Genomic DNA, 72,089 nt, shown 5'->3' with positions numbered 1-72,089 from the left:
AAACTATATAGAGATATGATTGGATCCCTACTTTATTTAACTGCTAGTAGACCTGACATTTCCTTTAGTGTTGGTTTATGTGCAGATTCCAATCAAATCCTAAGGAATCACACTTGACAGCAGTCAAAAGAATTCTTAGGTATTTGAAAGGAAGTGATGATCTTTGTTTGTTCTATCCTCGAAGTGACATCTTTGATCTAGTTAGCTACTCTGATGCTGACTATGCTGGAGACTTGGTAAATCGAAAAAGCACTTCTGGAATTGCTCAGTTCCTAGGAACAAGCTTAGTTTCTTGGAGTTCAAAGAAACAAAACACTGTTGCACTTTCAACAGCTGAGGCCGAGTATGTAGTAGCAGCCGCTTGTTGTTCGCAGGTATTATGGATTAAGTAACAGGTACACGACTTTGGCATAAAATAGAAGTGTGTTCCTATATTTTGTGATAATACTAGTGCAATATGTATTTCCAAGGATCCAGTACATCATTCTAGGGTCAAGCATATTCATATTCGTCATCACTTTTTGAAGGATAATGTAGAAAAAGGCTTAGTCAAAGTTGAATTTTGTCCCAATGAAAATCAAATAGCTGATATCTTGACCAAACCACTTTCTAGAGATAGATTTGAAATTATACGCTTGGAACTAGGGATCATCAGAATAATATGAAAATGCCTTTATATTTATCTCCCTAAGCAATATTCATTACTAAATGTGTCCTGCAATTTTCATGAATTTTATTCATACACCTTGGTTAAGGTTAAAACTCACATTAGTCTCATAATATTCCCCTTTGTCCTCACTAGTACTTTGAGAATAATAGTACTTGTACAACTTAGTTAGAAGGTATCATAGCATGAGTTCAAATATTCTTCATTTTTCTTTCTTAAATTTTATTTCATTTCTTCTTTATTTCTATTTTTTTTTTTTCATACGTTGCATTGTTTCGAAAAATTAAAATCATACCCTTTTGAAAAATTGAATGTCTGAGAAAAGAGGAAAGCACCACAATAAATAATCCCTCTTGTAACACGCACAAAAGCCCCTTCATAAACCTTTCCCTCCATCCCATCATTACTCGCGCTATTATTCACTCTGCAAAACCATCACATCCGAAATTTCTCCCACACTCTCTCTCTCTCCTCAAAACCCTAATCTCCATGGCACCCAAAAGCTCAAGCACCGAAAGTATTCCTCTTCCACAGGAGAAAACTCCTCTTGTGGAATATGATGAAACCGACAATGGCACCGAGGTCTCAAGCCAAGAACCCTCTGCATGCAAAGAAAAGTCGGTGTAATTGGAACTCTCTTCCAAGCAATTGGAAGATGAAATTGAGGAAGAAGAAGAAGTAGAAAGGGAAATTCAAATTCCCACGAAAAGAGGTAAAAAGTCAAAATCCTCAAAAATTTTAATTGGTTTATGTGTGGATTTGGTTTGGTGCAAGAAAGTGAAGTGGACGGAATTTCTTGATATAGTTAAGTTTCAAAAATGGTCGAGAATTTTATGTATTGATGAAGGTTGTATGAATCTGAGATGACTGAATTTTGTTCAAAGTTTGTGAATTCGAATGGTTTATGTATCAGTGTTGTTGGGGGAAATCTGGTTCAGTTTAATGAGCAAAAACTAAGTGAGTGGTTCCATGTACCTGCTGTTGGTACAAGGAGTATGTGAAGGGGAAGGCTAAACTAAATGTGGTGGGGCTAAAATGAAAAAAGTTTTGAAATTTTTTGGTGGCATCCTTCTGATCTGTCTATGGATCAAAAAGACCTAAGCCTTTTTCACAAATTTCTTTTCTAACTTGTTTATCGGTTCCTTGTTCCTCGTACCTCAAAAAGAACCCAAGCCAATCTCCTTGATCTTTCTCTCATGTACTGCCCTCAATTTCCCTGCCCTAATCAAAACCCACTTTACTCATTGCATTACCCACAAAATTCGCATTAGTTAAGGCAATCTCATCACCATAATCTTAAAAAAGTGCAAGATTAAACTGCCCTCCAAACCCTCTTTTGCTTAGAACCCGAGAAGTACCTAACTAAAGACACCCTCTCTCACCTAAGTTTACAAGTTAATGGGGGTGGGTTGGGGTTTGAGGTTGAAGAGGTGAAGGTTAAGGTGGAGAAGGAGGTTACGCCTGCTAGCAAGAGGAAGAGAGAAGAGGAAGTAGGATCTGGGGTCAAGCAGTATGTGAGGAAGAGCCAGAGGCTTGCTGAACCTAGGAGGAACCCAATTAGTGGGATCATGATTGATCTGGAGGAGGAGCAAGGTCCTTCAGGAACAGCTTCTCAAGCTGTGGATTTTCCTCTTCTGTCTACTTCGGGTCTGCATGGGATACTCAAGAAGATTCAAGCTTCAATTGCTTTACTGAAAACAAGGGTGCAAGCTTTGGAGGCTCGAATGGCACATCAAGATTTTCAACATGATCAGCTTCTTCATGCTATGAACAAGGATGCCTCCAACATTTGTACCAAGATCGATATTGTTGCTGCCTCCTTTCCCATTCATGAACTTCCCTGAACCCAGTTCCTTCTACTTAAGACTTTAAATTTTTTGATTTTAGGCTGTATATTTGACGAAAAATTGCATCGGACTTTATTTTGTTTTTCTTTGTCGTGTGCCAATCACAAGAATTTCAATATATGCATCTTTCTTTTTCTATTATTCATCTTCTTCTCTTTTGCTTTTTGAATTCTGCTCCTGATATCCTACTGCTCTGTTGTGCTTGTTCATGTGTCTCTTTCTCTTGGAATGTGTGGATGGCTAATATTCTGAAATAATATTTAAGATTGTTGACTCTACTAGTGCTGCAGGTTTCACTACTTAGTTTTGATGATGACAAAAGGGGGAAGATGTATTGGCACTTGAAAAACTTTCTGACATTTCCTTAATCCCTGTTGCGTTTCTTGATGATCTTTGTCTCTGTTCCTAGGATTGTTTTCTTTGTTCTTAGTCACAGTTTAGTGTATTGGAGTTTCCACATAATTTTCATTTTTAATTTCATACGTTCTTATTATTTTCATGTTTTTCTTAATTTTTGCCAATTATTTGTCATCATAAAAAAGGGGGAATATTGTTGTATTCCATGTTGTGATGATGCCAAATACTTAGGTTAATTTTACTATATAGTATTTATTTAAGCGAAAATTATAAAAAAACCAAAAATAATGTAACGTTCTAATTTGTATTTACATCTTGTTGAGAAAGATTAATTTTTTAATCTAAGTTAAGATATTTATCTTATACTCTTTGAATCTTTATCATATGGTATGTTTAATATTCTAGTAACTTAGAATCTTTGGATAAAAGATTTTTTAAGTTAGTCGATATTTTGTTGATGTTGTTATGCGTGACATTAGTTGGAAAGTAGTGTGGAGGTGATCCCTTGTAGCTCTCCAGAAAACTCCCATGGTGTGGCATAAAATGTGGAGCTGATTCCATGAAGCTCTCCAAATAACTCGCTGAAGATGCTTCCACTAATGGCTAGTGGAAGGTACTTTATTTCCGTTGCAAAAAGAGTGGAGGAAGTGCAGCGAAAATCAGGCTATGATCTCCATTACTACACTCGCGTCATTTGAGGAGAATATGGAGCACAACATGTCCAGATAAAGAAACTATTGCAGCAGCTATTTAAGGAAGAAATTATTCGAAGAAAAGTCAAGAACTTTCATGCGAGATCAAGTCAATTATTAATTAGAAAGTTTTTCTTGTAGTTGCTTATTCATTGAACATACACATTTGTAATATTCTTATAGTGTGGGTTGAGAGAACTTAAATCTTGTATTCGAGAGTGAGAAAAGAAAAAAAGAAAGAGAAGAGAGAAAGAGAAGACTTCTAGTTAAGTCAAGTGAGGAAAGTAACGTGTTCAGGGGGAACAAGGTGACTGGGAACTAGTTCCTAGAGGAACTGAGTGAGGATTGATTTATAATAAGTTGTAATAACTTTTATAAATAAAAGAGCAAGGTTTCTTCCTAAAGAATTGAGGAAGAGAACCTTGTTAAAAGGATCTTCAAGCGTTCTTCCCTGTATTATTTCTCTTCATTATCTTTCAAGTCTTATTATCCGCAAAAAGTTCGAAAATCTCCCCAACTACAATTCAACCCCCCCCCCCCTCTTGTAGTTGATCTAGTGTTTATACTAGACAAACACAAAGTACCTCTCGCTCGATCTGGGCGAGGTACCTAGGTGTAGGGCTTTCGATTTTTGGAAAACCTGCTATGCTCAGGTGAACGTCCTCAACCATGACATGGATCTAATAAGCCCCAAGAGTTCGAGGAGGGTCCAATTGCATTGTTGGAAGGACTTCTATACTTAGAATATATTCTTAAATAATATGAATGCATATTACTTGACCTTAAAAAGGGGATGATGACATGGAAGTTCAAGGAGCTGCTATATATATTGATGATCCTTACTTGACTCGAGCGAAGCCATCTCTGGATTTTGTGAATGTTCGGAGGTCATATGAGTGGACCTCTTCAAACTATGATGAGGATGGGACATTCATGAGTGTTTGAAGACCTCTATAAGAGGACCTTTACGAACTACAATGAGGATAGACATCCATGAGTGTTCTAAGGCCTTTATGAGAGGACCTTAGTAAACTATGTTGAGGATGGGACGACATCCATGAGTCTTTGAAGGCCTTTGTTAGAGAACCTTTACGAACTACGTTAACGATGGACATCCATGAGTGTTCTAAGGCATATAATAAGGGACTTTTGCGAACTATATTGAGGATGAGACGACATCTATGAGTGTTTGAAGGCCTATGTGAGAGGACCTTTACGAACTACGTTGAGGATGGACATTCATGACCGTTCTATGGCCTTCATGAGAGGACCTTTATGAACTACTTGAGGATAGGACGACATCCATGAGTGTTCGAAGGCATCTGTAACAGGACCTTTATGAATTATGTTAAGGATGGACTTCCATTATTGTTTGAAGGCCTCACTGAGAGGACCTTTCGAACTACGTTGAGGATGGACATCCATAAGTGTTCGAAGTCCTTTATAAGAGGACCATGGTGAACTATGTTGAGGATGGGACGACATCCATGAGTGTTCGAAGGCCTCCGTGAGCGGACCTTTACGAATTATGTTGTGTGCGCATTGGCTGACTCGATAAAGTGGTCGACTTGGGTTATGTATGTACGACATGGGTGTACTCAAGTAGTTGTGACCTTTTGTTTGACAATTCCCACAGACGGGGCCAACCTATTTCGGGTAAAAAAAATTGATATGATATTTGGGGAGTTATCTCGAGATGTAACCTCGTCTAATCCAAGCGACCTTGTTTGGATCGGTTGGAATCCTGTAAAATAAGAAAAACTACCCCGGAACCCCCCTCTAACGCTCAAGTCAGTAAAATAACTATGTGGATGGAGAAAGTAGTGAGAGAAGTTCTCAAGTGGTGGAGATTAGATACTTGAGTTATGGGGATGCATCTCTTAGTTTTATGGAACTGTTCAAGATGTGAACTGCAACATGTACTCCAGTAGCAGTATTCTCATAACTTCAATGATCATATGGTCCTAGAAAGAGTATGGGCTAATATGTGAGGCTCAGTTGTTTCGGTAGGGATACTTTTGCCTTGTCACATGTTATATGGGCACAATATATTATGGGCCCAAACAGTTGAATATAAATTAGTCTTTCTTCGTTACCGTTTCTTGAGCCCAACTATGGGTGTTTTTATCTCTATTGTGGAGGTCTCGTTCTCCCCTATGGGAGTTGTGAGTCTTGTCTATTTGTTTGTATGTGCGGAAAATTGTTCTCATTGGTTGAAGTTTAAGACTATCAACATGAAGGTATTGGAATCTAGGATGTGGTCAACATTCTCAGACCAAGAATGTTCTTCTCCAAACTGTGTCAAAATGATAGACGATTTCGTTAATAGCTGCAAGATTCAGCAAATGTAAGGGGCCTACGCTATGTTATATCAGGTTCGTTGTAGTCTCATCAAAGAGGAGTTTGAGTTAATATTTTTTTATTGTATTTTATTTATCTTTAATACCTATTGTAGATGTCCTTTGACCTTTAATCAATAAATTTCTTTTTCAATAAAAAAATATAGGTAAGTGAAATTAGATTTTATACTAAGTGTGTTCATTTTGGGTGGATATGTCCATTAACATTATTAATGCATAACTTTGAGCTAAATGTACTTCTCAATCTTTTTCATATGTATTGTCAAGGAGCAAGAGTAAATTTACATATAGCATTGCAATTTTCATCCAATTTAGACTCTTGAATATGTTGAATTATGTGTTGTATTTTGTATTGGAAGTCGTAAAAAAAATCAAGGTAAAACAACCGTATCTATAGCAAAAACGAGATCATGGTCTCGAAAATATTCGCCGCAAAGAGAAAGAGCATGTGCTTGAAGTACGCATCGCGCTAAACATGCACTTAGCTTGCGCTTAACTCAACCTTGTTGCATTCAGTGCAGCTTGCTTCTGTGGCGCGTAGGCTACGTGCGCTTAGCGAACAATAGTGACTTTTGCTGAATTTCATTTTTTTGTCAAAAAGAGATCAAATATATATTGATGCTCAACTATGAAACCTAAGTGCAACACAATCACCAAAGAACAAACAATCAACTCTTCAAACACCTTAACAACAATCAACCAAAACAAGCTATAAACTATACAACGGTTGTACATCATAGTTCTTGATTTTCCTAGGGATCCTTGAACTTATTCTTTTCTTTAAAATGTATTAAATGTTTTGTACAACCTTTTGCATAGGTTTGATCTACAAATGCCATGATACATTATTTTTCGCTTGACATATCATGTACACGATATAACGACACTGCAATCACAACTTGTCCTCTTGAATTTTCTCCCCTTGTGCCTTTTCTTCACTCAATTCAAAAGTTAGGAGTACTCGTTGGTAGTATATGGTATGCCTAGCCAATCTTTCGCCATTTGAAGGCATTGCTTACTGTAGGCATAAGCACAAAATTGATCTCATACTCGGTCACTTGGGGGTTGTGCATGGCCATAAGCAACGAGAATGAAACTAGCATGACCATCTCCGCGAGCTAATAGTACACATAGTGTCTCTTCCTTTAAAAAACACTCTATTTATAGTTAGTCTATGAAACAACATATTATATAGTAAGAATTTCATGCATTTAAGAACAATAATTGTTTAACAAAGGGATTAAGTGATTACCGTCAACTCCGGAACTGGATCAGGCTGCGTAGGTGTAATAACACAACTCATGCTCCTCCCCACAAGCCTCACATAAGCGGCATTGATCACTAGATAGTGGAAACCCCAATAGAGGGCAACTTGACTCTAGATTGTAGTCTCCTACACCAAGCCAACTGGCCAATGAAGATGTGTTTAGGGACATTATGATGATCCTAAATTGTCTAACACTCTTCTATTTTAACACCAACCTCATGCATACTTTTGTATACCTCAACGGTATTATATTTGGCCTTGAGAGCATCCTGACCACAAGTTGTAAAGCTAAAACAAAAACGAAGGAAATATTTAATTTATCTTAATTAGAATTACATCTAATCACATATGAATAAAATTATACCGGAAAAAAAAAAATCAATTGTGGATCGTATGGGTTTCAAAACTTAGACAGCTCATTAAGATTTCGAGAGCCTATAGAACACCTAAATATGACATGTCATTAATTTAGTTTTTTATTCTTTTTTCTAAAAAGAGTTCCAAATAAATATAAACTTATATAAGGAGTTTTGGATAAGGAAAAATCAGAGTTTGGTTTTGAAGAAACAACATAAATTATTATACTATGTAAATTGAATGCTCCCTCCATCACAATAATTAATCTTGACACTTGTCAATGCACACAATTTTGGGTGATAAGTTGCTTTATTTATAAAGGAAAGAAAAAACTAGGGAGGGTCCCAAGCCATGGGCCACCCTAAAGTATCCTCATGGATGATTACAATGAAAGGGAAATAAGGGGGCATCAAACCAATAGGAAAGATTTGTTGTTGAGTTTCCAAGGTGAGCCATCCAGGCTGTAGCAAGATTAGCTTCTCGAAAAATGTGGTGAATATGGACTTCTTCAAACTAATTCAAATCTTCACCTGCATCTAAAACAAAAGAGTTAATCGTTCATGGAATTTTTCAAATGTGCTTAATAGCATGAATGAACCCGAAGTTGTCTCCTTCAGTAAAAACTTTTTGATAAGTAGAGAGAGCTCCCCTAATGCCTTCTAGAATAAGAGGTCCCGCAACTAGAATAGAGAAGGAAAAAACTCGTAACTAGAATAGAGAGGAAGAATCAATAGCATTTGCACCACTTCAAAATAACTTTGCCTTCATAATCACAAATAACAAACCGAGAAGAAGTTTGGCTAGTTTGCAATTTAGACCCAACCAAATTTAGCTTAGAGAAAATCGTAGGTGGGAGAGTCCAAAAAGACATCCTACGATTAGTATGCCCAATAGATCACAGGACACACTTATTTTTAGGAGCCAAAGACATATTAGGCTCGAGAGATCCTCCATAATAGAGCCATGGATTTTGAAATTATCCACGAAAAATCTAATCATCGCCCCACTTTAGCTAGGAAGAAGGACTCTTGGCGAAAAACAATACTATTACGGGCATACCAAATTAACCACCAGTAAATAACAAAAATGGTCCTTTAGATTGAAGAAATAATCTAAAAATAGAACCTTCCACAACAGGAGAAGGATGAGACCGATTCCTATGAAAATTCAAATCCTCGAAAATATCAACACTAAAAGGACAAGAAGAGAAAAGATGAGAAGTATCTTCTTGATGATGGTTACAGAAAAGACACTCTATCAGAAGAAATATATAACTCACTTCAAGTCTTTTCTTGTAGGTAAACCATTTTGACAAAGTTTCCTGAGAAAAAATATAATTTGGGGGGGGGGGGGGGATTTATTGCTAAATCCAGTTAAAACTAATAGGCTCAATAGCAATTAAACAAAACCGCCGCAGCATAACAACTCCTGATTTAACAGAATAATCTTCATCAGATGAGAAACCCCAAAAACTTTTATCTTAAATGTGATTGTTAAGAATAAGTAACTTCGACACAGCATAAACTACAATAGGAGAAACAAACCGAGAAAGAAGAGGGATGTCTGACTGTGAATCATGATTAAGAAAGAACCTAACTTTTAATATATGCTCAAAACCGGGTAGGATGGTAAAATTCTAGATATGAGGTGTTCGAAACCCAATTATCAAACCAGAAAGAAATATTGTCTTCATTACCTAAATTCAATCTTAAGCTCTTTTTAAAAGAACTTCTCAACATCATAAGTTTCTCCATTGACACGAAACATTAGCTTTAACTTTATAAGAAAAGAGATCAATCCTCTTTCAGATACTTTTTCTTGACTAAATTAACCCAAAGATTCTCATTAGCAGAAATAATTTTCTAGAGTAGCTTAAACTGAAGAGCAATATTATTACTCTTGGTCGTTGTAAGCCCAAGCCTCCAAATTTATTAGGTGTACAAACCTTATCCCAACCAATCAAATTAGGATATCTAGAATATTGGTATTTGTTCCAAAATAAATGTATAACACAAAGAGAAGAGAGAATAGATAGAGGCAAAGTAAAACTTTGCAGTTGGTAATTAACTTTAGTGCCTAAGTGATCTTGAATAAGAATAGTTCGACCATCCTGAGAAAGTGAATTTGCATTCTATTTAGTAAGTTGAGAGGCGAATTCATCTTAAATTTCTCTAAAAGTATCATTAATAACATTGCTATATATCAATAATTTGGCAACTCAAATATTTCCCTAATGAAAAGGATTCATCCATTTGTAGAATACTAGCGAAAGTAGCACAGGTGGATAGGTGATACAAAATATTTTGAGTACATTGAAAATTGATTTATGAAAATTGACAAGTTGTCTGGATCTAGAACAATACTTATCGAAGATATTTTTAGTAGTGTGGCAACTTTCCTCATTAGATTTGGTAAAAATCAATGTATCATATGTAAAAGAAAGGAAATATTGACTCTAGAATGGCCTGACTTGACACCTATAGCTTTACTACCCATATTACTAGCTTGATGAAGTCGACGAGCTAAAATTTCAACATATAGAATAAAAATATAAGGGCCTAAAGGAGTAAATGAATCACCTAGGATACTGTTAACCAATAATGAAAAAGATACAGTCGTTACACATTATTTTAACCAACTTATCCAACGAGAATAGAAGCCTAGTTTTTCAAATCTAGTAAATATGACATTCCGCTCGAAACAATCATAAGCTTTTACCATGTCTAATTTCAATGCAATCCACCTTTCCAGACCTTTCTTTGTCTTAAAAGAATGTAAAACCTCGTGAGCAAGTAACACATTATCTTGGATAAGCCTTTCAGGGACAAAAGCCCCCTGCAGACTGCAAGAGATGAATAATGTTTCCCAACACTATTATTAGAGGATCGGCCATAATTTTAGAGATAATTTCAGAAACAGTAGAACAAAGACTATTAGGTCGAAAATGGTCAGGGTTTGAAGGATTCTCAATTTTTAGAATAAGAGTGATAAAAGTATGGTTTATCTCCTTTCGGATACTTCCTGAATGAAAAAAAAAAAAGCTTTGACCACCCTAAAATTGAATTACCAACTAATTGCCAGTATTTATGATAGAATAAAGGCAGGAATCCATCAAGCCCAAGTGCTTTATTAGGTGCAATATCAAAGGTTGTATTTTTAAATTCATCCAATGTTTTATCAGCACATAGGAATAAGTTATCTTCCTTTGATATAATTTATTTGAGTAAAGAGAAGTCAGTATTGGCATCAAATCCACACAAGGGATTACACGAAAAAGGCTTAATGAAGGCATTAGAAATGCATTCTTAAATTAGTTTAGGATGGGTAACTGAATTATTTTGAGTATCATTGATAGCATTAATTAAGTTTATGTCTCTTCAAATATAGGCACAAGTATGATAATCCTTAGTGTTAGCATCTCCAAGTTTAATATGGTTTGATTTTTTAGCTTTAACCTTCCAATACAAGTCTTGGAAATGTAGAAGTTTATTTTGTTTTGCTAAAAAATTGTTTTGAGAAGATATTTAGTGAGGACAATCCTCATTGACTAATTACTAAGCTTGGATACCTTTACGCTTGTCTTCAACAATCTGAAGTTGCCTAAAAATATTACCAAAACGAGTTTTTGTCCAAATTTTTGCTTTATCTTTAAGTAGGTTAATTACATTTCTTAGTGTGGTAATACATATAAGACCCTTGAAACTTAGTGCTCCGAGTTTCTATTATCAATGTATTTTCTAGTTATCTTAAGCATGTAAAAGGAGGGGACTTCTTACATTTAATGAACTTCAAATATAGAGAAATTTGACAATGTTCAGAAGAAGTAAAATTATGGTGATGATTCTTCGCAATGGGGTAGAGATTTAACCAATCTAAACTAGTTATCCCCGTATCTAAGCATTCAAGAATGTTATTAGGGCCATGAATTTTTTTCTCCAATTGAAAGGTTGGCCATTATAAGGTAATACAATACATTCAACTGAATCAAATTAATTAATCATATGAGCTAATCTAGAAAAACTAAAATCTGAGCCACCCAGTTTATCTAAATGTGAACTAAGTTCATTGAAATCGTCCAAAATAACTGATGGACCATTGAGAGCTTAACATATCAGATTAATTAATTCATCCTAAAAAGCCTGTTTATGAGCTTGTCTAGGTGGGGCATAGATAAAAATAGCAAAGAAACTAAAGTTCATTGATATAATATTTTTATTACATCCCACAAATAATATATCAGATTTTTTTGAACAATAGATAAAAGGATTGCTAACATTGTCTTTCCATATTAACAAATTCCACCTACCATACCTAATACTCCCTTCCAAAAGAGGAGATTGTACCTTAGTTTCAAAGAGCATCATCACATGAACATTATTATAATTACAAAAATCTTTTACTTCCTCCATCGCAAGGTACGAAACAGGACTCAACTAAGTCTTTTCCTTCTTCAAACCTGAGCAGGCTGAATCATCCTCATATCTATTCTTTCTCCTTTTAATAGAACTGGAAAAAGAGCAAAGCTCACTAGGGCTAGCCCCTTCAACACCCACTTCTTTAATTTGCTTTATAATGGATGTCCAAGAGTTAATAGAATGGGACGACGAATTGTTTGTTTGAGCGAAATAATCGTCCATCATCTAATCATCACATTGATATTCCATGATAAAAGTCTCATCATCCACACTAGACTGATTACCAATGTTTTCAACGAATTGCTCATCATCAGGGATATTGATATCTTCTACATGCAGAAAAGTGCAAGCAAACCAGTCTTCACGGAAGACCAACCTTAGTGGAATTGAAGTAAGTACCTCGTTATTGAAAGCAGAAGAGAGAGGGGCATTAGCCCTAGAGCACCTAGGTGCAATTATGAGTGCACTTCACCAGGGGGGAGATCTCCCAGCTCTAACAGAAGAAGAAGCAAGTGTTTTAGCTCTAACAATAGGTTCATCATCTGAGGGATCCACAATGATAGCAGGATCAGATATTAAATTACCTTTACCTTTCACATTAAACATAGTAAGAGATATAGAGGAGTCTTAGCATAACCAGATTAGGGTCATCTTTGAAAACATGCCCTTAGCACCAGAAACCTTCTTGAAACATGTAAAAGTTTTTAGCTGGGTAGTTCTTTTTGAGAGAAAGAGGATTCTAACCACCGCCAACATTAGCTTGAGCTCTAGCAACATGACTAGGCATAGCCTCCACCACGTTGTGCTTTCTCAGCTGTGGTAAGAAGCTTTTCTTGCCCATTAGCATTCTCTAAAAATTCAGCCAACCATTTTTTCTTACGGTTTTTTAACAGCCTTACCTTAACTTCCCATTGAGAAGGGTACAATAATGAGCAATTATCAATCACATGATCATGACAGCCACAAAAAGAGCAAACCAAATAGAAGTCTTCATACCAAATAACATAGCCACAAGACACACCACCAAAACGAAGAATTTTAGCATATTCAAATTGTTCAGTTATATCAACTAGCTAATACAAGCACGAACAAATCTTATTTTATCCCTTAATGAAAACCTAGAATCCAATTTCATATGAAAACCCACATTATTAGTAGCAAGGATGTTAGCCACAAAATCAAAATTTAAAAGCTCGACAAAGGATCTAGGAATCATAATCGAAAGATCCACCCACTTAATCTCCTCAACATAAGGATTAAAATGAGCTCTCCAAGGATAAATTACAAAGAGCTCACCTTGAACATGCCAACGTCTTTCTCACCAAACCAAGCACTAATCATGAGGGTTTGTAAACCTCATCATAACCTAGTTATTACCCATTCTGAGCTAGCTAATCTACATCACCTATACAGATTTTCCAATCAACTTTTGTCCTAGATATAATAGTACGCAAATCAATAGGATCTCCAAATATTTTACCGATAACTTTGACAAATCTTGAATATCTTGTTTAACTTGCGGTAAGTTATCTAAGATAAAAACTTCGAAAAAAATTAGGGGGATCAGAAAGATCACTTACAGTTAAATTCACAGGCTCATTACCAGCAACGTGAGGCACATGCACAGACCCAGAGGGAGGGGACTCGCTATCAGGAGAAGAAGAGTTAATAGTGGAACTACCTTTCCTTGCATAACCCTAAAGGATAGCATCCTTGAAGGATATTTGAGAAATTAACATATTTATACCTTACCAAACAAAGGAAACTTTACTCTCAAAAGAGAGATAATAACCCGAAGAGCTACTAAATTTGTGATAAATGAAGTGAAGTGATGAGAAAGTAAGCAGGGATCAAATTCATCAGGCACATACGATAGCCATGAGCTGCCGTATGAATAGGTTTAATTTAGATTAATTCTTGCTTTGTACGATGCTTGGATGTCAAAAAAAATAAAAAAATAGCGGAACACCTTACCAAACAAAGGAAACTTTACACTCAAAAGAGAGATAATAACCAGAAGAGCTACTAAATTTGTGATAAATGAAAGTGAAGTGAGAATATACCTAAGTTTGTATCCTTAAATAGCGGAACCAGATAGTGCAAATCCAGTAATATGAGAGATAAATTCGAACCTTAACAGAGAGTTTTCCTAATGCATTAAACGCAATAGCTGAATTAATGAACAAAAATCCAACTTCAGAAAGGAATCTCTACTTACAACAAACACTGTACGCCATACCAAGAGAAGAAATAATGACCCTAAATCCAAAATGATTTATTAAACATACACGCAAATAGGAGAGTAAATGAAACTTACCATCCTTTGACAAAGAAACCCTAGCCCTATTTCGATTTTTATACTTGAAACGCATAAATTGAAGCACCCTAATTCAAATTGACAGAGAATTAGTTGTATTAATCATGGAAGAAGCTATAATTACAGCCCTTATAAGCGTATAGCCCTTATAGATAGTGGAATTAATAGCAACCACTTAATTAAAACTTGCAGACTTACCCCATATCGAAGAGATAGAAGATGAAACGACTATCAGTAAAATTGATAACCATGCTGTCAAAAAGATAATTAAGAGAATATGTTTCATTAAAGAAGGTTTGAACCATATAATTTAATTGCTTTCGACGATACAAAATTGAATTTGAGATTTTTTTCAATGAATTTGGGCTAGGGTTTCTGAAAGGATTTGCTTTGATAGAATTAGGACTAGAAATTCTCTCTTACTTCCTCTCTCATGATTTTTTAGGCAATATCCACTTCATGTATGATTATTTTATTAATGATAATTTACATTTTCCCCTCAAAAATTGGCAATACCCAAAAAGTAGAAAACGTGTTGAAAATCTCCAAAACAGTACCTAAAATTAGTATCTCCCTAAACAAAAAGCCCAACCAGCTCAAAATTGCAGCCTGGAAAGCCCTTCACTCTAAAGCCACCGCGATCCTTTTTGTCTTTTTTCGTCCTTTACAGTCTTTGTTTCTCCTTTTTCTCCATCATCTTATAAATAAATTTGAAACACCCCCAATTTTATCCATTTTGAATCATAATACTCATTTTAGATTTCACAAAATCTTTCTCCCTCATTAAACCCTCTTTCTTTTTCTACCAACTCATTTTCAACTCCCACAATTCCAACTCCAAAATTCCAACTCCAAAATTCCAATTACCATCATCATCATCGTTGTTGTGAAAGATATTGTCTTTTTCTTTCGAGGGTACAACACAAGACAACAATCGGTGTCGTGTCAATTTAGAACCACTGACTTTAAAAACAATAACCCAAGGCAGCTGGTGTGCTTAATTGTATTTGCCGTTTCACAATTCACATGATAAGCGATTCAAGAAAGTGGACAAGGGCGGAGGATAAGCTCTTCGAGGAAGCTCTGGTAATATTCGCGGATGAAGAGGCGGCGGAAGAGAGATGGCGTAAAATCGCAGGTCACGTTCCGGGTAGGTCGCCGGTAGAGGTTAGAGACCATTATGAAGCTCTTATATATGATGTCGATGAGATCGATTCAGGCCGAGTTCAACTTCCTTGTTACTCAGATGAATTTGCCGCTTCTTGGTGGAGTACTGAGTCACAACCAACTCGGTCTAATCAGATTTCATTTGGGTGTGATGGGAATAAGCCTAAACATAATGAGGTTGAGCGGAAGAAGGGTACTCCTTGGACTGAAGAGGAGCACAGGTAATTTCTTCTTCTTTCTTTTGTTTTTGTTGAATTTCGTTTATGATTTTTTTGGATTTTCATTTTCCTCGAGAATTGGGTTTTTAAATTACTAATCGTACCCTTGTTCTGTTTTGGTGTACCGTGATTTTATTGAATTTTAATTTTGAATGTGGGAAAAAATAAAGTTCCAGGGTTTACTTCAATTCCACAAGACAACATCTACAATTCTACATGTCATATTTTGTATAAATTTTATTCCCAAAATACCCAGGATTTCAAATACATAGTATTGACTGGAAATGTTTAAGCTTTTTCTGTATTAAGACACCGCGTTTTTCCTCTTCATTTTGTTGTGAATGCAATTTGATAGAAGTTTGGTTGGAATTTGGAAATGGATGGTGCTAAGGATGACAGATTGTATAATTAGGAGGAATGATACGCTGGCAAGAAAGCTGCTGTTCTGAGTTATCAAATATCTTTTGAACTTAAATTTAACAAATTAGCTGGCTTACATGGATGGAAACCTAATGTTAATAATATTTTGGTGGGTTAAGAAGAACGTCACTAACCTTGTGTTCTCTTCCCCTTTTTGAAAAAGAAAAATTTCAAAAAACTATCTTTTATAATCAATTTTTTTTCAAAAAACTATCTTTAAAAAGCTATCTTTTAAAAAATTTCTTTTAAAAAGCTATGTTTTAAAGAGAAATGAAGAGAGAAACGAGAGGGGAAGAAAGAAAAACAATTTACGGTGACTCAATTATTACTAATTAAACCTCATTTATGATGAAATAGTAGTATATTGAAACAAATTTGTTATATGAGTTAGTTTTTTGAAAGGATTTTTTTTTTTTTTTTGAGGGGATGAAAGAAAATTTTTGAAAGGTAGTTTTTTGAAATTTTTTGATTATAAGAATGTAGTTTTATGATATTTTTTCTTTAAAAAATAATTTTTAAGATTCATCATGTTTACTGAGGTTCAATCAAGAGTAAACATAAGACTATAAGAGTTGTTTTTGGAGCCATTTATATGACTGCATTGATGTTGTTGAAAACAGGCTTTTCCTGATCGGGCTAGAGAAGTATGGTAAAGGTGATTGGAGGAGTATTTCGAGGAATGTGGTGGTGACGAGAACACCGACTCAAGTGGCTAGCCACGCACAGAAGTATTACCTTCGCCAAAACTCCGGTAAGAAAGAGAGGAAAAGATCAAGCATCCACGACATTACCACTGTTGATGAGAAACTTGCTGCACAATCTGTTCCTGGAGGAAATACCATGGAACATCATACAGCATTCCAACAATTGGGTACGTCACCCCCATTTAGTACTAATACTACTCAAGGGGGAACCGCATTTGGGTATCAAAATTTCGGTTTCCCTATGTAAATGTTTGCATGAGCAAGGAGGAGTGGTGGACTGGTGTTGGTGTAATGGTTGCAGAGGAGGGAGGTGTTATGTAATTCAGTTTCACTTTGTACATATAAGGGAACTTGGTGTAATTTGTTGTAGTTTTTGTTTTGAAAGGTTTACTTTTAAAGTGGATACTGGTGTGGACTCTGGAGTACATATGAGGGCAGGGTGTTGGGCGTATTTTCAAAGTTGTAATGTTGATGTAGTGGTTTTTAGGGTAGTGAAAACACAAGTAAAAATAGACTTTACATGCTGGAAAAATCGTAGGAGATATAGGTAGAATGTAATCTTTACTAATACAATATGAGATGGAGATTAAACATGATGAATTCTTAATTGCTAAATATATACTACATATCTGTTTACTTTGTCTTTTTTTTTTTTTTTTTTTTGGGTGAACAACATTTTTGTCTTTGTATCTTCATTTCAGGCTGATTTCGTGTTGGGAGAATTTTGTACTTGCTAAAATTTGTGTAGCGTCTATGAGAAGTTCAGTTGTCGACAACGGAGAGTTAATTATAACGAATAATGATGTATTATAGGGCCCTTTACTCGGGATGAGCTTAAGCAGAAATTAATACTCTTTCTGCTTCATAATATAGTGTTTATTTTTTTCTTTTTCACCAGAATTAAGGAAATTAAAGATAGTAGGATTCTAAAATAAAAATTTAATGAATTACTTTTTGTCTTGGAAATACTTTTTTTATTTTTTTTTTCTTTTAAAAATGTCAAAAAGCAATAAATATTTTCTTGGAATGGTGCAAAATAATAAGTAGGAGCACACATTTTGAAGAAAAATAGGAATATTTTAGAAAGTTTGTGTAAAAATTAAGGATAAATTAATTAAAACAAATTAATCAAAAATGAAGTAGGCACTATTTTGGAACACCTAAAATAGAATGTAGCACTATATTATTGGAATGGAGGGTGTATTATTCATTTTGTTAGATAACATAAACTTCCTAATTAGAGTAAGTTTTGTTGATCAGTATTTAAGGTGATTAAAAAATTATCAGTCTTAAATGTGTTCGGAAACTTGATAAAATAAAACAAGACTTCCTTCGATTCTCAATACTAGTGGTTTGTGCGCGTTACGCGCGTGTATGACTAGCAGTAGTTAGATTGGTACCAATGCCCCTCAACTAACCTACTATAATTTCACGATCTTATAAAAAATATCGAATATATGTCACGAGAAACACATTATTTTTTCTTCAGATAACTTTCTTCACTTTATCTAGTGATATATATATTGTTGCTTTTAGTTTTAGCCAAGAAATTTTCATTTTCCCGTCATATTTTTCACTTCATATCCCCTTTGTGTTATTCCTCTATTTCACTAGTGAATCTTCTTTAGACTATTAAGGTGAAAATTTATTATATTTAGGTAAAAAGACTTAATGTCTTTATCTGTAATACCAAAATTTGACAAAATAGCCTTTTTAAATGGGACATACGGTATGTTTAGGTACTTTTAATGCGTGTGCTACCCCCAAAATATTGTAATTGACATATTTTGAATAGAATAATCATATTTAAGATAATAAATGTGAAACTATAGTAATGAGGATATTGTTATGTTATTTAAATGCTGCAACGCTTCCCAAACCTCCCAAACCCTAGAAGCCTAGAAACCCTAAACAGCCCCGCCACCCGCAGGCTCGCTGGTGGTCGCGGGTCGCCGGCGAGCCTGCAGCCGTCTTCTCCGTTGTGCTCGTGTTGCCGGTCTTTCCCCCTCCCCGTTTACTTGCATCGAGTCTACTCTTCCCCTACATCGTCAATCCCATGTTCCCCCAACCCCATCTCCCCCTCTTCCCGGTTGTTGCTGGTAGCGCAACTCGCCGCCGTCGATTTTCGCGTGCCCTTACCCTTTTCGTCGCTGTAGGTTAGGTTGTTTTCCCCTCCCTATCCCCTTTTACTATCTTTTTCCCCTTCCCCGCCGTTTGGTCGTGTCGGTTATCATAATTTTGCCTCCCTTGTGTCGAATCTTCCCCCTCCCCTGCTCTTTATTTCCTCGTCTCCCATGTGTATGATGTCAGTAATTTTTTGCTTTAAGGTTGTTTGGTTGTTGTGCTGCTTGTCGGGTGATCCTAGAGTGTTTGTGTTCCTAAGGTGTGGTCGCTACCGGTTTGCTTGTGTTGAAGGATATCGTCCCCGTTCCTCGTCCTCCTGTCTTGTATGAACAGTTCAGTCGATCTGTGTGTGGTTGTTTTGGGCTTCCCCTCCCCCTCCCCCCAATTAGTGTCGGCCTCCTCTTTCCCCTTCCCCCAGCCAGTGTCGGGCTCCCCTTTCCCCTTCCCCCCGTTAACCGGTCAGTGTCAGGTATTTGCTCAAATAGTGGTTTAAATCTCCGAAGAAACGGAGTGCGTCGTTTTCAAGTTGCTAAAGTTATTTTCAGTGATTGGTTGTGGTCCTCGAAAAGTATTAGTCAATTGGGTCATGTTAATTTGGTGGTTCACAGTCGTTACAGTTGAATATGTTGGTTTTTTGGAATTTCTGTTGAGGGATAAAGTGCCTCACGATGTTCGTGAGCAAGGACAAGGTGAAGATAGACTTTCATGGTTGGGACGTTTATTTGCCGGCTTTGAAAATCGGAGGTATACTCGAGGGCTCGACTTATTTGGCTCTTTCTTTAGCTTGGCATTAATCTTCATGGTCTTTGCCTTGAAAAACTCAAATCTGCAGGCGGCACTCCAGTTGCATCTGGGGGTTTACAGCACGCCCACTCATCAGTGTTTCTCTTTCATCAAAGAGAAACCTGACATACTCTCGCTCGAGAGTAGTGAGTCACATTGGAATGTGACTCTTTACATGGTCACGAGCTCAGAATCCCAAGTTATGCCAGATCATTGGGATTGCTCATACGGCGAGACACGACGTTCGTCGATCGTTGTCCGTTGTCCAAATCGTGATCGTCAACCGCTTCATCACCCACCTCCATTAGCGATCCGAGGTTTGCATCCACCATCATCAGCTCTCTGCCCAGCGATGCGCTCCATTCTACGTGCTTTGTTTCGTTTTTTATTTCTTTCTGTATTATGTGGAATGTACGAGCTCTTAAAGCTCCTTTCGATTTCGGTATTTCGTTTTAGTTTGAATTGTATTAGAATTAGGATGTACTTCCTCTTTTAGTTAATGTACGATTTTCCGATGTCAAAAAAAAAACAAAGATATTGCATGTTTGTATACTTAGTTACCCCACGATGTACGAAAAACTAACTATAATAAAGTTGTTTTTGCCCGTCAAAAAAAAATGTTATTCCAGATTGTAATTTTACGCAAGTTTGTATGATTTTGGTTAGACTTTTTTTGTATTATTAAAGATTAATATAAGAAACAAAAAACATTATAACATGTCCTGAACATATCAAGTAGAATGTTCTAGTTTTGGCTCTTTTTATGTTGGGTGTTTGAAAAAAAAAGGCATGAAATGAAAGATGTAACGACCTAAATCTATAAAATTTGCAATAACAATGTTTTTGTATGAGGGATTGTTTTTAGCCACTAAAGCAATAATTCCAAGTTTCAATTATGTCATTAACTTCTTTTACGGCCCGTTTGGTAGTTGGTTATAAATGGTGGTAATGGGAATGAATTTGTGTGTAAATTTGTGAAGAATATCATTGTCCATTCCCATGGTAAAGTTAATTTATTCTAAAGTGTCCACTTTCCTTCTTGAATTTTCATTCCCATCCAATACCACCTTGTAGGTGGTAATGAGTGGTAATGAGTGGTAATGAAAATTGCTTCCCCTTAGAGACAAAAACATAAGTTTAGGGGTGAGATTGTTTGCCCATGGAAATTTTATGGGTACTTACCTAATAAAATTACACTTAAAATTCATTACCATTACCTCAATTTATTAACGACTACCAAATGGGACGTAAAACCAAATAATCGCATCATAGATATGTCCACCTTGTTCCGGTATGGGACAAGTTTTAGGGTACGAACCGGTATGTCTTCAGTTTACTAAACCGGTTCCAATTCCTGCAAGAGAGAACACGTAAACTTGCCTCGGGGGTTGATCCGAGTAACACCCCTCCGATGCCTAAGTCAGTTATGGGTAAACCGGTAGGCTTCAAGTATAGATTCTTGGGATTCGTGAATGCACCTTATGACTCAGATCAACGGGATATTTATAAGGAACCCGGATAGGCCCGTATACAGGTTGGGCCCTGTATTCACGGGGATATTCCATGTATATTCCCTTAGGATATACTTTTATCTTGTGTTGAACTTCTATCTTTTAGGCCCGTATGCAGTGGTAGATAGAAGTTGGATCAGACCCAGGCCTTTGATGGTAGGCCCGTAAAAGGATGCTAGTTAGGCATCTTGATTAAACCGGTATGACAAAGTTAACGGTTCTGCAGTAAGAGCGTGTGATCACAACAATACATAGTGGTCTAGTTAGACCGGTATGGAACTTAGTCAGCCCCCATACAACTAGCCCCCAAGCCGGTATGTCTAGCATAGACGTACCCTGCTTAGTAGGTTTTAAACCGACATGGGTGAAGCTGGCTTGAGCTGGAACAAGAAGATGGATCGTTAGTCAGAGAATTCCAAACGTCGCCTTGATACTCGCACCTACTGTCATAGCTCATTAAGAGAAGTTTCTTCACAGCTGGGTACCATTCAGTAACACGTGGCGCGATCAGGACGGGAAGACGAAGAGTCGCCTAATCCCAGCCGTGACTTCTTCTATAAATATGCCTTGAGTGAGAACCATTCCTCACTTCTCACAATCTCGCACTTGCGCATTTGCTCTGAGGTTCATAACGGACTTTCTCTCTCTAAGCTCATCCTTTGCATTCTTGACAATTCTGATCAAATCTTTCTTCCGGCCTTTCCGTATTTGCTGATACTAGTTCAATCTTCTTCTATACTCTTTACTCCAGGAATGTGGTGGTGACGAGAACACCGACTCAAGTGGCTAGCCACGCACAGAAGTATTACCTTCGCCAAAACTCCGGTAAGAAAGAGAGGAAAAGATCAAGCATCCACGACATTACCACTGTCGATGAGAAACTTGCTGCACAATCTGTTCCTGGAGGAAATACCATGGAACATCATACAACATTCCAACAATTGGGTACGTCACCCCCATTTAGTACTAATACTACTTAAGGGGAAACCGCATTTGGGTATCAAAATTTCGGTTTCCCTATGTAAATGTTTGCATGAGCAAGGAGGGGTGGTGGACTGGTGTTGGTGTAATGGTTGCAGAGGAGGGAGGTGTTATGTAATTCAGTTTCACTTTGTACATATAAGGGAACTTGGTGTAATTTGTTGTAGTTTTTGTTTTGAAAGGTTTACTTTTAAAGTGGATACTGGTGTGGACTCTGGAGTACATATGAGAGCAGGGTGTTGGGCGTATTTTCAAAGTTGTAATGTTGATGTAGTGGTTTTTAGGGTAGTGAAAACACAAGTAAAAATAGACTTTACATGGTGGAAAAATCGTAGGAGATATAGGTAGAATGTAATCTTTACTAATACAATCTCAGATAAAGATTAAACATGATGAATTCTTAATTGCTAAATATATACTACATATCTGTTTACTTTTTGTCTTTTTTTTTTTTTTTTTTTGGTGAACTTCATTTTTGTCTTTGTATCTTCATTTCAGGCTGATTTCGTGTTGGGAGAATTTTGTACTTGCTAAAATTTGTGTAGCGTCTATGAGAAGTTCAGTTGTCGACAACGGAGAGTTAATTATAACGAATAATGATGTATTATAGGGCCCTTTACTCGGGATGAGCTTAAGTAGAAATTAATACTCCTTTCGTCTCATAATATAGTGCTTACTTCTTTCTTTTTTACAAGAATTAAGGAGATTGAAGGAAGTAGTAGGGATTGTAAAATAAAATTTTAATGAAGTACTTTTTGTCTTGGAACTACTCTCTTTATTTTCTTTTTCTTTTAAAAATGTCGAAAAGCAATAAATATTTTCTTGAAATGGTGCAAAATAATAAATAGGAGTACACATTTTGAAAGAAATATAGCAATATTTTGAAAACTTTGTATAAAAATTAAGGATAAATTAATTAAAACAAATTAATCAAAAATGAATTAGGAACAATATTTTGGGACACCTGAAATAGAATGTAGGCACTATATTATGGGACGGATGGAGTATTATTCATTTTGTTAGATACCGTAAACTTTCTAATTAGAGTAAGTTTTGTTGATCAATATTTAAGGTGATTACAAAATTGTTAGTTTAAGGGTAGGAGTTAGCTCAATTGGGTACAGCGCTCCCCCTTGGCCCTTGAGGTCAGGGGTTGATACTTACTCATTATTTTCTAAAGGGTATTTCCTTAGCATGATATGCATGTCTTACCACCCGATGTGTTGGTGTTTCCTACAGGTTAGTAGCCTTATAGGGTTGACCCTTGAGCTGACTTAATTTCCTAATCAAAAAAAAAAAAATTATCAGTTTTAAATGTGTTAGAAAATTCATTTCCGCATCATATTTTTACTTCATATCCCCTTTATGTTATTCTTCTATTTCACTAGTGAATCTTCTTTAGACTATTAAGGTGAAAATTTATTATAAATGATAGCTTCATGTTTCTTAAGGAACTCTAGTTAAGCTTGCAACTTTTTAGTGAGTAAACGAGAGAGTATACTGTATTCCTTCAAAATTTGAAATTACAACTTAATATATAAAAACCAGTCACAAGTATTTTTGTAGTTCGTCGGAAACAAATTACAGGTACTTACAGATACTTTTACTAATTGTTATAGTATTAGTTACAAAACCATCATCACTGTTTATTAATTAGTCTTACCAGCTAAGAACTTGAAACAACATTCTAACAATCAATAACTTTCGGCTGTCTTTCGCCTTAGAACATGAAGCTAATTAGTTTAGCACAAAACAAACCCAATATACAAAGACCAATCAACATGTCTATTTCCAGGTACAAACAAGCAAAATTTTAAATCTGTCATAATGTAAGACCATTAAAATTCACATGGCAGAACATCAATATTGCCTTGAGATTTGAGATTATGACAAGACATGCTTGAAAAGGAAACCAACAACCAAAAAAAATTTGCATCTTTGCATTCTTCACAGTATAAAAGTGCCATCATAGTTTTTCTAAAAAAAAAACAGAGCTTAACTAAAGAAAAAGAAAGAATACATTGTAAATGAAAAAAAAAAAGAAAATAGAGTTAAAACAGTTACCAACACCACCAGAACCACCACAACAAGCACCAACTTAGTAAGATGAAACCGAATGAGAATTGGAGTTAAGGGTTGCCTTTGAATTCCATGACTGAATAACATCTTTTACACAACATGAATTACTGATGAATTTGCTGAGCAAGAAATTCTGAAACTGGGCTTTGAATAAGGCCAATAATTTGTGGTGCCAAAGAAAAAGGACTAATCGAATGAAAAAACTTAAGCTTCTCATATCTTTGAAGGATAAATTCACAATTGGAGGAAATGACAGTTATGTTGCCATCAATGCAGTGAAAGTAAAAACTTACTAAATTAATTAATCCACAAAGGAAAAACTGGGCTGATATTGAAAAAAAGGATAAAATTCTACAAGAAAACAATATAAAGCAAAGGTTGGAATGATTGCGAGTCAAATTACCCATTGTAATTGCTTGGGACCTAGTAGTGACACAATCAGTTACTTGGATGAGAAATTCAAGAGTATTGCTTACTTTACTTCTATTTGGGCTCAATTGATTAACAACCCAATTAAGGCATGATGGGCCTCCTAAGGCCCTGCACAAGTAGCAGCAGTGGGTCCCACCACCAAGTTGATATAATCAAAAGGTTAAAGATCCATTAGAAGGCTGAAATGGTTAGTTGCCTAAAAAGACAATTTAGCCATTGACCTTAGAAAAGCCCACTCAACCAATGCTCCCCAGCTGGAGATTTTCAAACACTATAAATATCAGTTGCTTCATCAATGAACGGGTATTGAATTCTCACTTAACAAACCAGAGCATTTCTCTCTAAACTTTCTCTCTCTACCTCGAGCATCAACTGACTTGAGCGTCGGAGGGTTGATCCCGGAACAACCCTCGGGGGAGTCTAACCTTATTTTGCAGGATTCCGGTGTACGAACAATTAGCTCAATCAGGTCAACGCTCTTGGGGCTCACTCTTATTTAGCATACATTAGCATCCTTAATTTCTAGACATAAACAGTTTGGCACCGTCTGTGGGGATAACACAAGAAGTTGCTTCGCCACCGCTCAGCAAGATTCACCCTGTTGCTACTCAGCAAAAAGCTTACCTCATTGTTATTCAGCAATGGCCCCAGCCAAGTGCACCCGCAACAAACATCCTTTAGCACAGAGATCTAAGCAGGCACCCTCATCTTCCCACCATAGGAGATTCGAGCGGGCACCCTTACCTCCCCGTCGATCTCCCACAGTCCAGACCATAGACCCCAACCAGGAACCTTCCCAAGATGACCATCGGTCCCCGTCCCAACAGATACAACATGTCGACCCATAACCCCTGTTTGTACCAGACATCATCCTCATAGCAGCTCAACTTCAACAAACTTTACAACGCAGCATAATGGACATGTTGACCGTCATTCAGCAAGGACAGGCTCAGGCTAACCTCCATGTCCCCCTGAACCTAGGGACCAAGTCCTAGTGCGCTCTCAGAGGTAAGAGCACAACCCCGCTCGACCTGCGTTCAGCCTAGCCGGTAGAGATCCGAGGCCTGGAGCCTAGTCAGCATGGACGGGAAAGATCGGGACGAGACAAAGATGAGCGTCATCCACACAAGGGGAGGTCGGCTCGCCATGGAGAAGAAACTTACATCTTCAAGTCACCTAGAGGAGATGTCGGACGCAAGCCTGAAGACGTTTGGCACTTTCTTAACTAGAAGCGCCTTAGCCAGGGGTACCATGCCCGACACATCCTCAACAAGAAAGCCACTCAGCGAGAGGAGTAAGGTGGCTCAGCCCACTCTAGACCCCCTCGGATCAACAGTGGAGCACTCAAATATATGGTCCCTTCAGCCAGGAAATCTGGGAAGCACCTACTCCAGGAAAATCAAAACCCCTTTCATCGGCCAATTCGCGGGCCTAACCGACCCGTATGGCCATATGTCCACTTATAAAGCTCAAACGAGCATGCATACCAACTGCGAGGACACTTGGTGCCGATTCTTCCCCACGACACTTAAGGGCCTCGCCCTAAATTAGTTCCAAGAATTTCCCGTTGGAATCATTACCGATTTCTGAGTGCTGGAAGACCTATTCATCCATCAGTTTGTGACGGGGAAAAGGAAGAATAAGACGAGCCTCCATTTGATGGGGGTCAGACAAGAAAAGAATGAAAGCTTGGCCGACTACATCAAAAGGTTCAATGAAGAATCACTGAAAGTCTCAGACTTGCAATATGCGGTGGCATTCGCCCCTCTAATGTCTAGACTCCAGCCTGGTTGGCTGAGATGGTCCTTAGTAGAAAACCAAGTGAAAACCTTCTCGGAGGCAATGACGAAATCTCAAAGATTCATCCAGGCGACAGACATATGTCGCCACTCGGATGATGGAAGTAAGAAGAGGAAGGAAGAAGGGAACCACAAGGACCAACCAAAGCAACAAAAATAGGGGGTCAGTTAGACAGGTTCAGTGACAATGATCACGACCCCCGATTCAGCAAGAACCAAAGGAAATCTATTTGGACATCAAAGACAAGTCCATGCTCCCCCGCCCGCCTCCCATTAAAACATCCTCCGCTCGGAGAGACAAGAGTCGGTGGTGTGAGTACCACAATGAATGTGGGCACACCACCAAGGACTGCAGGGAGCTCAAAAAGTCCTTGGACAAACTAGCGGGCCAAGGAAAGCTGAACCGCTATCTCAAGCACATAAGTAAGGAGAAAGGCAAGTAGAAAGTTGGTCAGTCAAACAGTGGGGATACCGAAAGCTTCATTGGGGTCATAGTAGGTGGCTTCGCCTTAGGAGGTCTAACCGGTCGAGCCCGCAGAGCCCACCTACAGAGTCTCTAGCACCAAGTGCTTGACTTCCAAGTTTAGAAGCCTATTGATTGACTTCTTGGTAGTGGACATCCCTCTACCCTACAACATAATAATGGGGAGACCCACTCTTAACAAGGCCAAGGTTGCTATTTCCACCTACCAACTCCTCATGAAATTTGAAACCGATGATGGTAAGGTAGGAAAGATCTAAGGGGATCAGCAAGCAGCAAGAGAATGTTACGTCAACAGTCTGAAGAATAAAGTCGACGTCCAAGAGGACTAAAAAAAAAGGAAGCGAGAAGACGATCGGCCCTCAAGTGGCCTTGGGGTCTACATCACGGAAAACACCAAGCAATATGAACACCCTCATCCGGCCGTGGAAGATGAAGAAGTAATCATCGACAAGGAGCTCGGTCGGACATTGAGGGTAGGCAAAGCCATGAACCCTCATGCAAGAGAGGAGATCATCCAGGTGCTCGCCGAGTATAGATGTGTTCGTTTATGAAGCCTCAGAAATGCCCGGGCTCGACCCCAAAGTCATGTGTCATGAACTAAATATAAAAGAGGGGTTCAGAGCAATCGAGCAAAAGCTGAGACACCAAGGTCCCGAAAGGAACGTCGCAGAAGCTGGCGGAAGTTATAAAGTTGCTTGATGCAGGTTTCATAGAAGAATGTCAGTACTCGGAATGGTTGGCCAACGTGGTGATGGTAAAAAAATCAAGCAGAGAATGGAGAATATGCATGGATTTTACAGATCTGAACAAGGCCTACCCAAAAGACAACCACCCTTTACCCAAGATCGACATGTTGGTCGACTCCACAGCCGGGCATGCACTCCTGAGCTTCATGAACGCAAATGCAAGCTACCACCAGATTTCGATGGCTGAGCAAGACCGAATCCACACCGCCTTCGTCACCAACCAAGGTATATACTGTTACAAAATGATGTCATTCGGTTTAAAGAATGACGGGGCTACGTATCAGCGAACAATCAACAAAATCTTTAGCGACCAGCTGGGTCGGAACATTGAAGTGTATGTCAATGATATGATAGTCAAGAGCAAGGCCCAAGAGGATTATTCATCAGACATAAGGAAAACCCTAGGCACATTGAGGCGGTTCCGCATGATGTTGAACCCGAAAAAGTGCCTCGGATTCGTTGTGGACGAGAGAGGGATTGAAGCCAACCCTGACAAAATCAAAGTGGTGATTGAAATGAAATCCCCTCGGAACGTACGGGAAGTGCAGCGCCTAACTGGTTGTGTGGCTGCCCTTGGTGTTTCCATTTAGGTAAGCAGATAAAAGCTTATTTTTCTTCAAAGATTTGAAAAGAAAAGAGTTCACGTGGGACGACGAAGCCGAACAGGCCTTCGCCTGCCTCAAAAAACATCTATCAACCCTCCTAAAACATATATCCCCCTTGCCGGGGGAATCTTTGTTCATCTATCTAGCTGTTTTAGAATATGCGCTCAACGCTGTGTTGATGGCCGAGAAAGAAGGAAAACAACATCTGGTCTACTTCATCAGCCATGTCTTCCGAGGAGTAGAGGCTAAGTACAGCGAGGTCGAAAAGATAGTATTTGCCCTCGTAATGGCCAGTCGGAAACTCAAACCGTACTTCCAAGCTCACCTGATCAAACTCCTCACCGGACAACCGCTCAGGAAAGTAATAGAAAGAAGGAACCATTCCAGTCGAATAACGAATTGGGCCGAGCAACTCCCTGATTTTGGTTTGGAATACGAGATAAGGAGAGCAATAAAGGCCTAAGCTTTGGCGGATTTCATCGCCGAATGCATCACCAGGCCCCCGACACCTACCCCATTATGAGTTGCGAGTCCGACATTACTTTGATCGACGTGGCTCTAGATAGAATGCAAAGTTGAAGTCGGGGTATAAGGGATTCATATTTATCTTCATTATTCGATCCCAAGAATTCAAACTTTATGGCATACTCCATCTTCTCTCGGACATGAGGTTTAATTACTAGCCCATCTCCAAAATCGATCTTGGTGGACGATCCATCAACTTGCTATTCCCAATTATCCTGCACTCTAACAGGGGGTCTAGTGGTGCATTCTGTTATTAAATCTATCAAGGCTTGGGCCTTAGCCCTTCTAAGCTCATACTCTGGCCCGAAGTCAGCTAGCTGATCTGCCCAGTTAGTCATTCGACTAGAGTGACCTGCTCTATATCAACTTTCTAAGCGGTTGTTGGGTGAGGACTTTGATTTGGTGGGATCGGAAGTAGGACTTCAACTTCTGACTTGCCATCACGAGGGTGAAGACTATTTTCTTTGCTTTGTTGAACTTTGCTTCCTCCCCTCAGAAGGCATGGCTGATGAAGTAGATCAGGTGTTGCTTCACTTCTCTCTCGGCTACTAGAACGGCGATGAGCGCGTATTCTAATACAACTAAGTATATGAATAGGGTTTCCCCCGACAAGGGCGGATCAATTTAGGAAGTATCAATAGATGTGTTTTGAGGGAAGTGAAGGCTTGCGCGGCTTCTTCGTCCCAAGTACACTCTTTCCTTTTCAAGGCCTTAAAGAAACAAAGGCTCTTGTCTGCTGATCTTGAAAGGAAACGTCCAAGGGCCGCCAAACAACCAGTTAAGCGTTGCACCTCTCGCACGTTTTGAGGGGAATTCATTTCCAAGATTGCCTTTATATTTTCTGGGTTGGCGTTCCGAGGCACTTCCCTCCCTTCACCCAAAAGACGCACTTCTTTGGATTTAGCATCACACGGAACCGCCTTAAGGTTTCGAGGGTCTCTCTTAGATCTGAGGGATGATCCCTTGGGCTTTGGTTTTGACGATCATATCGTCAACATATACTTCAATGTTCCGACCTACTAATTGAAGATCTTGTTAACTGTTTGCTGGTACGTAGCCCCTGCATTCTTGAGTCCGAATGGTGTCATCTTTTAACAGTACATGTCCCGGTTTGTGATGAAGGCAGTATGGGCCCAATCGTGTTTAGTCATGGAATTTGGTGGTTTCCCGCATTTGCATCCATGAAACTTAGGAGGTTGTGCTTAGTAGTTGAATCGACCAACCTGTCGATTTTGGGTCGGGGATGGTTGTCTTTTAGACAGGCCTTGTTCAGGGATGTGAAGTTTATGCACAACAGCCATGCCGCACTGGATTACTTGACTAGTACCACATTAACCAACCATCCCGAAAACTAACATTCTTCTATGAAGCCTGCCTCGAGTGATTTCTTAACCTCAGCTGTTGTTGAGCGTCTTTCTCGAGACCTTTGTGTCTTAGTTTTTGCTTGATTGGTCTAACCCATCTTTAATGTTAAATTCGTGGAACATGATTTTGGGGGGCCGGCCATCGCCGAGGCTTCGTAGGCGAAGATATCTCTTTACTTGAGCATCCATTTTTCTGCGTACCTTCAACATCCGACCAAGTTCCTTGACGATGACAACTTCTTCATCATCTTCGACTGCCTGAGGTCGCTCTTACTGCTTAGGGTTTTTAGTAATGAATACCCCGAGGCCACTTGTTGGTCGGTCCTCTCGCTAACTCTTTTTTGAGTCCTCTTGGCCTGGTCGTTGACCTTGCTTTTTAGACTGTTGACATAACATTTCCTTGCCGCTTGCTGACCCCCTTAAATCTTTTCGACCTTACCCTCATCGGTTTCTTACTGCATGAGGAGCTGGTAAATTGAAATTGCACCTATAACTTTGTTCTGAGTTGGCCTCCCCATTATAACTTTGTATGGAAGAGGGATGTCCAGGCCACCACTAGGAAGTCAATTAGTAGGCTTCTTCCCTTGCCTTTCTCCCCAATCTGAGTGGGTAGCTTTATCTAGGTGTACGGAGTTTCCCTCAAAGCTTGTGAGTGGATGGTTCAGGGGTGTTACATCCTTCTCACTGTACTTCAGCTTTCGGAAGAACTCTAGGGTGATTATGTCAGCATACGACCTTGTCGACCAACACTCTCTTGACCCTCTTATTAGTCACCTTAAAGTCGAGGACCAAAGGGTCATCATGTGGCATGTGGGGAGTCCGACTAGATTCCCCAAACGTCATAAGAGGGCAATCAGGTCGGGGTGATGGACGTTAAACACTTGGTGCTTGAGACTCTGTAAGGGGGCATTGCAGGATCGGACGGTTGGGCCTCCCGACGCAAACACACTTGTTATGACCCTAATGAACCCCTTTGTATCCCCGTTATTTGCTTGATCCACCTTATGCTTCCCCTTCTCCTCTTTTGAGTACTTAAGGTTGATGTTCATTTTTCCCTGATTCGCTAAGTTATCGAGGGATTTCTTCAGCTCTCTGCAGTCTTTGGTGGTGTGGCCGCACTCTTTGTGGTACTCACACCACTGGCTTTTGTCTCGTCGAGCGGATGAAGTTCTGATGGGGTGTGTCCTGGGGAGCATGGAGTTATCCTTTATGTCCAAGTATATTTCTCTTCTATTTTTCCTGAACCAGGGATCATTACCATGATCACTTAACTTATCCGACCGACCTCCCGTTTTTGGGTGTTTCGACTGGTCCTTGTGATCTATTTCTTCCTTCCTCTTCTTACTCCCATCATCTAAGTGGCGACATAGGTCTGTCGCCTGGATGAAACTTTAAGTCCAGCTTATTGTTTCGATAAGGTTTTAACTCGTTCTCAACCAAGGACCATCTCAACGACCAGGTAAGAATCCTGACATCATGGCGGTGAATGTTACCGCATCTTGTAAATCTGAAAATTTCAGCGATCCCTCATTGAATCGTTTGATGTAGTCAGCTAGAATTTCGTTCTTATCTTGTCTGACCGCCATCAAATGAAGGCTTGTTTTTATTTGCCCCTTTCACGCAATGAATTGATGGATGAACATGTCTTCTAGTACCGAGAAGCCAGTGACGATTCTCGCGGGCAGTTCCTGGAACCATTTCAGCGCCATTCCCTTTAGTCTGATGGGAATGAAACGACACTAAGTGGCTTCACAACTTGTTTGAACGTTCATTTGAGCTTTGTATGTACCCATGTGATCATCCGGGTCAGTTAAGCTTACGAATGGTTTAATGGGGGTCTTTTAATTTTTCCTGGGTTGGGCGCTTCTAGGATTGCTTGGCTGAAGGGGACCATGAATTTGAGGGTAGCATTGTTGACCCGTGGGGATCTGGATTGGGCCAAGTCACCCTGCTCTTCCGTTGTGCAACCTTCTTGTCGAAGATATGTCTGGCATCATATCCTTTATAGAGGTGCTTCTCGTTGAGGATATGTCGAGCATCATTTGGCTTCCGTCGGCCATTACCCCTGGGTGATCTTGAGACATGGGTCTCCTCTCGTTGTCGAGCGGACCTTCATTAAGATGGAGAGTACTCATGCTCTTCGTGCCTGGATCTCCGCCGATCTAATTGGTTGTCTTCCCTCGATCTGGATCGTCGCCAGCTAGGCTTGCCATGTGTAGAGCGACGAATATTTTCTCCCCGATGTGAGGACTCCAGAGCTTGTGCGTTTGGTTGAGGGCGCCCTTGTTGTAGGATTGCCAACATTTCCATCAGGCCATGTTGTAGGGTCTATTGAAGCTAAGCAGCTATCAAAGTGATATATGTTATGGATGTAGGTTGAGGGTCAGCTTGTTGTAGCTGATGGCACATGTTGATATCCATCAAAGTTTCGAAGGTTCCCATTGGACTCCTCATATATGGGATCCAGGGATTGTACTGTGGGGGTACGATGGGGTGGAGGTGAAGGTGTTCGTGTGGAACTCTGAGCTTGTCCGGACGTCTCGGGTCTTCCGGCCGGATTAAGGTTAGCTTGTGAGCGAGTGTCCTTGTTGGGGCCATTACTGAGGGGCAATGAGGTAAACTTGCTCAGGTGGTGGCGAAGTAACTTTGTTTGTAACTTTCCCACAGACAGCTTTAAACTATTTTTGTCTACGAAATTAAGGATTGTTGAAGGTTAAGACTTGTTGGCCCTAAGAAGGTTCGTCTGAGCTCCGTTAACTATACATCGAAATCCTGCTAAACAAGGTTAGACTACCCCGGGGATGGTTCCGGGATCTCCCCTCCAATGCAAGTCGGATGTGATTGAGGTAGCGAGAGATGCTCTACCTTTTGGTCGGTTAGAATTGAATACATGTTCATTGATGAGACTGGTGTTATTTATACTATTTGAAATTTCCAGACATGTTTGATGAGATGGGTCTTTCTTGGGATAAGTGGATATGTTGTCTTCTCAGGTAACCATCTTTTCCATTCCTTTTGTGCATCCTTAAACCCCTAAAGTTATGTCAACCCTTAGGTGGGACGCACAACTGCCACCTGTCTAGTGATTATGATGACTTTCTGGTGATATTGGGTTGGTCATCTATTGAGCCCAAACAGCTAGTGAAGAGATTATTAATAGTTGTTATTGTTGTGAGGTGGTCGTTAGAGATTGGCTATGGGATGTATATGATTCAAGCGAAGATGAAGATCAAGTTTATGATTCTTAGAGGTTGCGTATATATGTTCTTGGGCTTATTTTGAAGATATTGAGGTAACCTTTATATTCAGCAAAATGTATTCAAATGTTCTTGTGGGTGTTATATTGTATTTTTAATATCATATATCGTTTATGGTCATGGCTATAGGCGCATCTTTATAAGTTAGCTGTGAATTGTTATTGAAAGATTATAAAATGATACTTTCTTTAGTGATCGGAGTTGTTATGAAATGTTTATATTTACGGAATATGATTTGTAAGAAATATGTTAAAGGGACTTCGTATTTGTTTTGGCTGACAAAGGTACAGGTAGGACATCAATCAGGTCTGGTTCGGTTCATTTCAGGTCGGAAATCATAACCCAAACCCGACCTAATCGATTTCGGGTTGACCCGAAATCAACCCAAAATTATCTGAAATGAAATTCAACTATACACGCTAAGTTATGAAAGTATGGGTTAATAACCTGGAATAAAATTTAGGTGATCTAAGTAATGGGCTTGGCCCAATACAAATAAGAATAACAAAAGATAAGTTATATAAGTTATGAAAGTCTGGGTTAATTTCAAGTTGACCCGACCTGAAAATGATCTGACTTCTAAATCAGGTTATTCGGGTTATTTTTAGGTTCAAAAAGACAACCCGAACCTAACCCATTATATTTTCAGATCGGGTTCGGTCACCCTTTTTTATTTCAGGTCGAAAATCTCAACCCACACCCGGAATTTTCAGGTCAGTTTCAGGTCGGGTTATCGGGTTGGGTCAACTTTTGTCAGCCCTAGGTACAGGTGGCGGAAAATGATTTAGATATACATTAAGATAAAAATTAAAACAATAAAAGGTTGAATATTCAGTTATGTTATGTTATGTTATGTTATGTTATGCCAAAACATGTACTTGCCAGCAATTTGTGTTAAGTGATTGAGCTATGCTAACAATATATTTTAAAGGATTAATTCTTTTCCAAACAATTACCAAGATTGATTATTATATAAAAATGTTTATGAACTAAAATAGTTACCGAGCTTTCTGTTCATTTTAGCTTTTGTTTGTTTTGTCTTTTTCTCTGTAATTTGCATATTGTGCGTGAAGGTCATAGTGGATCAAAGCGAGAGTTTGGCTATTAAGTTGTTAATACATTAGTGATCCAGAACTTGTATTTAGAGTATCATGTTAGTACCTAAGTATTTATTTGAAAATAAAATATTCTATAGTTTTGGGAATCAAATAAAGTATTATGTAATCTGATACTTGGTTTTAAAGATGTTTTGTTGTACCCTTGACTAACAGGTCCATGATCGATTTGTAAAGTTATGTTTCCGCTGCAAGATAACATAGTTTGAGGTTTATCAAATGATATTTTAGATTTGTGAATATTAAGTATTATTAGCTAGCGGTTCGGAAGTGCAGACTTTTACAATTTCATTAAACATGCACCATTTGCTTTTTCACTAATCTAAGTCTTGAACACATTTCTTTCAACAATAATGTCTCTAATCGCATATATGCAAAAAATAAAAAAAGTTAAGATTTTTAATCCTTGAATTAAGACGATTTTACAAGATTAAATTCGACTATATTTTTTTTTTACATAATGTTGAAAAAAAAGATTGTCAAAATTGGTTGATGAATAGTGTCAAAATTAAAAATAAAGCATGTATTGTAAAACACTAAAATGGAGGTAGTATGTAGGAAATAGCTTCTTTTCATCTCCACACTTAAGAAAAGCAATTGTAGAGCGAATTAGACTACCAAAACCAGCTACGGATAAATAAGTACATTATCTCACCAATAAATAAGAACAAACTTTATCACATTTATATACGATCTTGTTAGAGTCATTTGTGAATTTTCAAATAGGTGCAATGAAACCTTAGATATACAACGAATAACAAGAAGTAACCAATGCAGTACTAAAAACAGGCAAACATGACTGCAAAAACAAACTTCTTTCTCATCAAACGAGATTGTATACAACATAATCTCATACCATAGACAACCAAAACAACAACGAATTAGTTCATGAACAAGGTTGTACTCAACACACTGATCCACTTGAGTACAATGTAAATTTATTTGGGTTCGTCTCAGGAAGCTATCGAAGAAACTGCAAGACTCTGAATTTGCTTGTCTTTAGTGAGAATCGGCCTCTGATTTCTGCAAACAAAATGAGAACTTTAAGTAGGCAATATAACCAAGTGCTAGAAGTCAGCAATCACAAAGTACATAAATAATGGTAGATATTGTGGAAAAAATTCTATCAAGGATTCCAGAAACACCAGATAGTTAACCTTCTATGGAAGCATTGACAAAAATTCACATCATATACAATTTTATTCGGATTCAAAACATATTCAATCATTAATGTCGTTATATTACAAAATTCATCAAGGGTCCAGCAGTAAATCCATCTTCAATGGAAGATACTGTTCACAAGAACATGAGAAAAAACAGAGGAACACAAGATAGGATTAGTGCTCTAACATGGTGACTGATTTATCTGAAGGCTGGGTGTGTTGGGAGCTAGTTCGTGTAGCCATATACCACTTATTTGGGGGAAAGAGGAACTAGTAGATATACATGAAAGGGAAAAAGGAAACAATGGGCAAGAGTAAAGCAATAGAAACATTAACGCAGACAAAGCTTAAAGAACATTGATCGCAAGCAGCAGATAATGAAATGATCCATCCCATCCAATTAACCTTATCCAGGAAAACCATATGATGATATGACCTCATGTTTCTTCTCTATTCTTCACATTAGTGCAATCATTACAGAAAAGCACGAAATTTCTTTCGCTACTGTCATTAAGTACGACAATAGTTTGATAATAATGCTGATAATTAAATGACCACTGATAATCCTCAGTTAACTTGCTCTTTATTATTGTGAAACAGGTCAAGCAATGTAAGCCATCTCAGCCATCCATTTTATCATGGCATCTAGTCATGTGTGGAGTACCTGCTAAAAGCTTATCTATTGACCATAGTATAGCAGTAGAAAAATACGTCTTGCATGCAAATTCTATCAATAGCTTTCGAAGATCTTGACTGCAAAATGACATATGGGTAATGGGTCTACTATCATTAAAATGAAGTTGATTCTGTTCCAATTTCCAAATAAGTTAGAATCTTTAATACAATGCTTTCAGTGAGAATGACATAGCATCCTTGTAACTATAAATTCTATATAAGATTGGATTGCACATGTAGAAAACAGTTGGTCAGAACAAGGGGGGAAGTTGAATTGATCTAGTCATCTAAATAGACCAAATCTATATAGCACTACTCAAAGAAGCCCAAAGTTGCACTTTTGACTGTTAAACGAAAATGGTTTCATGTAATGATTATGATGCTAAGAAAATGTTAGACCCTTACAATCTATAAAATCAACTAAGAAACTGATAATTTAGATAACCTGATTGTAGCTTGGTATCACTCTGTTATGAATTCAGCCACTCAACACAACAATGGAGTAATCTCACAGCAAAAACCAAAGACAGAGACTTGTTATAATAAGTACTCCCTCCGTCCCAATTTATTTGCTACATTTTGCTATTTAGGTGTGTCCCAATTTATTTGCTACATTTGCAACTATTTCCATATATAGTACATAGGTCCCACACTTTATTTACAAATTTGCCATCATTCCCTCTTTGGTTTTTGTAAATATTTCCATACATAGTACATATAGGTCCCACAATTTACCTATTTGCTTTTTTGTTAATTCTTGTTATGGCAATGGTCCCCACTCCCTCCTTGGTCTTTGTGATAAAGCAAATGTAGCAAATAATTGGGGACGGAGGGAGTAAATGAGAAAACAAGCAAGAATAGAAGAAGAGAAGATTAGGTAGAATGAGTGATTGATTATATTGATTGAAGATTGTAACCTCACAAGTGTCACAACATTCGAGAGGCTGGATCTCCCCTCTACAATAATAAGAGAATACTCTGAATTTCTGGATGCCCTATTCCTCCTCTTTTTCTCCTATTTGTTGCAGCCCTTTCATTCCTTCTCTCTAAGCTGTCACTCTCTCTCTCTACTGCTGCTACTGACATTCCTAATTATCCCTGTCACTGCCACTGCCCTAGTTTCACCTGCTCGACTATGTGCATTAGTATTCCCGTTAGAATCAGCCCTATTGTCAACGTTGACTCTCTTTCCCCTTGCTTTTCTTATTGCACAAGTTATCTTGATAGGTGGCTTGGTATATGGATGCATAACATTAACCCCCCCCCCCCCCCCGGCCACGACAATGACCTTGTCCTCAAGGTCAAAGTGAAGAAAATGATGCTAGACAGTAACAAAATTTTCCCAAGTAGCATCACTTGAGTCAAAGCCTCCCCATTAATTAGCACCTCCTAGTCCTCCTTGGCATTGCTCTTGTTCTGTCTGATAGCCAACACTTTTTCTGGTTCCATCTCTAGCTCTAAGTCCTTTGTGAGCTGAGTAGGAAGAGTGGTAGATGGTGTAAGGTTGCCCACAGCCTTTTTCAGTTGGGAAATGTGAAAAAATGGGATGAATCTTGCTGTGAGGGGGCAGCGCTAGTTCGTGCTCAAGCTTACCCTTTGAGTGATCACATATGGCCTATAATACCTCGCTGCAAGTTTGTCATTGAGACGCCTAGCAAAAGAAAGTTGGCTATATGGCTGCAGCTTCAAAATCACTACTTCTCCCACCTCAAATTCAACTTCCCTACATTTAGAGTCCGCATTGACCTCATGCGCTGCAGGGCATGTAAAAGCTGGACATGCATTTCACCCAACATTGCGTCCTTCTCCAGTAATTAGGCCTCAAGTTAGACCACAGCAGTTTGCCCATGTCCGTAACGAGTAAGTGGAGGTGGGTCTCGCCCATATAGAGCTTTCAACGGAGTGCTATGGGTAGATGTATGTGGGGAAGTGTTGTACAACAACTCGGCCCAATGAAGCCACTTGGACAAGCTCTTAGGCTTCCCATTGATGAAGCAACGGAGAAAAGTCTAGCATTTTGTTCACAATCTCGGTTTGGCCATCGGTTTGTGGGTGGTAAGAAGTATTCCTCAATTACGTTCCATGGAGGCGAAGGAGCTCCCTCCAGAAAAGACTCATGAAGACCTTGTCTCTATCGGAGACAATAGAGACTGGAATGCCATGCAAACGAACAACTTCCCTCACAAACACTGCTGCCACTGGAGCTGTAAATGGGTGCTTAAGGCTCACAAAGTTAGCATACTTCGTAAATCTGTCCACCACTACAAGAACAGAGTCCTACTTGCCTACGGGTAGAAGCGTTTTGCTGCTGGCAGGTTGGACATACCTCCACATATCGGCCCTTGCTCATTCGAGGCCAAAACCATTCGGGTGCAATTCTTAAATAGGTCTTATGTGCCCCTCAACAAGAGAATCATCGTAAAAGTGGAGTAAGTGAGCGACCGAAGGTTGAGGTTGGAGGAATAACCACCATGACAACCTGAAGGTTAGTTACCACTCTCAATCTCCTTAATTAATTGCTCGAATCTTCAATGATCTCTTTCTGGATGGTATCCCATGTCAAGCCACTTGAAGATATGCCGGAGAGTCCATGAACCACTCTACTAGATGCACCGGCTTGTATTGGATGGTGAAATCAAATTCCATCAGCTTTCACCCATCTTTGATACCCCGGGGTGACCTCTCTTTGCTCCACGAGATACTTGAGATTGTGTTGATCTGTCCGGATCACATAAATCCGGACCAAAAGATAATGTCGCCACTTTTGAACTGCATTCTTTTATGTAGATTGACTTGAGTTGGCTACGTGGCCTGGTCTTGCTAAAAAAGCCCACAGGTCTTTGCTTCTGCATCAAGACCGCACCAAAATCGTATCCTGATGCATACCTTGATCACGAAGGGCTGCTAGAAATTGCACATTAAGAGAATTGGTGTTGTAGTCATGGCACTTTTGAGGTGGTTAAAAGAAGTGGAAGCCAGGGTCCACCGAAAACTATCTTTCTTGAGTTGCTCAGTGAGGGGATCAGCAATGCTAGCATATCAGGCGAGAAACTTCTGGTAGTATTTAGTTAATCCCAAAAAAACCTAGTAACTCACATAGGGTCATAGGAAGGGGGCATAACAACATGGCAAGTATCTTTTCTCCATGTACAGCCACTCCATAGGCCGAATTAATGTTCGCCTAAGTAAGAGTTCCCTTTTTCCGAGTTCAAAGAATTCATAATGCCCCTATGTGTACGGAATACTGTTTTTTGGATATCCTCATTCAAAACCCTTGTTTGGTAACACGACATCACGTTAAGCTTCACGTTAAGCTTTGAGTAAATGGCCGACCCATGAAGCTTATGAAGTAACTCATCGATCATCAAGATAGGACACTTGTCCGGCACAGTGTCCTTGTTGAGGCCTTGAGGGCCCGATAATCGATGCAAAATCAACTAGAAAAGGCCGGTGGATGCTCGAATTATGCTTGTTGCCATCGTGTCACAAACTAGGCACTCAATCTCGTCCTAACGAACTTATGGGTACCGGTATGGCCTTATGCTCACAAGGTTACTTCCCTCTTTCAATATCATGGAATGTTCATGCCCTCTTTGGGGAGGCAATCCATTTGGCATCTCAAATATGCTACTGAATCCAGCTACCAACAACACTTAAAAATTCATGAACCTCTTGTTCAAGTTTGAAGTTTACATTCTTCAAATGATTCAACTCAACCAAAACTCCACCACCCTCTTTATCATGATTCACCATGACCTTAGGGATAGTTTGCATGAGGATTTCTAACCACTGAATGCCTAGGATCATATCTGCATTTCCCAATTCGAGACTCAAGAAATCCTCCAATATCATACTTCTTTGTATTTCACAACAACCCCCCTTCCCCACATTCAACCCTCCCTTCAACCGCGGTACTGGTTTCCAAGGATACATCAGAATTCCTGCCTTTGCCACCACAGTTTAGGATATAAAATTATGCGTGGCCTCCAGATCCACCATAATCACCACCTCATGACCATTGATTTCCCCAACAATTTCATAATCTTTGGGTTAGTCAATCCTATGACAAACTTTAAGGAGAGTCGATGGGATTTTCGATGGGGTGAGTCATCGGCTATGATGTCGCCGGCGATGAAGCTCTCCTCGTCGTCGGCAAGAAGAAAACCAAGCTCTTGTTGTTTACACTCGTGACTAACATGCCACTTGTCGCTGCACCGGTAGCATAGCTTTTTCTCCTTTTTACTGTATCTCTTTTTGCGACAGCCGATATATCTCGCCTTGGCATCGGGTCGGTGGAGTATAAAGGGTTAAAGTTGAGTTAGTTTGTGGGTCGGTAGGGTGAGAATGGTGGGTATATTTTCAGGAGGTTGGGTCATAAGTTGATAAGGGTTGAGGAAAGTAGGTTAAGATATTTTGTGAGCTAGGATTTGTTAGTTAGGCCCTAGACTATTCATGTTTGCAGAGTTTGGGTAGGTTTAATATGTAATGTGGGGTTGGGTGTTGGGTTTGCCTTAGTTTTGCATCAACACAAAGTTAGGCACAATCCATAGTAAACGAACTACGGCCCGGATTGGAGCCTTTTAGCCTCTGACAAACTGACCCATGATATCTTCATAAACCCCTTACAATAGAGTGAAAAGTTCAATAAACTGCCGACGGAACTCCTTGACTGTCCCTTCATGCACCACGGCCAATAAGCGTCACCACATGAGTTGGTCGGAAATATGGAAGCAACAAAGTTTTCATTTCCTCCCAATTGTTAACCCTTCCTTTTATGCTCCCATTGATACCAAAATAAGGCATCGCTTTCGAGTGCCACCTAGCCACTTCCACCTTTTCTCTTCCGTCACGAGATAAAATTTGAAGTATCTTTCAGCTCTTAAAATCCAACCATCCCGGTTGACGCCATCTAAAGTAGGCATGTCGAGTTTTTTTTTTTATTTCCAGTTTGAACTCCATCCATTAGGGAAACCGACTCTGATCCCATAAGTCGGGCGCGGTGTTCGAAACTGATTTCCCCTAATGTTTCAGGACAAGTGTGAAGTAGTAAGGTACAATAGAAGCCTAGAACTCCATTCGTCTAGAATTAATAGTCTCAAACAGTAACTTTAGATATCTAAATAAATAGTAACTATTCCTAAGTAGTAATGATTTACAATTGAATTTTCTGATGTGTCACGAGGCCCATGACTTATTTCAAGTAATAGGAAGATGATAAAAATGACTAATCCATTACAAAGGGTTGTTTAGTAAAATTATGTCATATCCTTAATTATGAGAGATTCAAAAAATATTACTATCATTTTCGGAAAAGGGAGTATATAATGTTGTTCTTATTTCTATACGTATTTGCCTATTTCCTAAACATTACATATATCATACAAATAGAACAGAAATGCCAAAAGCAACAAAATTAACGTCACTCACAAGCTATATTCACCCCAAATGGAGAACTTACAACTTTTGGCAGAAACTACGACCAACATAGATAAATAACGGATACCAATATTATCGAGCAGAAAATAATAAATATTGTCATTTGTTTACAAACAATTATCAACTTCAGATCAGAAAAGAAAGAGGGCATAGATTTTAAATCTGTGAATACCTTGCCATCAACTTCTTTATCTTTCCCGGCTTTCTCCTTCTCCGCCTTCTGTTTCAATTTCTCCAACCTCTCCCTCTCCATTTTCTACAAATCCAGCATTAAGAAAATCGTCATAAACAACCCAATAACTAGCATCAACACTAACTACAAACACGTTGAGTGGTTCGACATTTGTAGTCTCCAAAAAACAAAATCATCTACCTACTCACTTTCTTTTTGTTTGGTTGAATCCCTCCTCAATCCATTACCATTACTTGGAAATTGACTCTCCCAATTTATTACCTTCCCCTTCCCCTCCCACTCAGTAACAAAATCAATTTCTCAGTGGTAATGTTACTTTCCTACTATGAAATTATATACTTAGTAAAGGTGACAAATTCAATTATCATTCCCTCCTGTATCCTATTCCATTTCCTTTCCATTCCATGACTTCAACCAAACAAACACTCAATTGCATATCGAACAAAACTCTATTTACGCGATTATCTCACTCATTTCATTATAATCCATATACCCATTTAATTATAAACCACATTCATTATAAACAAACCCCTTTTTGCAATCTTCCTGCATTCAGAAAGGGTGGTGAGCGGTGACCAACAATAGAAACGAAAGGAATATAAAAGATTAACATCCTTCAATGTTTTGCGAAGAGAAAGAGAAAAGGAGACCTGGATGTAGACGGTCTCTTTAGCGCGCTCCTCTTCGCTGAGAATGCGTTTGCCATCCGAGAAATAGCGAGAAAAAAGCGAAGCACTGGGCGCAGCAGCAGCTTCATCGATCGCACGATGAAGTGATGAGCGAGAAGCAGCAGCAGCTACGGATCTCATTGCCATGGTTGTCGATTTGACTATTTGATAACGATTGATGATCTCTTCTTTGTTCTTATTCTCTCTCTATTTGAAAAACAAGTTGGATATATCTATGGCCGACAACGATACTCAGTTACGACTTACGAGCCCTGCCTCGATACTTTTGTAGGCCTTCTTCAAGTTGGATAATGTCATAGAGATAGTGATGTTAAAATGGGTTATCGAACAGGTTTTGGGTTGAACCATTCTCATCCGAGTTTGATCCAAATGGGTCATGTTTATGTCAGTCAATGTCATGTGTCCATTATCGGATGGATTTGTTTCATATGGATCGATCATATTTGGATCATCGAAATGTCGGGTGCAAGATAGATGGGTCGGTCAATTTACAAGTTGATCTATTTCTGGGTTTAATAGTCCGTCGACAAGTTTTGGCCGGATTTGCACAAGTGATATTGGGTTTCGTGTACGCTTGGGTTGAGTAAATTCCCTCGGATTGAATCGATTATGACCTTGGTTCAATCATACTGCAAAACATCGGGTCTATACGATACTAGCCATCAATTCCATTTCGGTTAACTCCGGATATGATCATCTTTTTATATCGCGCAATTATCTTCTTTATCAACTAGTTATCACTTATCAAATAGTTTTAAGATTGAGTTATTATACATAATTGACTACTAGAGAGAGAGGTAGGATGAATTACAATTTTGATTTCGTAATAGATTTTAAAGTATTAAAAGTATAATATAATGAGTCATATTATTAAAAGTATTAAGATCGACAATTATTTATAGTTTTGGTTCAGTTAACTGTTGTTTCAGTTTATTTTCAGGTACACCTGATCAATTAATCATTCCATCCATAGCAGTTAAGCGCATATCGATAGTTAGTTTCAAATATGGTTCAGTTAGTTTCTGTTATTTCACTATTTTGATAATGACATATAATTAAAGTTTACATGTTTTTAGTTTATAAATTCGGTTTTTAGTTTTATGTTAGAAGTAATTTGTATATGTCTTAGATTTATTCTCCAGTTTATTTTGTTTGTTTAATTTATATTCTAGTTTTAATTAGTTTAGTTATTTTAGATTTCACAAATAACATGTTAAATAACTTATGAAGAATTGATTAGGTGTTTAATCAAGATTAAGTTGTTTATAACTTATTTGTGTATCCGATTAATATTATGGATGTAACAAATGAAAATATTAAGATTCCATGATATTGTTTTTAGTTAGTGTGTGAGTGCAGCATCTTTTGTTACCTACAATCTAGGAGCCGCAAAACACTAACCTAAGGAGGTGCTTACAAAAAGAACGTTGAGGTAGTTCCTATAATTTAGGAACCGAACAACCTAACTATTTGTGAGGCGTGTGAACGTGGAGAAGTGGCTGATATCGTGGAAGCCAACTGAACAACTGCAACGGTAAAAATCAACGGACAATTATGGAGAAGTGCTGAAGCTACGTGTGATCATGGAGAAGATCATGGAGAAGTTGGAGAAAATCGTGGAGAAGTGTGGAAATAGGTCTCTACAAATAGATTTGTAACGATCTTTTAGATATACTTTCAGAATTTTATGTAATATTCTTAGAGAAAGTACATTCGGTTTTCTTCTTCTTAGAAATTGATGTATTATAGATTGGGTTGAGTGAATCTAAGTCTGTAATCATTTTGAGAGAAAAAGAGAAAGAGAAAGAGAAGAGAGAAAAGAAAGGCTTCGAGTGAAGTCAAGGAGAAGTCAACTGTTCAGGGGAACAGGCTGACGGGAACCAGTTCCTAGAGGAATAGAGTTGGTCCGAATTTAGGTTGTACAAAAGAGAGTCTTTTGGCCTAAAAGTTATTAAAGAGAATTGAGTCAAAATCCCTCGTGGTCAAGGTTTTTCTTCCTATTGGGCCTAGGAAGTTTTCCTTGTAAAAATCCCTGTTCCTAGTTCTTTCTTATTCATGCAATTATTTCTTTCTTATTCAATCATTCTTTTATTTCCGCAAAAAGTTTGAAAATCTCTCCAACTACAATTCACCCCCCTCTTGTAGTTGCTTAAGTGTTCGTCCAAGACTAACAATTGGTATCAGAGCCTAGTTCCTCCAAAATCAGTTAACACTGAGGAGCTAGTTCCTGGAAACGATGAACACATCAGGAGAAAGATTGGAAGAAGGTTACTCAACTCAGCGTCCACCCATGTTTAATGGCAAGTATTATCCATACTGGAAGAATCGTATGGAAATTTTATTAAGGCCGAAAATTATCAAGTTTGGAGAGTAATAGAGATTGGTGACTTCGAAGTCACAGAGAAAAATGAAAAAGGTGAAGACATCCCCAAGCCTCTCTCAAAATTTGATAAAGATGACTTCGACAAGATGGAGATGAACAACTTGGCTAAGAAATTCTTCACTGTGGTCTTGGTCCCCATGAACACAATCGAATCATGGGATGCAAGTCAGCCAAGCAAATGTGGGAACTTCTTCAAGTTACTCACGAAGGAACAAACGAAGTCAAGCGATCGAAGATTGACATGCTCATGCACAAATATGAGCTATTTCAAATGAAGCCTAAGGAGTCTGTTCAAGAGATGCTCACAAGATTCTCCAACATCATAAATGAACTTGAATCTCTAGGAAAGATCATCACTCCCGAGGAACAAGTACGTAAAGTTCTACGAAGTCTTCCTCAGGATGAAAAATGGATGGCAAAGGTTACTGCCTTTCTTGAAACTAAAGACTTCACCACATTCAATATCGAACAACTTTCCAGTTCCTTGTTGACTCATGAAATCCATCTAGGAACTCATGAAGTTGACTCTAATAGCCTAAGGCTTGGCTCTCAAGTCCGATGACTGGAGGATTCAGAAACTGATGATGAAGAGGCAGCACTGATCGTGAAAAGATTCAAAAAGTTCTTCAACAAGAACTACAAAGGGAAGAATGAAAAAGCCGGAAAGTTAAGTGTCACAAGTGTGGAAGTCCGGATCACTTCATAAAGGAATGCCCTCTTGGGAAAATGAAAGAGCAAAGGAAAAACAAGGAGAAGGGAAAGGAACAACAAAAACCTTTCTCAAAAGTTGATATGAGAAGGGCCATGGTAGCTGCCTGGGGAGAATCCGATTCAGACGAGGAGCAGGAACAACCAGAAGAGGAGACAACTCACTTATGTCTCATGGCAAAAACAGACGAAGAAGAAGACTTGCCAAACAACAAGGTACGCATAAATGTTATTGAAGAAGAGTTAAAAGAACTTTCAAAGAATCAATTAATAAAACTACTTTTGGAAACCTTAGATGACTACAAGGCATTTGGTTAGAGAAGAAAATTTAGAAAAAGCCTTAGAAGTCACCAAAGGTCATTCAAATTGGTTTAAAACAGTGAATGCAAACATTGAGGAAAGATTCTTTGAAGTCTTTGATGAAAACCGACGTATTCGAGAAGCTTTTGAAAATGCTAAAAATGAAAACTACTTCTTGAATATGGAAATGGCTGAATTGAAACTATTCGTTCCTGAAGGAACCAGTTCCTCTATAAATACCAGATCCGAGTTCGAAAAGTTAAAATTCGAACATGAAAAATTTTTAAGTAAATATCTGGTACTTAAAGAGAAAATGGAATCTTCAAGAACGATCTTCCTGATCCAGTAAGTTGGATACAAAAATATAAAAATGAAGGAAGAAGTGGGCTAGGTTTCAATCACAAGAAGAAAAACAAAATGAAAAAATATGTTGATCTTCCAAGCAGCCGAATATGCTCTTACTGTGGGAACAGTGGACACTTAGTGTCTGACTGTTCCTCCAGAGAAGAACATATTGAAATGAACACCCACTTGATCAAACAAGTTTGGAAAGCTAAGAGAAATACTAGCCCAACAGAGGAACCCAAGTCAAACTGGGTTCCTACCACTGACTGATTGCTTTGATGCAGGCTAAAGTGAGGGGGAACAACCTGTGGTACCTCGATAGCGGTTGTTCTAAACACATGACAGGAGATAAAGAAAAATTCTCTCGCTTTCAGCCTATGATGGAGGAACTGTGACCTTCGGAGACAATCTTACCGGTAACATAGTTGCAATGGGAAGGTAGGAAAGTCTAAGTCACATTCCATAGACAATGTATTTTTGGTCGAGGGTTTAAAACATAATCTGCTTAGTATTTCTCAATTTTGCGACAAAGGGAACAGTGTAAATTTTACTGATGAACATTGTATAGTAAGTAATGCAGGAACAGGTACCAAAATTCTAGAAGGAACAAGGAAAGGGAACACCTATGTTGTTGATCTCAACCTTGTTCCTAGGAACAATCTAACGTGTTTTAAGTGCCGTCGATATGAACCACTTCTTTGGCATAAAGATGTGGTCACGCAAGTATGACATTACTCCAGAAGCTAAGTGGTAAGGACTTGGTGTTGGATTACCAACTATCAAAGTCTCAAACCATGAAGTTTGTGGACCCTGTGCAAAAGGTAAACAAGTTAGATCCTCGTTCAAATCAAAGAAAATGGTAAGCAACAAAGTCCCCTTGAATTGATTCATATGGACTTGTGTGGCCCTGTTCGAATCCAAAGTCGATCTGGTAAGAGATATGTGCTTGTAATAGTTGATGATTTTTCAAGATACACTTGGGTTATTTTTCTCATAGCAAAGATGAGACATTTGATGAATTTGTTAACTTTGCTAAAAGAACTCAAAGAATAAGTGGTTTTAAAATTAAGCACTTGCGTTCTGATCATGGTAAGGAGTTTGAAAACTCAAAATTTGATGAGTTTTGCAGCATGAAGGTCTTGATCATAACTTCTCAGCTCCTAGAACCCACAACAAAATGGCGTGGTAGAACGGAAGAATCGCACTTTGGAGGACATGGCAAGAACAATGATAATAGCAAGCAATCTTCCGAAAATTTCTGGGCTGAAGCAGTGAATACGGCATGCTACATAATCAATAGAGTCATGCTAAGACCTATTGTCTTGAAGACCCCTTATGAGCTACTCAAAGGAAGAAAACCCAATATCTCATACTTTAGAATCTTTGGCTGTAAATGCTTTGTACATAACAATGGTAAAGACAATTTAGGAAAGTTTGATGCTAGAAGCGATGAGGCTGTTTTTATTGGATATGCTTTAAGTAGTAAGGCATATAGAGTTTACAACAAAGAACAATGTGTGTTGAGGAAAGTGTCCATGTTATTTTCGATGAAACTAACTCTCTGCAGGAACCAAGTCATGAAAATGACTTTGAAATAGGACTGACTCGTATTGAGGAGTCAGTAAACATTGATGAGGAACTAACACCTGCAGGTAACGACAAAAAGCATATTTCTGAAGAAGAGATAGTGTTCCTGATCCTGTTATACAGGAGGAACAGGCACCAGAAATTCATCCAGAAGACGAGACGAATGAAGCTCCTCAAACTGGAGGAGCAGAGACAAGAAGATTTGAACCAAGACCGTGGAAACACTTAAAATCCCATCCATTGGATTTAATAGTAAGTGATATTGAAAAGGGAACTCAAACGAGATCCCAACTGAAAAATTTATGTGCTTTCCATGCCTTTTTGTCTATGACAGAACCACGAGATCACAATGATGCCACTGGAGTCTGACTGGATAAACGCCATGCAAGAGGAACTGAATGAGTTCCAGAGGAACAAGGTCTGGCACCTTGAGACCAAGCCAAAACCAAAAGGTAATTGGACTAAAATGGGTCTTCAGGAACAAGCTAGACGAGCATGGAACAGTCATAAGAAAAAAGCCAGACTCGTAGCCAAAGGGTACAATCAACAAGAAGGTATTGACTTTGATGAAACCTTTGCTCTCGTAGCTAGAATAGAAGCAATAAGAATTTTGATTGCCTTTGCATCATTCATGGGTTTTAGGTTGTACCAGATGGACGTCAAATGTGCCTTTTTAAATGGATATTTGATTGAAGACGTCTATGTGGAACAACCTCCTGGTTTTGAAAACCCGGATCTTCCAAATCATGTCTATAAGCTAGATAAAGCTCTTTATGGGCTTAAGCAAGCTCCTAGATCATGGTATGAAAGACTTTCAAAATTCTTACTTTCTAATGATTTTATACGAGGCAAAGTTGATAGGACCCGTTCCTTCGATCCAAAGGAACAGACATCCTAGTGGTTCAGATTTATGTGGATGATATAATTTTTGGTGCAACTAACGAATCTCTTTGTAAAGAATTTGCTGAGTTAATGCGTAGTGAATTTGAAATGAGTATGATGGGAAAATTAAACTTCTTTCTTGGCTTGCAAATTAAGCAAACTAAAAGCGAGACAATGATCCATCAACAAAAATACGTAAAAGAGTTATTGAAAAAATATGGATGGATCAAGCAAAAACAAACCATACTCCTATAGGAACAGGTACAAGGTTAGATGAGGATCAAAGTGGTAAGTCCGTAGATCAGAAACTCTATAGAGGTATGATTGGTCCTTACTTATCTAACTGCTAGTAGGCCTGATATATCCTTTAGTGTTGGTTTATGTGCAAGATTCCAATCAAATCCTAAGGAATCCCATTTGACAGCTGTTAAAAGGATTCTTAGATATTTGAAAGGAAGTGATGACTTTGTTTGTTCTATCCTCGAAGTGACATCTTTGATCTAGTAAGCTATTCCGATGCTGACTATGCTGGAGACTTGGTGAATCGCAAAAGCACATCGGTATTTGTCCAGTTCCTAGGATCAAGCTTGGTTTCTTGGAGCTCAAAGAAACAAACACCGTTGCTCTTTCCACAGCAGAAGCTGAATACGTGGCAGCTGCGGGTATTGTGGATCAAGCAACAGGTACGTGACTTTGGCATAAAATTCAAGTGTGTTCCTATATTTTGTGATAACACTAGTGCTATTTGTATTTCCAAGGATCCAGTTCATCACTCTAGAGTCAAGCATATTCACATTAGACATCATTTCCTAAAAGACAATGTAGAGAAGGGATTAGTCAAAGTTGATTTTTGTCCTACTGAAAATCAAATAGCTGACATATTGACTAAACCTCTATCTAGGGACAGGTTTGAAAAGATACGCTTGGAACTAGGAATGATAAAATTTGTTTAAATGTCACATGATGTTTGTCCCCCAAATTGTTTCTTACTAAGTATGTCCTGCAACTTCATGAATTAATTTTCATACACCTAGGGTCAAGTATAAGGACTCACATATGTCTCTGAATATTACCCTTAGTGTCCTTGCACATATTTGGTATGCATGTAGTTTGTATATTATGGACACATTTTTATCATATGCAAGAGTAAATTTTTTTTCTTTTATTTCTTTTCTCCACATTTCCTTGTTTTTTTTTCTTTTCACACCTTTCCATCCAAAAATTAAAAACATTAATCTGAATTATGCCCAAAATTAACGTTCAATTAATCTAAGTTAAGTGAAGTAACTTCATTAATTGCCTTCCGAAAACCCATAAACCGTTCATTAAACCTATCTTCCATTTCTTTTCACACGATCATGATTACTTTATAAACCTAACACATCAAATCACTGACCCTCATAATTTTCACACATCAATCACAAGTCTCTCTCTCTCTCCTCATTCTCATCTTCAACCTCACCAAAACTCTGTCACCATGTCTTCCAAAACTCAAAATTCTGATGCTCATGCAAATTTCCCGAAAGAGAAAACACCATCTCCTGAGGAATTAAGTGCTCAAGAATCATCCAAGAATGACGCAGATTCTTCTGGGTCAAAATCGGCATCCTCTGCACCAGTTTCTCTCTCCCCGAAAAAGGAAGAAGTGATCATGAGATTGAAAGCGAACAAGAACAAGAAATCGCTGTACCTACAAAACGAGGTAAGAAAACAAAATCTTCACAATTTCTTGTGGGCTTTTGTGTAGACATTGCATGGTGCAAAAAGTCTAAGTGGAATGAGTTGTTGAAAATTTTAAAATTTCAGAAGTGGTTAAAAATTGTTAGCATAGATGAGGGTCTTTATGAAAGGAGATGAAAGTTTTTGTTTTGGGTTTACCATAACTGAGGGTGTGTGTGTGTGTCGGTTGTCAATGGGTCTGTAGTTACCATTACTGAGAAGAAACTGGGGGAATGGTTTGATGTTCCGAATGAGGGTTTACCATAACAATCTTTTGGATTCCTCTTCTTCTGTCCTTCTGAGACACATGAAGTACTTTTAATATTCTCTTTGCTTTCTTCACTTTCTTTTTGCCTTACTCTGCATATTGACTAATTATTGTTGTCTCTAATATTACTCTCAGCCTGCATATTCTGTTTGTGTGTTTGGATGGCTAATATTATGAGATGTCTGTTTGAGCAACTTGCTTGTTACCTAGACTGTTGACTCTCTAGTGCTGCAGGTACAATATTTGGTTTTGATAATGACAAAGGGGGAAGAGATAGTGTGTACAACAAATTTTTTTATCATAGTTCCTTGTATATTTTGCTCATCTCTGTTCCTAGTCATGTCTGATCCTGTTCCCAGTCTCGAAAGAGTTTTTAACTAGGTTAGATTGTGGATAGTTTGTGTAGTTTATTTTAACATTATTAATGAGTTAACTTCTCTTAGAAAGTTTATTTCATCAGAGGAACAGGTTCGAAAAGTACTTAGGAGTCTTCCTAAGGACAGATGGATGGCTAAGGCACTGCTTTATAAGAAACAAAAGACTTCACTAAGTTCAACTTGGAACAGCTGGTTGGGTCTCGTATGACTCATGAGCTTCACCTTGATACTGAGTATGGTGAAGCTCCAAATCAAAATTCATTGCCCTCAAAGCAGATGATGAAGATGACTCTGACTCAGAAGAAGAGGAAGCAGCTCTCATGGTCCGAAAATTTCGAAAGATGTATAGGAACATGAAGAACGGGAACTTCAAAGGTAAAACCAAAAAGTTTTCTAACAAAGATGCTTGTCATAAATGTGGTAGTTACAGATCACTTCATCAAGGAATGTCCACTTTGGGAAAATGATATAACCAAAGAAAGGAACAAGGAACGCTTCGCTGAAAGGAACAAGGAAGCCAAGGCACCCTTCTCTAAGGCGAACGTTTGTAAGGAAATGATAGCTGCTTGGGGAGATTCAGAGTCGGAAGAGGAAGAAGAACAATAAACTGAAGAAGGGTTTTTGCAAGGAACAGAGGAAAAACGATGGTAGTTCCTAAGTGGATTAAGAGACCACAGACAAAAAGAAAGGAAGGTCTTGATTTTGAAAACTACAAGAAAAGGAACAAGAACAAGAAATATGTTGTCCTACCTAGTGATAAATTTTGTATGTATTGTGGAAAGGTAGGTCATTACATTAATCAATGTCAACTAAAAACTGATATAATTGGCACAAATGTGAAGATGAGTAACATGAAATGGGTTGTCAAATCAAGCTAATCAAGAACATGAACCCACGAAACAAGGGGTTCCTACAACTAACAACTAGTTGATTTTTGCAGGTTGGAGTGAGGGGAACAACACTTGGTATCTTGATAGTGGTTGTTCTAAGCATATGACAGGAGACAAATCTAAGTTTCTCTCACTCTCAACCTATGAAGGTGGAAATGTGACGTTTGGTGACAATAAGAAAGGTAACATAGTTGCCATGGGTAAGGTTGTAAGTCACCATCACATTCCATTGAAAATGTATTTTTAGTTGAAGGTCTAAAACATAATCTATTAAGTATTTCCCAATTCTGTGACAAGGGAGATGTTGTCAAATTTAATAATGAAAAATTCTTGATCATTAACATTAAAACTAAGAATGTAATTTTGGAAGGAACAAGGAAAGGGAACACATATATTGTGGATCTTGATCTTGTTCCTAAAATCAATCTCACGTGTCTTAGTGTAATTGAAGATAGTTCACTCCTTTGGCATAAACGTCTAAGACATGCTAGCTTTTCACTACTTGACAAACTTCAATCAAAAGATCTTATCTTTGGATTACCATCTATAAAATTTCATATTGATCAAGTTTGTGATGCATGTGCCCGAGGAAAGCATGTTAGATCTTCTTTCAAATCTAAAACTGTAGTAAGCACCGCTAAACCATTAGAATTAATTCATATGGACTTGTGTGGCCCTATGAGAATTCAAAGTAGAAGTGGAAAGAGGTTTGTGTTTTTTTTTGGCAATTCAAAGTTTTTATTGACTACCAAAAAAAAAGGTACAACCTAAGAGGGGCAGGCTTCAAAAAGGCACCTTTCCCACACCTTCTAGGAAGGGTTTGGAATTGAGGCCCTCAAAGCAAGCTCCTGCCAACTTCTCCTGGACATACCCAGGGAACAATAAAGCAACAAAAGCCTATAAGCAATAGCAAAAACAATGTGCTTAACTACCTGCTGAGGGCTAAGAGTTTTATCATCAAGCACCTTCCTATTTCTCTGTAGCCAGATATGATAAACACATTCTACAATCATAATATTTAGCAGTTGATGTTTTCTACAAGTTTTCCTACTGTATTTTGCCACAGTAGGGATGATTATGAAAAGATTAGTAACGATAGGAACATTAATGAGTTGCAGGCATCTACTCCAGATATGCTTGTTGTAGGTACAAGTGAAAAATAGATGATCTGGTGTTTCATCAGTAGCATTACATAATGGACACTTTTGATCTCTGACTACTCCCCATTGAAACAGCCTATCTTTTGTGCTTAGTCTACCTTGAAGCAATATCCATGTTGTAAAAATGGCTTTAGGAGCTGCCTTACTATTGCAAATAATTCTTCTCCACTCCACCTTAGGCCTATCACCTCTCAAAAACCAATAGCATTTCCTAATAGAGAATTTGTCTTGATATACAAACTGATTGCAGGTGGCTTCATCTATGAGTGTATGCCTGGAGTCAAAGATTTTCTTCATAGCCCAAGACAATCTATTAGGAATATTATCTGTCCAGATATCAGTCTGCTTGATATAATAGACATGTAGCCATTTGATCCATAGTCTATCTTGCTTTAGAGCCAGAGCCCAAAAATGTTTTGCAATTGTAGCTTTATTCCAAGTAGTGATTTCTTTAAAATTCAACCCTCCACATACCTTTTTGTTACACATATAATCCCAAGAAACAGGAGATTTTCTAGAAGTGGGATCCAAGCCTGTCCATAGGAAACTTCTGAGAGTAGTCTGAATTTCCTTAAGAACTTTCTTTGATAACAAGAAAATCTGACACCAGTAAGCTTGAACGCCCTGAAGAACTGATCTTATCAATTGTGTTCGACCAGCATAGGAAAGCTTTCTAGCTGTCCAAGTTTTGACCCTAGCAACAATTTTTGCAATGAGTGGTTTACACTTAGTACAAAACAACTTTCTTGAGTGCAGAGGAACCCCTAAATATCTAAAAGGGAAGATCCCAATTGGCATTTGGAGCATATCCTGAAGATTATGAACTTCTTCTTCCTGGATCTCAGTAAAATATACATTGCTCTTGTCAAGATTAGCAACAAGCCCTGAGGTAGCAGAGAATTTATTGAATGCTTGCATAAGTAGAGTGAGGGAGCTCTGGTCAGCTCTTGCAAAGAGAAGCAAGTCATCAGCAAACATTAAGTGGGTGATGCCAAGACTTTCACATTTAGGATGAAAGTTGAAATCTGGATTATGTTTCAAGAGATCTAGGCACCTTGATAGATACTCCATACATATGGCAAAAAGGAAGGGAGACATAGGGTCCCCTTGCCTTAGGCCCTTCTTAGCAGGAAAAGGAGGGCTAGGGGTTCCATTTATAAGGATGGTGTAATTAACAGATGTGACACACACCATGATCCATTGAATAAATTTCAGAGGGAACCCCATTTCAGAGAGCATCATTTGCAGAAAAGACCATTCTACAGAATCATAAGCCTTCTTCAAGTCAATCTTGACCATACACCTAGGACTGACTTGCTTAGTAGTGTACCCTTTGATAAGTTCAGTTGCCAATAGAATATTGTCAAAGATAGTCCTATTAGGAATAAATCCAGCTTGAGCAAGATCCACAACATCATCAATAACCTTCTGTAATCTTAATGTGATAATTTTAGCAATTATCTTATAGATCACAGAACAACAGGCAATAGGCCTTAGATCTTTAACATAGGTAGGATTGGGAACTTTAGGGATAAGAGTGACTACAGTAGCATTAATCTCATTAGGCATGACTCCATTTTCAAAGAAATCCCATATAGCCGTATACATTTGTGGCTTAATAGTATGCCATATTTTCTTGAAGAAAAAGCTATTAAAACCATCAATACCAGGGGCTTTAGCATCATCAATTTCTAAAGTTGTAACAGGTGCAATAAGATCATTATAGGCTTCAATACCAACCTATCTTCCTGCTCTAGCTGTAGTAAGATCAACTCCAGGTAGAATGCTTGCTGCTGAGCCTAACAAACCCTTATAGAAGTTGAGCACTTCTGCTTGAATGGTTGTATTCAGTGTGAGTTTGTTGCCCTGAGCATCATACAAGATATCAATGTTATTCCTAGCATATCTGTCTTTCATTGCCTGAAAGAAGTAATGATTATTCCCATCACCTAGCTGCAACCACTAAATTCTAGATTTCTGCTGATAAACACTCTCTTCTACTGCCAAGAACTTTTTTAACATCAGAATGCAATCATGATCTTGTGACTGCAGAGAGCTGTCAGCTACATTGTTTCGAATATCTGTTTGAATGTTGTCTAATTGCTCTCTGAATTGAGTGATTCTTTGATCAAGATTTGCAAAATCCTTATTGTGTAAATGTTTTAATTTGCCCTTCATTGCTTTAAGCTTCTTCCAGATTTGCTTCATCCAATTTCTATTCTCAAAGGTGCCCCAGCATTCATGAATAAGTTGGTCAAAATGTTCATGGCTGGCCATGTAGTTGAAGAATTTGAAATGCTTACCTCCTGAGTGAGTACTATTGGAGCATTTAATCAGGAAAGACTATGATCAGACAACCCTGAGTTCAAATAGTCCACAGTAACACCAGTATATTTGCTCAGCCAATGAGAATTGATAATACACCTATCAATTCTGCTAAGGATTCTATTATCCCCTTGACTTTTATTAGTCCAGGAGTAATAATGACCACAAATCCTGAGCTCAGATAAGTCACTATTTTCCAGACAAGATGCAAAATCTTGAATTTCATAAGTAGTAACTGGCCTACCTTGAAATCTATCAGCATAGTCAAGCAAGGCATTAAATTCCCCTAGCACACACCATTCCCCCTGCATAGAGCTATCCAATCTAAGAATATCAATCCATAAGCTCTTCCTTGTTTCTACAGTATATAGCCCATAAACAACAGTAATTTGCATACTATCCCCTGTTTGCTTATCAGTAAGCACTCCATGGATTCATTGCTCTTGTGTGTGAGCAGTGGTGGATGTTAATGGGGGCAGGCCTGGGCCTAGCCCCCCCTAAGTTTTTTTTTTTTTAAAAAAGTAAAGCTTGTTGAGCCCAAAAAGCCTAGCTTAAAAAAAAATTCACACGGCTAAACTAGTAAACTGCTAGTTAAAAGATAAATCCTGAAAAGAAAACCAAAAAAAATCTGCTCTAATTAAAGCAAACTGCAATTCTGCCGCAGCCCGCAAACTCTGAGTCTTGACTCTTGGTAATTTCTGAAATCTGAACTGCTACTGGCCTACTGCCTACTGATTGATTACTGCAGTAAGCTAGTAACTTGCAGCACTTTTTAATTGTTAACAATTCATTCACATTCACATGCCATGTATGAATCTATGATGATTGATGAATTGTTCTCACACGCCACTCATCAATCATCATAGATTCATATTATTTCAATTTCATTTTTTTTGTTTTTTCAAATTTATTCATGTGTGTGTTTTATTGGCCTTATAAATTATTGTAGATGCAAGCAATATTATTGAGTTTTGTATTATGTAATTATTAAATTATATTACTTCCTCCGTTTTGTTTTGAATGCAATAATGGAATATTTTATATCTCACAAAAAATACCCCTTTGTTGCATTTGAAATGATAAATAAAATATAAGTATATATAAGTAGTTGATTTACTAATATCAATTTAATTACTAATACGAAAAATTGACAAATGTAGGCAATTAGTATATTATTCAGATAAAAGCATCGATCTTTGTGCCAACGCACGCTTATTACTTATTAGGTATGTATTTTCTTAAACTCAATTTATCGCTTACTTTTTATTATACTGTTTATATTTATTGAGTTGCGTTAAACTAACTGATTAATGTTATGTGTATTAAGTCTTGACTCTTGAAACAACTTTAAAAGTAATACTTTTAGCGATTAGCTAAAGAACATCTGAATATTATTTCAGGTCAACAACATGAATAAACAAATATCTATTACCTCCTTTTTTAAAAGAAAAAGGCAAGAAAATGATACAATTTCACTTGAGGAAAATACAACCCCAATTAATGAAGATATTAATCCTACGACAACACACAACCAAGAAGAAGAGCCTTTTCCAAGGAGGAGAATTGATATAGTAGATATAGATTCTTTAGAACGTGACCCAGGATTACGTCCTCCAATTTGGGATTATCCAGCTGGAAGAGTACGAAACGAAGTAAGACGTGCTTATATAAAACTAGGCCCATACCAACCCAAGTTAGATTACCCTTTTTCAAGACCAGTGAAACATCATCGTCGATTTCAGTCTACTTGGTTTCAAAAGTTTCCCGATTGGTTGGAATACTCTCCCTCAAAAGATGTAGCATTTTGTCTACCTTGTTATTTGTTTACTGAGACACCAGATGCTCGAGTAAAGGCATTTACTTTAACCGGATTTAAAAATTGGATAATGGTTAATGATGGAAGACATTGTGGATTCCTTGCTCATGTGGGAGAAGGTCCATGTACAATACATCGAATGTTGTACAATCATATAGGACTCTCCCTAAACAAAAGGCAAATATTCGTAATGTTATCAATAAACAAAGTGAAAGGCAAATTAAGCAAAATCGCTTGCGTCTCAAGGCTTCTATTGATGTTCTTCGCTTGTTAACTACACAAGGTTGTGCTTTAAGAGGTCATGATGAGTCGAAGGATTCACACAATCAAGGAAACTATCTTGAATTTAGAAAAACTTTGGCGATATATAATAAAGATGTTGGCAAAGCAATAAGACAAGCTCCTTATAATTCTAAGTACATTGCTCCATCGATCCAAAAAGAGATTCTCCATATTATTTCTAATATGGTTCGCAAGAACATTAAACAAGAAATTGGAGATTCCAAATTTTGTATTATTGTTGATGAAGCATGAGATGAATCTAAAAGAGAGCAAATGGGACTTGTATTAAGGTTTATTGACTGAAACGGAACAATTAGGGAGCGATTTTTTGACCTTATACGTGTTTCAGATACATCGGCAGCAACTCTCAAAAGGGAATTGTGTTCAGTCCTTTCTCGACATGAATTAGCGATTGAAAATATTCGAGGTCAAGGATATGATGGTGCTAGTAATATGAGAAGTGAGTTGAATGGTTTGCAGGCATTATTTCTGTCTGATTGCTCGTATGCTTATTATGTTCATTGTTATGCTCATCGTTTACAGCTCGCTTTAGTTGCTGCATCTAGAGATGTAAGTCCAATACATCAAATTTTTTCTAATTTGACTTTTATTGTCAATGTCATTGCTGCATCTCCCAAATGTCTTGATGAATTGCATGCAACTAAAGCTGTTGAAATTAAATGTTTGTTATCTATTGGTGAAATAGAAAGTGGTAGAGGGGTTAATCAGATGGGTACCCTCAAAAGAGCTGGAGATACACGTTACGGTTCACATCTTTACTCAATTCGTAGCTTGCTTAAAATGTTCAATGCAAAAGTCTCAGTACTTGAGCATATCATGGTAGATAAGTCGTGTACATATTCTCAATGCGAGGATGCTGATGGTGCTTTAAATTTATTGATTTCCTTTGATTTTGTGTTCATAGCACATTTAATGGAAGAAATTTTGAGAATTGCTGATGTTCTTTGTCAAGATTTACAACAAAAGTCTCAAGATATTGTGAATGCTATAAAACTAGTCTCTACGAGTCAAACACTCATTCAAGAAATGAGGGAGAATGGATGGGAAAGTTTTTTTGGTTCAATGGGACTGTTTTGTCAACAACATGATATTCTGGCCAGAATATAAACAGTTAGTAGGGAAGAAAAATATAAACAGTTATCAGAGAAAAAAAATATAAACAGTTAGCTGGGAAGAAAAATATAATCATGCCGAACTAACTATTTAATGTCGGTATATAATATTTCTATCCTATATGCCCTTCCTATACTACCCATTCTCACAACATAATAAATTAAACTTCAAAGTATTAAAATAATGAATAATAATATTTATAATTTTCGACTAAATAATAAAATAAAAATAAAAATCGTCGAACTCAATAAGATTAAATACCGAAGAAAAAATTTCGGACATTTTTTAAAAAAAATTTCGAACCATAAAAAAATAAAAATTTCGGACCTTAATTAATTTTTTTTTTCCAAATAAAAATTTCTAGTGCTAATTTAAAATAATAACGTGTTTCAAAAATTATTATTATTTTTTTATCAGGAAATTAAGTCAGCCCAAGGGCTAACCCCTACCAAGGCTACTAGCCTTGTAGGAACTACCAGCACATTGGCTGGTAAAGCATGCAAAGCATGCTAAGGAAATATCCCAACATAATGCTGGGGGTAAGGATCGAACCCCTGACCTCAGAGATCTGAGGGGAGTGCTCTACCACATGAGCTAGCTCCTCATCCTTGTTTTAAAAATTAATTTAAATACAACTAATAAGTAGGAGCTCAATTCTAAGAAATCCATTTAAATAACTAGCTAGTTAGGCGCCTGAAATTTTAAAATGACCTAAAGCTCCCATATACCACTTTGTAACACCCCGATAATTCTCTATTTTCCAAAAATACTTTCTAAATAAAAAACCGGAGAATCATCAAAGCATTATCGCCCGTGTGATAACATATCGGCTTATTCAGAATTTTGCAACGGAAAACATATAACTACTTTAGAATTGAAATATAATAAATAACAAAGTTATATTTATAACCAAAAAACACTGTTAATATTGACTTTAAACCAAACGTAAGTATAAATGTAACTACTATAAAACAATAAATATAGCAATATGCTACACAAGCTCTCCATTCCTGAAACCCCATGATTCATCATCTACACACCTGTAAATGTCAATACACTAGAGAATCTGCTCACCAAGAATGGATCATCACAGGATCAATAAAACAAAGCTATGATGAACACATACAAACAAAGCACACAATCAACAAAGCTGAGTACTACATAAAAAAAAAACATTCCTAACATGATACTAATAAATATTAAGCACGGGTGAATAACAACATAACAATCTGCAGATAACTTTTACTAAACTAAACTCTAACAACCTTTTTATTACTTTAATGGAATAGTCATTGGACCGAGTTGTCTAACTAAAAACTAGCCTTCACTTAGGAAGACAAAATACGAGCACGACTCCATATTTCATAATGACCTATGATATCGAGGAACCTTTTAAATAAAAATAGGAACGGTGATCAATCCGATTGCCAAAAAAAGCCATGGCACGACCACCATGTACCCAACTCCTGATTGTCCAACTTCAGACGTGCACCAGTCTAAAGTTTATCACTATTCAAATTTCACTTTACACGATTTATCAATTATTACTTGTTATGACACACAAGCAACACAGATAATATATAATCAAACACCCACAGCTTTATTTTTTTAATCTTAGGATTAAATAAGTGATCATATAACTTACAACCCAAGATTAATTTCTTCTTTAATCCAATCCTTCTTATTTGTTTAACCTAGCGAACAACCAACTTACCTTTCAAAGGCATAAATTATCACCTTATTTTTTTTTTCTATGTGAGGAAAGTTTATAATCACCAAAACATAATTTACAACCTAAGCAAACTACAAACAAGAACAACCCAACTAGGTTGTCCCCCTCTTGAAGGAGTCGCGAAAACAAACTCTATACAAATCGCTCATTCATTACACACTTTTTCGATCCACTTTTTCTCTCTAGTGATAATTTTTTGAGGCACAACAAGCTTGATTCTAAGTTGAACAAAACTTTTCAGTCGTTTGAACATAGCCTCAGGTCTCCATACAACTTGGTTCCAAGTAGCTTCATTGCGTGCCCACCATATATTATAAAATCAAACCAGAAAATACAGCAGCAATGACCTTCTTTTGCAGACCAGTTCTCCTACTATTCTGTAGGAAGTACCACTGTCTTTGTAGCAAATTTTGAGCTGAAGATAGATGCAACCAACTTTTGACCAGTTCAAGACACTTGGAAGAATAAGTACATTGAAAGAAGAGATAGTTATGAGATTCCATGCCATCAGCACATAACAGACACTTGTTTTCCTCCATGATACCCAACTTAACCAACTGGTTTGAAGTTCTCAGCCTTTGATGCATAACCAGCCAGCCAATCATTCTATGTTTAGGAATATACAACCTATTCACCAGTTTATCCCAATGAACATCATTAACTACTCAAATCATCCTCTGGTAAGTACTACTGATCCTCATTCTAGACATGTTTTTCATTTCCTGCTCACTAAAGTACACCTTCATTTCATTTTTAACTTTACACACCTGTTTTTAATACCAGCAGCAGTCTTGATGTGGTTCATATTCCCACCAATTTGCTTCCATGATATAGACTTCATGCATCCATTTCACCCAAAGGTTGTCTTATTTAGTTGAGATGGCCTACACATATTTTGTAATAGCCGCCCTATTCCAAACCTTAATTTGCCTTACCCCCAAGCCTCTTGCTTGTTTTGGGGTGCAAACCTTCTCCCATGCAAGATTCCCAAGTCTAGAACTATTGTAGTTACCAGACCATAGGAAAGCCCTACACACTTTCTCAATCTCTTTCAATACATATCTAGGAATGATAAAAATTTGGGCCCAATATTGGTGAATACTAATCAGAACAACATTGATAAGATTAAGTCTAGCTGTATAAGAAAGATTTCTGCTGCTCCATACCTTGATTCTAGAGCTCATCTTATTAATTATACCATTACACTCAGTCACTGAAACCTTCCTTCCACATACAAGTACTCCCAAATACTTGAAAGGAAGAGAGTTATGAGAAAATCCAGACACACTCTTGATTCTACTTATAACTCCTTGTTCTACCCCAGCTGTATAGAAATCAGATTTGTGTTCACTGATTTTGAAGCCAGAGGAAGCTGCGAACAATTTGACAGCCTGAAGCATTGTGTATACAGCTGAAAACTTCCCATCACAGCATAGAATGATATCATCAGCAAATATCATATGATTGAGTTTGATATGTCTACATCTGGGATGATATGAGAACATAGGATGATCTTCCAAAGTCCTTATTATTCTTGTCAGATACTCCATACAAATAACAAAAAGCATGGGAGAAATAGGATCTCCCTATCTCAATCCTCTCTTGGAGCCAAAATATCCATGTAAAGACCCATTTACCATAAGAGTGAACTTAGGTGTACTCACACAAGTCATAACAAGGCTGGTGAACTTGTCAGGGAATTTTAATGCCTTTAACATGTATTCAAGGAAATGCCAGTCAACAGTATCATATGCTTTCTTCAAATCCAGTTTCATAATACAGCTTGGTTTGATATTCTTCCTTCCATAATGTCTCACCAAATCTAGACAAACCATGATATTATGTGCAATAAATCTATCTTTAACAAAGGCACCTTGATTATCAGCAATTATGTCAGGGAGAACTAGACTCGATCTATTGCATAACATCTTAGTAACACATATATAGAGTGTATTACAGCAAGCAATAGGTCTAAGTTCTGTTACAGACTTTGGACATGAAACTTTTGGTATGAGGGTTAAAATTATAATATTCAATTCTGTAAGCAACTTACCAGAGTGAAATACATCTAAGAATTACTTGTGTAATCTCCTCTCCAATGATATGCCACGCATCCCTGAAGAAATAACCACCAAAGCCATCAAGTCCAAGGCTTTTATTACCTGGAATAGAAAAAAGTGCCTGTTTCACCTCCTGAGTAGTATATGGCCTTTCCAATAACTGAATGTGATCTGTAGATAACAGAGGGTCCTTATTAATCACAACCTTTTTAACTCTAGTTTTGTTTGTCATAGAAGACCCCAATAAACTCTCATAGTAGTCAAGAAAAGCTTCATTCACATCTTACAAATTCTCCTTCCAGTTACCATCTTTATCTGCAATTGCATATACTGTGTTTCTGATTCTTCTAGCTTTAATTCATTGATGGAATAAAGTTGTATTATCATCTCCATCCTTGCACCAACTCAGTTTAGCCTTCTGGTTCAAAAAGGCAGTATAATCCTTATGAATCCTCTATAATTCAGCACTGCTTGAATTTCAAGATTCTGCAAATATGCATTTTGTGGGATCTACTGCAGTTCTTCTTGACTTTTAATCATTTCTTTATAAGCTGCAATATCTCTACATTGCAAATCAGAGTACCCTTCAACATTCAACTTCTTCAAAGCCTACTTGGCCATCTTCATTTTCTGCACAACCTTATACATGGGAGTACCCCCTATTGCTACCATCCAGCTTGTTGATACAATTTCATTGAAATTGGAAGCTTGACTCCACATAGTAAAGTACTTAAAAGGATGTTTACCCACTTCCACAGCTGGGTACACCATGATAATAATAAGGCAGTGATCAAACTGTCCCTCAGGCATAAAGTGAGTCATAGCAGTGGGAAAACAGTCCAACCAAGCCTGATTCACCATGGTTCTATCTAATTTGCAGAACACTCTACTAGCCTCTTGTTGTTTGTTGTTCCAGGTGAATCTATTGCCTGTGCAGACCATATCCTGAAATCCACACAAAGTGACACATCTCTGCAAGTCCTCAGTCTCTTGATGTCTCACAACTGATCCTATTCTTACATCAGGAAAAAGAACACAATTGTAGTCCCCTACTCCAAGCCAAGGACTCTTCATAGTCTTAGCCCTTTCCTCCAAGGCCCTCCATAATAGATTTCTTTCTTTTGCATCATTTTCAGCATAAATGAAAGTACAATAGAAAGAAGCTGCACCACTTACTGGGTGGATCAAACAATGAATGTATTGAGCCGAGCAATTTAGAATCATAACATTAAAACTATTAGGATTCCATGATAAAACTATTCTTCCTCCTTTATGATATGCTGAATTTAAGGTGAAGCACCAACCTTTAAACAGACTAAGGTAAAGATGTCCCATGTTATGAGCTTTCACCTTAGTTTCCAGGAGGCCAACCATACCAACCCTTTACCCAATTAAGAGCAATTCTACATCCTTCTTCTTCTGTTGTTTGTTGATCCCCCTCACATTCCAAACTACAATCTTACCCATGATCAATAGGAGGATGGCTACCTCCTGCCCTCTCTTCTACCCCTGACTTGCATTGCACCATGCCTATCATCACTGCTCCTTCTGAAGTATTTTCATTAACCACTCTTATATCAGCCTCTTCATCTTCTACTTCCAGAGCATCAAACTTATTCTGCCTTGTTGCATCTACTGTAGAAGTTAAGCACCTTCTAGCTGGGTTCTTAACTTGCTGGAATGCACGATTTTGCTTTTCAGAAGGCTTAGTACCCTTGCACAACTGGTTTCTTCCCTCTCCATTCCCGCCTACCTGCTGGTCTAGTACATCTACTAGTTTCATGTCCCATTTTCTTACAATTATTGCAAACAGTAGGTTTCCATTCATAATGGACTGGAACCACAATCAAAGCCTTCCTTTCATTGATGAACTTTAGAACATCTGGAAAACTTTATCCTGTGTTCACCTCCACCATTACTCTAGCATATTGTAACCTATCCCTGTTGCTAGTTGTCTGATCTACTTTAAGCACTTTTCCTAGAGGTTGAATGATTTTATCCAGACAAGATTGCCCCCAGTATTTGAAATCAAGCAGCAACTGTATCCATATAGGCAATACATTCATATCTTCTTTGCATATATCTACCTCAGCAGTCCAACATTTCAATATCATGGGTTAACTATCAAAGAAAGGAGGATTACCAACAAGGATTAAATCCCTCTTTTCCATAGAACTAAACCTAACCACATAAATGCCTTCTTTAACCAGAGCAACTTTCTCAACCCCATGATTCCGCCAGATTCTTCTAAAGAATCCTTCCATAACATGTATGGGAGGATTAACCCCCACAACATAGCAATACAAAGCCGAGTTCCAATAATCTATTTCTTCTTGAACATCTTCCATTCCAATCCTAACCACATTTCCATTTTCATTTTCAGGAGAAAATAAAAATAGGCACAGGTTCGATATTACCTTCACGTACATTTTTGTCTTGAGAAATGCGCTCCCTAGATTTTTGGATTGTCTCAATCCAATCCGAAAAATTATCCCTAAGGAGTGATTGTTGTTGAAGAGTCCTCAATGAAGTTTTCGGAGATAAACACTCACCCTACAAACCTTCATTTTCATCCTCATCCTCTACTATCTCCAGTTCCTCAATGCCAATCATATCTTCCACTAGCCTCACTTTCTTAGCTTGAGATTCAGATGGACCCTTCCCTTTAGCAACTACTGATCTCTCCTGGGTTGCTTTCTGTTTAGCTTTAGATTTCCTTGCCATGGCGCCTAGCGTAGACTCTACGCAGAGAAAACCTAGAGAGAAAGCAACCCTTTTCCCCTTTAAATTAAATTATCAACTTTCCTAATCTGCGACTCAATTGTTGGGGCCCTGAAACTCTCAGTAGGATTAGTAGTATGATAGGAGTACCTCTATTTGCAGATGAGTGCACTACTAAGCAGATGAGGGTGTCCTTTGCTAGGGTACTTATTGAAGTTGATGTGACTAAGGAAGTGCCTAAGCTGGTGTATATTGAGGATGCTAATGGCCACACTATAGATCAGAAGGTTAATTATGACTGGATTCCACCTTTTTGTCATAAGTGTCAAGCTGCTGGTCATGATTGTGCAAGGAAGAAGGCTCCACCTGGGGTTGGACCTGAGCCTAAGGTTACTCAAAAATGGGTTGCTAAGGCCCCAATTCAGGTTGTTGAGGAAGCTAGAAGGGAAACAGTGAATGAGATAGCAGCAGGTACACCATTGTAGAGGGCATAAGGGAATCTGGAACTATCTGATGCAGCTATTACTCCAGTCCAGGTTACTCCAATTACAACTGAGAAGCATCAAGCTCAAGTCAGAGTAGGTGAGATTGTATGGATTGTAGTACCCTCTAAAGGAAATGAAGAGAAGCAGGTTGAATATGGAGGCCCAGGTACAGTAGTACACACAGTAGATGAAGGGGGGGGGGGTAAAAGTTCATTTCACATCTCTCCCACATGATTATTAGCAGTTGGAATGTGAGGGGATTGAATAATCCCTCTTCTATTGTAGAAGTGACGAAATATTTAGGCAATAATAAGGTTCATTTTATTAGCCTTCTAGAAACTAAAGTGAGAAGTAGTAATAAAGAAAGAATCAGGAAGAAGTTGGGAGGGAACTAGAGATGGGAAGATAATTACATTGACTGTCCTAGAGGCAGAATATGGATAGGGCGGAATCCTGCTATAGTTACCTTCCAAATTGCTCACACACAGTGGCGGATCTTGAAAGATTTGGTATAGGGGTCAGATTTTTCCACAATAACATATTAACAGATGTGAAAGTATAGAACTATAAAAACATATGAATATACTTCTAAATCCAATGTAAAAATATGGATTAAACTAAAATATCATAAAATAGATATAAAAATGTTAAAACCACAAGGTCATGATCCCACTATTGAAAAAAAATGTAACGCTCGACGATCTTTCAAAATTTTAAAATCACCAATAATTGACTTGGTGCTAAAACTCTTAGAATTTTCCCTTCCAATATAAATAACTAAGCTATCCGCCAAAAACTCATCTTCCATTTTATTACGCAGTCTTGTCTTCATGGTTTTCATGGCTGAGAACGCTCTTTCAGTTGTAGCTGTTGACACAAGAAGAGTCAATATTAGACGTATTAATCTGTCAAATAAAAAATAAACATCTGACTTTCCTGTTTTTGCCCATTGTTCACAAACCTCCTCCAAAGTAGAATAATTTCTCATATTTTGATCATCTTTCACTTCACAAATGAAATGTTGCAATTGATCCTTCAGATTGTACCTCTCTTGCTCCGTAAAATATTTTGGATAATACTTTTCTACCAGTATGCAAATCTTATTGATATCAAATTGTTTAAACCATCCTTTGGCTCTAACAATGACGACAATGTCAAGAGCTCCAAGGCATTGTCGTTAAATCTGCGGTTCAGCTCTTATAATTGGTTGTCAATTGTACTTAAAAATATTTCAACTCGATAAAAATGGTTCATCGTAACTCGACCGTGTTGATGACGAGCTCTACCCTTACGAGCTAGATAAGGAGCATTCATATCAGGCCTCTTGTGCCGATATTGTTGCTGGTAGCTACCTATTGTTTGTTGTTGGGAATTGCGGTCAGGGAGAAAATTAAATATATCTATTGGAATATGTTTATTTGTTGTAGATCCCTAACCATGTATGTCAGGCAAGTTAATAGAGTAGGAAGCTATCATAATCCTATTATAATAAGTGATGATGAAGGTGATGTGAATAACTACACCAGACCTAAAATACATGTCTATTATAACACTGAGGACATAGATGAGTTTGAAGATGAGATCTTCACGCCTGAACAATACAAGGAATTTAAGGACAAGAATGATAATGTTGCACCTTAGATCAATATTTATGTATTTATGTTAAAGAAAAAAAATCATATAATATAATAATGTTGGATAGTTGGCCAACAAGTGGTTAGATTTATTTTATGGTACTTTTGTTTTTCTTTTTAGGAAAATATAATGTTATAGTTACAACAATTATTTAATAGTACCCTTTTAGAGGAATAAAAGTTAAATATTTATTTATTCGAAAGAGTAAGAATTTATTTTGGGCACATGTTGGGAATCTTTTATTATTTGATTTTTATTGTGTGATTGAATTCTTTTTTGTTGTTTTCCACATGAGTATTTCTATGTGAATACTTTCTCATGAATGATTATGTGATTACTAAAGAACATTTAGTGTTGTACTTGGAACTATTTGAGAAATTGTTTGTTGATGCAATTTGGTTTGATCAAATCAAATGTTTCCTTCTTAGATTGGCATATAAGTTATATTGAAACCTAAAGTAGAGTTACATTAATTTCAGGACACGCATCAGGATGGCTAATAGCAACAACGACCTAGCTGATGCTATTCGCCTCTTAGCTTAAAAACTGACTCTGGAGAGAGATGAGCGTCCCGATACTACTGGGGACATGTTTGAAAGGTTAGCTAAGGTTAAGCCACCATACTCTAAGGGGAAATTTGATCCTACCTTCGTAGAAAATTGGATTAAGGAGTTTGAGAAAATCTTTGAGGCTGTGAACTATCCTGAGGGCATGAGAGTGGGTCAGGCTGTGTTGTATCTTAAGGATGAGGCTGACTTATGATGTAGAGAAAGTGGAGCTAGACTGAGTAGTGTGGAAGGATTCACTTGGGATGCTTTTGTTATTTCCTTAAGGGGGAAGTTTTACCCTACGTTTATGAGGAAACAGAAGGCCCAGGAGTTCATTAACCTTAGGATGGGTAGTATGACCATCTTTGAGTATTAGAGCAAGTTTATAGCACAGTCGAGGTTTGCACATGAGGTTGTAGCTACTGAGGAATTAAAGGCTAAGAGGTTTGAGCAAGGGTTGACTGATGAGATACAGCTGGGGTTAGGAGGTGAGACCTTTACATCCCTAGACATTGTGTATGGGAGAGCCGCCCACATTTATTGACTTCAATCGAGGTGGGATAAAAAGAATGTTGTGGTAGGTGAGAAAAGGAAGAGTTATAATGCTGGGGGAACCAGGGAGCTTCAAGAGAAACATGAATGGGAATGGGAATGGGAATTTACAAGGGAGGGATAACCAGGACAACAACAATAAGGGTCGAGCTGAGAGAGTGTATCACTGTAAGAAGTGTAACAACAACCACCCTGGTAGAGAATGTAAGGGAGAACCAGTAACTTGTAACTACTGCCAAAAGAAGGGCCATAGGGAGTATGAGTGCTTTATTAAGAAAAGAAAAGAGCAGAATGGCAATATGAGTTGTAATCAGGTCAGATCGGGGTTCAACCAGTCGGGAAACCAAGGTTCTAAGCCTGTAGGGTCGCTGAACAACCAAGGGAACTATAATAAGCCTGCTAGTGAGAACCTCAACCAGAGTAAGGCTCCAGGTAAATTGTACGTGATGAGTCGCAATGAAGCTGAAAGATTTGCCGACGAAGTTTATGGTACTTTTTCTATTAACTCTGTCCTCGTTAAAACATTATTTCACTCGGGAGATACTTATTCTTTTGTGTCGTCATCTGTCCTTAAGAGTTTAGGGTTAGTAGATTATGAAGAAATTGACTTGCCTATCAGTATACCAACTAGGGAGATCATAAGGTGTACCAAATTATTTAGAATTTTGCCTCTGAAGATAGGAGACTGTGTATTTCCATCTGACTTAATAGAATTCAATTTGGGAGACCTAGATGTTATTCTTGGGATGAACTGGTTAAGTTTTGGGAAGTCTAAGAAATTTGGAGTTATCTTTGCGATGCAAGTGAGGAAGTTGATGAAGAAAGGGTGTGAGTTGTTTTTCTGTAGTGTGCAGGATGTGAGTAAGGAAGTTGGGTGAATATTGAGGATGTCCCGATTGTGAACGAGTTTATGGACGTATTTCTGAGCGAGATTTCGGGTATGCCACCTGCGAGAGTTGTTGAGTTCACCATAGACTTAGTTCTTAGAACTACACCAATATCTAAGGCACTCTATAGAATGGCACCACCTGAGATGAGTGAGTTGAAGACGCAATTGCAGGAGTTGCTGGAGAAGGGTTATATTAGGCCTAGTGCATCACCTTGAGGATCTCCTGTGTTGTTTGTGAAGAAAAAGGATGGGAGTATGAGGTTGTGTATTGACTATAGGGAACTAAACAATGTAACCATCAAGAACAAGTATCCTTTGCCTAGAATAGATGACCTATTTGATCAGTTAAATGGAGCTAGTTTGTTCTCGAAGATTGAATTATGTTCGAGGTATCACCAGTTGAAGTTAACTGATAAGGATGTGCCTAAGACTGCCTTTAGGACGCGTTATGGTCATTATGAGTTCACTATAATGCCATTTGGGTTAACCAATGCTCTTATCATATTTATGGACCTAATGAATAGGATTTTCCATGAGTTTCTAGATAAGTTCGTGGTGGTTTTCATTGATGATATACTAATATATTCAAGGAACGAGGTAGAGCATGATGAGCACTTGAGAATTATTTTGGAGACGCTTAGGAAGAATCAATTATATGCCAAGTTCTCTAAGTGGGAGTTTCGTATGGAGAAAGTAGCATTTTTGGGTCACTATGTGTCTAAGGAAGGAGTCTCTGTAGATCCTGCTAAGATTCAAGCTATGAGTGAGTGGCCAACTCCAAAGAATTGTCAGATATTAGAAGTTTCCTAGGTCTATCTGGCTATTATAGGAGATTTGTGAGAGATTTTTCGAAGATAGCGAGGCTCATGACCAATTTAATGAAGAAAGAGGCAAAATTGGAGTGGAGTGAAAAGTGTGAAGAAACCTTTCAGATTTTGAAGCAACGTTTGACCTCCGCACATGTTTTGACCCTACCTGATGGGAATGAGGGATTTGAGGTGTATAGTGATGCTTTTCAAATAATGGTTTGGATGTGTGTTACAGCAGAACCTTATGAGGCTAATTACCCTGCCCATGATCTAGAGTTAGCTGCCATAGTGTTTGCATTGAAAATTTGGAGACATTACCTATATGGGGCAACCTGTAAAATATTTACTGACCATAAGAGCTTGAAGTACATTTTCACCCAAAAAGACTTGAATATGAGGCAAAGGAGATGGTTGGAGTTGATTATATACTATGACATAGACATCTAGAGGGGAAAGCGAATTTTATCGCCAATGCCTTGAATAGAAACTCGAGTCATAGCATGAGTGCCTTGGTAGTCCCTGAGGAGTTGTGTCGAGATATGCAAAGGTTGAGCCTAGAAATTCTAAATCTTGGGGAAAGTGAGGCAAGACTGAGCGCTTTATCTTTGGGGTTGTCAGTTTTCGATGAGATCAAAGAGGGTCAAGTTGGGGATGAGCACCTAGATAAGATTAAGGAGAAGATGAAGCAAGGGAAGGAGGCCGACTTTAAGATCCATAATGATGGAAGTTTGAGGTTTAAGGGGAGATGGTGTGTGCCACAAAAGTGTAATAATGACCTTAAGATACATCTTATGGATGAGGGGCATAACACTCCATATTCTGTGCACCCTGGGGGTGACAAGTTGTACAAAGACCTTAAGGGGATCTATTGATGGCCAAACATGAAGCGTGAGGTAACCGAATATGTGTCTAAGTGCCTAACCTGCGAGAAAGTGAAGATAGATCATAACAGACCCATGGGGAAGGTTCAATCCTTAGATGTTCCTGGATGGAAGTGGGATTCTATTTCTATGGATTTTATTACTGCTTTGCCTAGGACAAGGAGTGGCAATGATACTATTTAGGTTATTATAGACCGACTGATGAAGTCCGCCATATTCATACCTATTAAGGAGACATGGAAGAAGAAGAAACTTCCAAAGACGTACATTAGGCATGTAGTGAGATTGCATGGGGTTCCAAGAGATCCAATTAAATCTTGGGACAACATTAAAAATAAGTACAATCTTCCACCCTACGACTGATGGTCAGACTAAGAGGACTAACCAAACCATGGAGGATATGTTGAGAGTGTGCGCTATTGATTTCCAAGGTAGTTGGGAGGACCAATTAGACCTGATCGAATTTTCCTATAACAATAGCTATCATGCGACCATTAAGATGGCACCTTTTGAGGCACTATATGGACGGAATTGTAGAAGTCCCGTTTGCTAGAATGACTTTAGTGATAATATAGTCTTGGGGACAGAGTTTATTGAGGAAACCGTCAAGAATGTCAAACTGATTCAAGGTAGAATTCAAGCTGCTCAAATAGGCAAAAAAGTTATGCCGACTTAAAACGATACGAAGATGAGTTCGCAGTATGTGATAAAGTGTTCTTGAAAGTTTCACCAACTAAAGGTGTCATGAGATTTGGGAAAAAACTCAAGTTAAGTGCCAAATATGTAGGCCCATATGAGATTTTGGAAAGAATTGAGAAGGTAGCTTATAATTTGGCGTTGCCAATGGAGTTT

General features: G+C 38.0%; 3 protein-coding genes across 3 annotated transcripts; 2 read left to right on the top strand and 1 right to left on the bottom strand.

Moving 5' to 3' along the window:
- The first annotated feature begins 14,895 nt into the window (after window positions 1–14,895).
- LOC104907781 (transcription factor SRM1) lies at window positions 14,896–17,424 on the top strand. The gene is made up of 2 exons (XM_010696772.4): window positions 14,896–15,667; window positions 16,705–17,424. The coding sequence occupies exons 1-2, from the start codon at window positions 15,306–15,308 to the stop codon at window positions 17,033–17,035; spliced, it is 693 nt and encodes a 230-aa protein (XP_010695074.1). The 5' UTR covers window positions 14,896–15,305; the 3' UTR covers window positions 17,036–17,424.
- Window positions 17,425–35,255: 17,831 nt separating this feature from the next.
- On the bottom strand, window positions 35,256–43,011 carry LOC104907780 (hypothetical protein). Its single transcript, XM_010696771.4, has 3 exons — window positions 42,711–43,011; window positions 42,040–42,123; window positions 35,256–35,616 (listed from the first exon to the last, which is right to left on the bottom strand). The coding sequence occupies exons 1-3, from the start codon at window positions 42,873–42,875 to the stop codon at window positions 35,593–35,595; spliced, it is 273 nt and encodes a 90-aa protein (XP_010695073.1). The 5' UTR covers window positions 42,876–43,011; the 3' UTR covers window positions 35,256–35,592.
- Window positions 43,012–57,632: 14,621 nt separating this feature from the next.
- Window positions 57,633–58,919, top strand: LOC104907790 (uncharacterized). Its single transcript, XM_010696780.2, has 2 exons — window positions 57,633–58,020; window positions 58,141–58,919. The coding sequence occupies exons 1-2, from the start codon at window positions 57,633–57,635 to the stop codon at window positions 58,917–58,919; spliced, it is 1,167 nt and encodes a 388-aa protein (XP_010695082.2).
- Window positions 58,920–72,089: the final 13,170 nt, after the last annotated feature.

This window comes from Beta vulgaris, chromosome 4 (genome assembly GCF_026745355.1).
Source record: "Beta vulgaris subsp. vulgaris cultivar EL10 chromosome 4, EL10.2, whole genome shotgun sequence".
NCBI lineage: Eukaryota > Viridiplantae > Streptophyta > Magnoliopsida > Caryophyllales > Amaranthaceae > Beta > Beta vulgaris.
The sequence above is the reverse complement of the archived record's forward strand: the minus strand, read 5'-3'. Positions and strand labels throughout refer to the sequence as shown.

Excerpts from the sequence above, each read along its gene's own strand:
- LOC104907790 (XM_010696780.2), top strand. The coding sequence starts at position 57,633 with ATGTACAATACATCGAATGTTGTACAATCATATAGGACTCTCCCTAAA. Across the intron at positions 58,021-58,140 it reads AATTGGAGATTCCAAATTTT|ATACATCGGCAGCAACTCTC; the intron begins GTATTATTGTTG and ends TACGTGTTTCAG.
- LOC104907781 (XM_010696772.4), top strand. The coding sequence starts at position 15,306 with ATGATAAGCGATTCAAGAAAGTGGACAAGGGCGGAGGATAAGCTCTTC. Across the intron at positions 15,668-16,704 it reads TGGACTGAAGAGGAGCACAG|GCTTTTCCTGATCGGGCTAG; the intron begins GTAATTTCTTCT and ends TGTTGAAAACAG.
- LOC104907780 (XM_010696771.4), bottom strand. The coding sequence starts at position 42,875 with ATGGCAATGAGATCCGTAGCTGCTGCTGCTTCTCGCTCATCACTTCAT. Across the intron at positions 42,124-42,710 it reads AAGAGACCGTCTACATCCAG|AAAATGGAGAGGGAGAGGTT; the intron begins GTCTCCTTTTCT and ends CTGGATTTGTAG. Across the intron at positions 35,617-42,039 it reads ATAAAGAAGTTGATGGCAAG|AAATCAGAGGCCGATTCTCA; the intron begins GTATTCACAGAT and ends TTTTGTTTGCAG.